Source organism: Pyrus communis, chromosome 12, assembly GCF_963583255.1.
Source record: "Pyrus communis chromosome 12, drPyrComm1.1, whole genome shotgun sequence".
Classification (NCBI taxonomy): domain Eukaryota; kingdom Viridiplantae; phylum Streptophyta; class Magnoliopsida; order Rosales; family Rosaceae; genus Pyrus; species Pyrus communis.
In genome coordinates, this window is record NC_084814.1 from 13,726,082 (window position 1) to 13,798,170 (window position 72,089).

General features: G+C 37.6%; 2 protein-coding genes and 1 non-coding gene across 6 annotated transcripts; all 3 read right to left on the reverse strand.

Annotated features, from left to right (window-relative positions):
• Window positions 1-35,519: 35,519 nt before the first annotated feature.
• LOC137711104 (SPX domain-containing membrane protein At4g22990-like) lies at window positions 35,520-42,133 on the reverse strand. Of its 4 annotated transcripts, none has more exons than XM_068450309.1 (12): window positions 41,832-42,132; window positions 41,013-41,181; window positions 40,614-40,672; window positions 40,149-40,269; window positions 39,208-39,519; window positions 38,891-38,995; window positions 38,297-38,754; window positions 37,648-37,949; window positions 36,867-37,051; window positions 36,419-36,609; window positions 36,171-36,304; window positions 35,520-35,987 (listed from the first exon to the last, which is right to left on the reverse strand). In XM_068450309.1, exons 3-12 carry the CDS (start codon window positions 40,664-40,666, stop codon window positions 35,749-35,751), a joined length of 2,100 nt encoding a protein of 699 aa, XP_068306410.1. In that variant the 5' UTR covers window positions 40,667-40,672; window positions 41,013-41,181; window positions 41,832-42,132; the 3' UTR covers window positions 35,520-35,748. The 4 variants fall into 4 exon arrangements, with proteins under 4 accessions (XP_068306410.1, XP_068306409.1, XP_068306411.1 ...); XM_068450308.1 differs by having other exon boundaries at window positions 41,013-41,188; XM_068450310.1 differs by lacking the exon at window positions 41,013-41,181 and having other exon boundaries at window positions 36,867-37,045; window positions 41,832-42,133.
• Window positions 42,134-48,846: 6,713 nt separating this feature from the next.
• Window positions 48,847-48,918, reverse strand: TRNAG-UCC (transfer RNA glycine (anticodon UCC)). The gene has a single exon. It is a non-coding gene; the product is annotated as a tRNA-Gly (tRNA).
• Window positions 48,919-49,363: 445 nt separating this feature from the next.
• On the reverse strand, window positions 49,364-57,919 carry LOC137710929 (suppressor protein SRP40-like). Its single transcript, XM_068450095.1, has 9 exons — window positions 57,735-57,919; window positions 54,973-55,124; window positions 54,548-54,635; window positions 53,492-54,197; window positions 52,933-52,977; window positions 51,791-51,888; window positions 50,786-50,911; window positions 50,282-50,371; window positions 49,364-49,789 (listed from the first exon to the last, which is right to left on the reverse strand). The coding sequence occupies exons 1-9, from the start codon at window positions 57,789-57,791 to the stop codon at window positions 49,673-49,675; spliced, it is 1,479 nt and encodes a 492-aa protein (XP_068306196.1). The 5' UTR covers window positions 57,792-57,919; the 3' UTR covers window positions 49,364-49,672.
• Between the last annotated feature and the right edge of the window lie 14,170 nt (window positions 57,920-72,089).

Consider the following 72,089-nt stretch of genomic DNA (forward strand, 5'->3'; position numbering starts at 1 on the left):
GAGAAAATAGATATATTATTAGTTTAATGACCGATTCTAGAACTAATAGAAAATATATTCAAGCTTTGAAAGAAATTAGTAAGTTAGATAAAGAGCCAGTAGGTTTAGCAGATTTTTCAACACCAGTAGCTAGTAGTAATATTCCCATTAGACAAAGTAATTTAATTATCCAATTAGTTTTAAATTTACCTGAAAAATTAGATCAAGTTGAAGAACAAATAGCAGAAATAAACCAAGTTTTACATAACGCATCTTCATCACTTCCACCATCTTTGTTAGAAAAATTAGAAAATTTAACTTTAAGTACCAATAATCATATTAGAATACCTAAAATAAATCCTTTTGATAACAAAAAATGGAACTCTTTAGGAGAAAAGGAAAAGAAACAGTTAGAGCTGAATATATTTACCCAAATGAAGAGGAAGCATAAGAATTTATTACAAGAGGATTTGAGAAAACACAGAAAAATAAAGATAATTTGTACCAATTAGGTTTATTTGAAAATAGAAGTAGAATTGTAAGTAGCATCAGTCAACATGAAGTTAGCTGTATTGATAAAGATTTACTTATGCATTTGAGAAAATCACATTTCAGTCAGATTCACATAAGGACAATATTAATTGGAATAGCAAGATCAACCAGAGCACAAGTAGGCACAAAAGCTTCAGTACACATATATGATGATATATGGGATAATCACCAACAAGCAGCAATAGCAACAGCTAAATAGACTTAAGTTCAAACTTTGCAGTCATAGGATGTATTCCAAATTACATTATGACAATTAATGAATATAGTAAATATATTAAAGTGGGCATAAGAACAAAAAATTATAATATGAAAGGAGAGTATAAAAATTTGTGTATTAGCTTAATGTATATTGGTAAAGTGTCTGATAAATATAATCATAAGTTTAATTTAGAATTTCAAAATTTAGTTCAAACATTTGGTAGTAAACATGTAAATATGATAGAAGCAAACCCGTAGATAATAGTTTTTTAGAATGAACTCAATGGATATTACCTAATTTACAAGTAGCAAGAAATAGACAACCAGATAGAGTACAAATATATGATGACACACCCCGATCCAAATATCGAGGCGTGCTGGCCGTCACGTGAGGGTGATGTAGCGAAGTGTGCAGTGTGGAAGTACTAGAGTGAAAATACGAGGAAATAAAGCCAAACAAGATAATTTACAATAAAAAGATCAGTGAGTGATAGTGACAAAAACGGAAGGAAAAAACACAAAGTAGAAGTTCAAGTATCCTAGGTGCAGTCCAGAATAAACAAGTACTACACAAGCGATAACCAAAAAATCCTACATTGAGGGTGCTCTGTAAGAATTGCCTCGATGCCTCATTCGCCACCAACGTCACCGCTACCTAAAACCCGGAGGGACGCAAAACAAAAAATGTGAGTGGCCAAAAACAAAGTTCTTTTTTTTCTTCAAACCATTTCAATATCAAGTAATAACCCCTCTCTGTAAAACCCGTATACTTTTCCAAAAAATACTATACATACTCGTATATCAAATCATGCTAAAAAAACGATAAAGCTCAAATATGCCATGCCAGAATATGCCATGTCTAAATATCGAATCAAACAATATAAGCATCAAGCAGGTGAGATAAAACAAATCATAATATGCCGGTAATATCAATACGTCAGCCGAAGTCACCTAAAGTGACCTGTACGCCTGAATCTATAGCTCCTCAACCCCTATCCTGCACATGAGTCAGAACTACCTATAATGGTCTGTACGACAGGCTGGTGTATATAAATACGCTTAGTGCTACAATCACGTGAAGGTTGTGCGATGTATCGCAAGTCAACTACAAGTCGGAACCACCTATAGTGGTCTGTACGACAGGCTAGCACCTGCCTTGGATCCAAGGTAAGCGTACGGTGCGGGAGGTGAACGATCATGTGAAGGCTAGGCCCTACTCTGGCGAAGCACAAACACCGAGGTGCAGGAATATGAGCTATAACTCAATCTCGTCATCATCACAACTATCACTAACAAACATACTCACCTGACTTACTTGAGTGTTTGCGGTACCAAAGCATAACCAACACAATCACAATAATAATATCAACTATATTCGACATGGCATTTCAATTATAAACCATTTCAATTATAAAACCATTAAAACGTAATTTCTGGAAAAATACCAGTCATAATATATATATATATATACTGAAATCAAAAACTCACTCACTGATACGTAGAAGGGTCGTAGCCCCCGAGCCTCGCGTGGCTGCACTCGTCCTCAAGATAGTCCTCACCTATATGCAAAACAACTATAAAACTATCAATTTAACGCACATAACCAACCTTAGGTAATAACTTCTCATACATTGCTCAATTATGGCGTTTGAATATGCCAACATGCTCTACTCAATCCCACGAACACCCCCATATTTTTAGAAAAAAATTCTGAAGCCTCACGCACCCCCATGCACCGGCCAAGGCACAACCACACGTGCCTGGCACACGGACGGAATCCCTAACGCCGTTAGGGAATATTCCGTCAAAACCAGAATATTTCGTTAACTTTAACCTAACGCCGCTAGTCTCCGTTAGGAATATTCCATCAACTTTAACGGAATATTCCGTCGTCTCTTACCTCAGGCCACCAGAATCCGGCGCTGACCACCGCTGCGTCGCCGGATTCTGGAAAATCTTCAAACCCACTTTTCTCACTCATTTCTCAACCAGACTTCACAAAATTTATGTCAAAATGAAGCTTAGGACAAGGGAAAGAGTTTATACCACTTTGAAGCACCAAAAATGCTGGAATCTCGCTAGAGAAATCTCATAAAATCCTGCCAACTTTAGAACTTGCTATCTCGACGTCCGAAATCCTTCAAACTTGCTCTCCAAGCTTCATAAGAAATTTTTAAGACTCCCTATGATCTTAAAACTCGATAAAACCTCTATGATCACGAGCATGTGAACAGTACCATCGACGGGGTCCACGGATTCATAGGGTTTTCGAGGGTTCCAAGCCAAACCAAACGTATTAGCGTGTTGGTTAGGTCACAAGGAACCTCGATCCATAGGGTTTTCGAGGGTTCCAAGCCAAACCAACCTCGATCCGTGCCAAAATTGTGAGGTGTGATGTTGTCCGTACAAATATGGTGAAAATGGAAGAAGTGTCGAGAATGATAAGAGAGACAGAACCAGGAAAGGAAGAAAATGGTGCACGTGTACATGTGTGGATGTGTGTGTGTATGTTTTAACCAATCACTAAAGCCAAACCCAAACTCTCATTAGGTCCAAATATGTGGGAAGAAACCCAATTGATCCAAAACGTAGCCCAATCACACACACATGCAATCACTAACGAGTAAGGGCAAAAATGTCATTCCCACGCTATCGGTAAATTATTTCGGAATGAGCTATCACATATGAAACTAGTACAGATAAAGCAACAATTAGGTTTAGTAATTACAATCAACTAGAAAAATATAGAAGAGGATGAGAGTTAGATCGAAAATTAGACTATTAATATGGCTTTTAATAATTTAGATATTAATTTAGTTGAGCAAAACTTTGATCATATTGTAGATGAGCTTATAGGAGATATTGACCATTTATATGAAGAACAATATTTAAAAAAATATAAGACATATGATTTAGGACTACATAGAATTTCAGATGAAGAGATGAAAAAATTAATTTTAGAAATAGGAGTATAACGTATTTTAGGATCAAAAGAATATAATAATTTATTAAAATTGGAAGTAGTGTCACATCCCGGCCCGGGGCGGATCACTTCCCGGGCCCGCTCCACCCCCGTAGCACGATATTGTCCGCTTTGGGCTCACCATTCCCTCACGGTTTTGTTTTTGGGAACTCACGAGCAACTTCCCAGTGTGTCACCCATCATGGGATTGCTCTAGCCCCCTTCTCGCTTAACTTTTTGGGAACTAACGAGCAACTTCCCAGTGTGTCACCCATCATGGGATTGCTCTAGCCCCCTTCTCGCTTAACTTCGGAGTTCTTACGGAACCCGAAGCCAGTGAGCTCCCAAAAGGCCTCGTGCTAGGTAGGGATGGGAATATACATATAAAGATCACTCCCCTAGGTGATGTGGGATGTCACAGTAGAATGTAATCCAGTAGAATAAAGTAGTACATCAGGAGTAGAAAATCCAGCATACACAGGTAGAACTGATCAACAATTTTTGAGACCAACAGATGAACAATATAATGAACTAGTATGAGTAGATTGCATAGAAAAAAGTATAATAAAACCACCTAGAAAAAATAGGATTCCATATTTGAGAGGGTTAGATCAAATTAATATAGCAGGTAATATATTAAACTTAGATAATGTAGATCCACAAGATTGGGAAAGAACAATTGAGAGGTGGGAAAAAGGTTGCGTACATGCAACATTAATGTTAGATTTTAGTAATTCACAAAATATGTTAGATTACTTTGAGCAGACTTTAGATGGTTTAGTTTTTTATTATTTTCAATCATGGAAAGTTCAAAATCCAGAACAGTATCAGGTAGCTAAAACACATTTTAATATTGATGGTTTTGTTACTTTGATTAAACAAAAAATTTTAGATCATAATAGGCTAGATGGCAGAAGCGAATAAGAACAAATAAGAGCAATTAGAAATTTAGAACAATTACAAATTTGTGATTTATATATAGCTGAGTATGCAACGGACTTCTTTAAATATTTAAGAAGAACATGTAGAATTAGTGATATTAATTTATTAGATACTTATATGAAAAAAAATAAAAGGATCAATAGGAGAAAATGTAACATCCCACATCGCCCAGGGGAGTGGATTCTGTAAGCCTTATACATATATTCCCATCTCTACCTAGCACAAGGCCTTTTAGGAGCTCACTGGCTTTGGGTTCCATCAGAACTTCGAAGTTAAGCGAGTTCATGCGAGAGTAATCCCAGGATGGGTGACCCACTGGGAAGTTCTCGTGTGAGCTCCCAGAAACAAAACCGTGAGGGCATGGTCGAGGCCCAAAGTAGACAATATCGTGCTATGGTGGAGTCGAGCCCGGGATGTGGTGGGTAATCGGGCCGGGATGTGACAATTTGGTATCAGAGCCAATCCTTGGTTAGATGTGTGCCGACGAGGACGTCGGGCCCCTAAGGGGGTGGACTGTAACATCCCACGTCGCCCAGGGGAGTGGATCCTGTAAGCCTTATATGTATATTCTCATCTCTACCTAGCACGAGGCCTTTTGGGAGCTCACTGGCTTCAGGTTCCATCAGAACTCTGAAGTTAAGCGAGTTCGCTTGAGAGCAATCCCAGGATGGGTGACCCATTGGGAAGTTCTCGTGTGAGTTCCCAGAAACAAAACCATGAGGGTGTGGTCGAAGCCTAAAGCAGACAATATCGTGCTACAGTGGAGTCAAGCCTGGGATGTGGTGGGGGCCTGGGCCGGGATGTGACAAAAAAGATTTGAAATGGCAAAAGCATCCAAAGAAAAATGATATTGCAATAGGACCTAGAATTCAACATGTATATGATATACTTAGACAAGAGTGTGGTCAAATAAAAGCTAAGAAACAAATTAGGAGGCAATTTTATATGAGCTTTAAAAATATAGATTTACCACAATAGTATGTTGTCATAAGAAGAATAAGCAAAAGAAAATATACAAAAAGAAATGTAAGTCATACAAACCCTACAAACAGCATAAGAATCTCAGCATAAGACCTTCTAGAACATATAGAAAGAGAAAATATATTCCAAAACAATTTAGGAAAAGAAGTGGCAAACCTTGGATTAGAAAATATAAAGCACCAAAAGATAAGAGTAGTTTTAAATGTTATTTATGTGGAGAAGTTGAACACATTAGACCTAAATGTCCAAAATTAGGAAAACTACCGAGAGAAAAAATACATTTAATGGAGTTGTTTAAATTATAAGAAGATGAGGATATATAGTCAATATATAGTTTAGATGATTTATGTGATAATGAGAGTATTTATAGTATAGAAAATATAAATATGATGGATTCAGACTCGGAAGATTCAAGTAGTTCAAATAGTGATTTAGAAGAATATATGTGTGCATTCATAAAAGAACAACATGAAGAAGGGTATAAATTTATAAATTTAGGTTGGCCAGAAAAATGTCATAAGTGTAGTAAGTTAGTTGCAAATAAATATTATAATACATATTCAATATTATGTGAAAAGTGTTATAGTAATATGTTATTAGAAATTAATTCAACAGAATCACAAGAAAGTACTGAAATATTATGAAATATTGTTTATAGTATAGAAAAGCCAAAAAAAATAGTTCTTTAATTACCATAAATTGTGAAATAGAAATAGCAAAAGAGAGTGTGTTTTTTTTTTTGGAGAACACAAAATACAAACAACTATGATAGATACAAGAAGCACAAAGAATGTCATAAGAGAAGAGTTAAATGAGAAAAATATAGACAAAAATTAGCAAAACCAGTGAGAATAACACAGTTTGATGAGAGACCAGTTTATTTAACACATTGTATTAATAATGAGTCTATTAAAGTAGAAAAACAACAATTTAATTTACCATTAGCATTTGTTTCACTAGTAGGATCATACCCATTCATTTTAGATTTAAACTTTTTGAAAAGTTTACAAGGTTTTTTATTTGTGAATCCTAACATAACATTTTTCAAAAGAAGTATCACAATAACTAATCAAAGTAATACTGTAAAAGCATACAAAGGCATAAGTATATAAGACTTTAGTGGCCAAGATAGTTATTATTTAGAAAACTCAAAAGAAAATGATGAGCATAATAATATAAACGAGGTTGATGAAGAAATATTTGAACATGAATATCCGATTTTAGAAAAAGGAACCCGTATAGAAATATTGCAGTTAGATAGACCAAAAAGTTTAGAAGAATTGTTACAGTTAGCAGAATAAACTAGAATCATAGGAGAAGACCCACAGTTACATTGGAGTAAAAATAAAATATTAGCAAAATTAGATATAATTAACCCAAATTTAACGATTAAGACAGCTGATATGCCTTGTAGTTTATTAGATAAACAAGAGTTTGAGCAGCAAATAAAAGAGTTGTTAAATTTAAAAGTATTTAGACCCTCTAAGTCTAGACATAGATCAACAACATTTATTGTGAGAAAACATTCAAAGCTAAAGAGAGGTAAGGCTAGAATAATTTATAATTACAATAGATTAAATGATAATACATGTGAAGATAGTTATAAGTTACCAAATAAGGATGAACTTATAAATAAAATTCAAGAGAGTAAATATTTTAGTAAATTTGATTGTAAATCAGGATTTTGGCAAATACGATTAGCAGAAGAATCAATTGAGTGGACAACTACTTCTTTAGGGGCGGCTAACTCTGTTGAAGTTGAATTGCATGTTGTAATTCATGTGGTAAACTTAGCTTGGGAGAAGGGTTGGCATTCCCTTTGGATTGAGTGTGATTCATCCTTGGCTGTTCTTTTCACTTCTGCTTCTCATAATCGTGTTACTTGGCGTTTGAGGGTTCGTTGGTTAAATTGTAGAGCGTTGCTCTCTTCTATGTGCATAAGAGTTACACATATTTTCTGCGAAGGGAATCAGGTGGCTGACCGTTTGGCAAATTTTGGAGTGGACCATCTTGGGGTTTATTGGTGGGACTTTTGTCCTCCTTGTGCTATTGCTGCGTATCATCATAATCTTTCTCTTTGCCCCAATTATCGATTTTGTTAGGTTGGGTTTTAACTGGGTTTTCATGTCTCAAGCAGTTCTCTAGTTCTTGTTAGAATTTGGCTTCAAAAGTTGTTTTGAACGAGTATTGACCTAGTTCCCCCGCTTGTATTTCTTTTCCTTTTTTTCTTCTTAATAAAATCTAGTAGAGAGGGGACGGGTGGGCGGTTTCTGGGTGCAACGGTCATTTCTCCTTCGGGAGAGGGTTGGTGCCTCGCACACGACTGTTGACGAAGAGCTAATCTCGCCTAATCCATCTCTACAATTTAATAAAAAATAAAAAAATTAAAAAAAAATTGAGTGGACAACTTTTACTTGTCCAAAAGGACATTTTGAGTGGCTTGTTATGCCATTTGGACTTTAAAATGCTCTATCAATCTTTCAAAGAAAGATATATCAAATTTTTAAGAAATACGATAATTTTTGTAGTGTTTATGTAGATAATATTTTAGTACATATTAAAGATAGAAATGAACATAGGAAGCATTTAGAGTTAGTTTTACAAGAATTTATCAATAATGGAATTGTGATTAGCAAAAATAAAATAGCATTAGAAAAGCAACATATAGAATTTTTAGGAATGTATATCAAGAAAAATAGCAGTATTACATAGTAAAACTAGCAAAACAGGACAAAAATATTTTAATAGTAAAGATATTAAATTAGTTCAAAATATAAAGGAAGAAATTACTCAACTTAAGCTATTAACATTACCATTAAATGATAGTTACAAAATAGTTGACACAAATGATTCATCATTAGGATAGGCAGGTATACTATATCAGAAAAGCATAAGGAGTCACCAAAGTCTGACGAACAAGTTTGTAGATATTCATCAGGAAAATTTAATGATATATAGTCAAGATTACCATCAATAGATTTAGAAATTTTAGGAATAATTAACTCACTTGAGGCATTTTCTTTATTTTTACATAATTAAGTATTTACGATTAGAACAGATTGTCAAAATATAGTTCTCATTATAACAAGGTACATCCTAATAAACAGGTAGCCCGAACATGGGTTAATTTTATTGATATATTACAGGAAATGGTTTTAAACCAATTTTTGAACATATAAAAGGTAGTGACAATACATTAGCTGATATCTTATCAAGATTAATTCGTTGAACAGAAATGGAATACTGTGGACCATCATCCTCAAATAGCACAAGATAACAAGGCAGAAGAGCATATTTCAATAGCCTAATGATGCACCATGGACCTCCATCATTCAATGGATTCCAAAATAGCATAAGCAGACCAGCATCACCACTAGCACCCACTTTCAACTTTAATGGCACTCCTGTTGAAGGAATCAGAAATCCAACTTTGATGTATAGGTTAAGGGTACCAAAACTCTCTGATAGGGCAACAAGTTCTTTTAGATGATTTTTGGAATATCCAAATCAAATAGCCAAGTATGAGGTTAGGTCATGAAAAACGAATTAGAGTCTTAGAACAAGAGTTTGATGGCTTTAATTTTAATTTTCATCAAAGCCAACATCATATCCATCAAAGTCATTTCTAAAAACCATGAGTCATTACTTAGTAAGTTTACCAAAATGAACCAAGAACTTCAATCTCTTATAATGCAGCAAAAGGCAAGTGACACCTTGAAAAAAGAATTGAAAGTAGGTTTGGAAACTGATCAGTATAAGAATAAAGAAAAAGAGGTTATTGAACTCATAGAACAAGAGGCTAATGAGCCCATAGAAGAGATTAAGATTGAGCTCTTAGGAGAAGACATTGAAATGGAGTAGTATCAAAATAATGAGCAACATCAACATCCGAGTGACAAAGAAAAGTAAGAAAGATATGAAAGTTTTATTAGGAATATATCTTTAGACTTAGTTGATGCGATATTTATACGCACACAAACTAAACCCTATTTGTGACAATTGTAGTAATGATGTAGGTATGGATCGTTCTAACCGGGGATTAACTAGGGATGCTAAACACTTGACTCAAATAAATAAAACTAACTTTTAAAACACTAAGACAAACTAAAATACTCAAAACAAGTTCAGAAGACTCCAAATACTTAAAAACATAAAATAAGACAAATCAAATGATTAAGACTTAACAAAATAGGGGGGATTGTGGTTGGACGAGATTAAATTAAACGGACAGATTATAATTTAAAACAGATAGTAAAGATGAATGTGATGAAAATATGGATGATGGAATAGCTAAGGGGTTCTTCTCCACACATGTTACACTTGCATACAAGATTGATTTTCGGTTGGTCTTTCGATAAATTATGAAACTCAATGCTCCAAGTTAATTAGGTCCGCTTAAATTAACTTTCAGATTTCCCTAGATTCATTGGATTGAATGGAATACGCATTACAACCAAATTATTCTTAATCAAAGTCCCTAACTATGGAATACGCATGATAGAGACATTCAACAAAGATCATTAAGTTCAATAAAAATTATAAGTGTTGACGAGGCATTCGTTACTATGGAATACGCATGAAACTTATGCCAAGACTTCGTTTAACGCGATTGTTTATAAGCAACCTCCACTACTTGTGAATATAAGTTCGTAACTATTAGGTGAAACTCACTTATATTCTAGCGTCATATTCATTCAAACGGTTAAACAAATTGAATCCACAACTTATGAAATTCCAACCAAAAGTAATCAATTCATATTGCAAGCATAAACATGTATTTTGAATCACCCCCTAGCTAAAGGGGGGTTTAGTTCCTCATAACTTTGAAATCAAAGAAACACCTAAACATTCCAACAACTCAAACTTGAATTGTATGAACGTTTAGGCACTCTTCTCTTCCATTACAAAACAAAGAAAATTGAATTTAAACATTGAAATCAAAGAAACACCTAAACATTCCAACAACTCAAACTTGAATTGTATGAACGTTTAGGCACTCTTCTCTTCCTTGTTGTTGTAGCACAAGGTCTAAGGTGAGCTTAGGGGATTATGTGAAGTGTTTTGGAGGGATGGGAAGTGGTTGGATAGTGGCTGCAATGGAGGAGAAAAACTGCACAGAAATGGAAGGATATGCACGGCTATGGATGTGTGTTTGTGTTGTGTGTTGTGTTGTGAATGGAATGGAGAGATGGAATGGGGAGTGAATGAATCAAAATGAATGAGAATGCAAGGGTTTTTATAGGAGGAATGGATAGGAGAGCATGTGAATGATAGCTAGGAGAATGATTAAAGGGGTGTTGCTAGGTTGGAAATGCATGTGTGTTAGGTGAAATGTATAAGAGGTACACGGCAAAGGCTTGTGAATGCATGTGAGTGGCTGATTTGTATTGCAATGATGAAGAGTTGCATGTGGGTTAGGTGGAATGTAGGGGGACTAATGATGAAGCAAAGCTGGAAATGGGAGTCAAAGCCACGGCAAGGGGATTTTTGGTGGTGTAAATGCATGTGTTTGTGGAGATGTAAAGCAAATGATGTGCTGGAAATGCATTTGAAGGCATGTGAAAGCTGGAAATGGAAGGTAGGCCACGGCATGGATGTGTTTTGGGTGTGTGTGTGGCTTAATGATTAAGTGAATGAATATGTGGCTGCATGTGGATTAAAGGGGTGTGAATGGTGGTGTAATGATGAAGTGTGATGGCTGAAAATGGTAAGGGAAGGCACGGCACAATGTTGTTTTGGTTCTTGAAATGCATGTGAATGCATGTGAGTGCAATATGAAAAGAATGACTAATTAATGTATGTAGGGTGCAGCTAGGTTGGAAAGGTGTGGATTGTGGCTGCAATTTAGGGAAAGGAAATAGGTTTAATGCATAAATAAAAGGGCAAAGTGGCTGCAATGATGAAGACAAGCTGGAATTGATGTGGAAGGCACGACAAAGGATGGTTTCTTGATGGTTTTGGGTTTGTGATGCATTGTTTGATTGGGCTAGAGGTTTTGCATGGCTCAAAGGTTTGTTTGATTGGGCTAGGCCCTTTGTTTTAAGTCCCAAAGAGCATACAAGGCCTTCAAATTCGTCCATCCTCTTGGCTCTATGGATAAGCTATCCAATCCATGCCCAAAAATGCTCCAAATAGCCTCAAAATGCACTTTCTTGCTCCCTAAGCCCTTAGAACCTGAAAACACACAAAAGAAGCATAAAGGACTAAAATAACTAGAGAAACATAACGTAAATGCACGAGAACAAGCCATTTAAGTCGCATGAATATGCTCCTATCAAACTCCCCCACACTTAGCTTTTGCTAGTCCTCGAGCAAAACAGAAAAACAAAACAAAACCTAAACCTTCCAACAATGGTCTCAGGGATTTCCAATGCACATGACAAGTTAAAAATCATTATTCCCACAGAATTTAGCCATCTTTACACTTAAGTACATTCTTAATCATAGTCACCACATACTATTTCACAATTAAGCATTTAAAACCATGTTTTGAATGTAGTAACATGCCTTAGAGAATTTGCTCAATTCCTCACAAGATATGCACTCAATTTTCACTCAGATTTTCTGACTACACACCCTACACTAAGTATATGTGTATGATCTCATAAATGGAATGCTACTACTTAGACACGAGAACCAGTGACACCATATGCTCATACCAAGCTCAAACTCCACAATTGAAATGCACAACACTCAAGATAGAAGTCAAGGGTTGTAACGGGGCTTGGGGTATGTGGATAACAAAGAAGGGATATGGAAAACAAAGGTTCTTAAAGAAATATTGAGCAAGGCAATTGAATCAACTTATAATTCACTTTTGAATGAAAAACTCAACTTTTGAACAAAAAGGGAGAATTTAGACAATTTAGGGCCAGAATTGGTGTTTTGAACCCTTTCTTCAATCACTCATTCTTTCATTTTTTTTTCAAGCTCTTTTTTCCTTTCTTTCTTTCTTTTCTTTTCTGTTTTTCTTTTCTTTTTTGTCTCAAAACATACTTAAGAACCAGCATTCCTTCCCCCACACTCATTTTCTTGCATAATGTAACTCAAAAGGAATTCATTTAAGTCATGCTCACTATCTTTTAAGAACAAGGGTGTGGACTGTCCTAAACTAGGCTAGGTGAGGATAATGTGGGTTAACAAAGAACATGGGCTAAACAAGGCTCAACGGAGTTAAAACTTACAACATATACGAAATATGGGAGGTAAGGCTATTTGGCTATGGTGGCAACTACACAACTTCATCTTGATATATGTTATGCAATTCAATGTCATGCTTTGAATGAAACGGATATAAGTTCTAGCATTTAGTTCTATCATGATACAATTGCATTCTAAGTAGCAACCAAGCAAGGAATAATGAGATCATGCAACAACTTTGGAAAACAAAGAATCACAGATTATAACTCTCCAAAGAAAGTAATGGCTCGAGTCTCACAGGGTTGTAGCGTTTGTTTGAGTTCCTTCCTTCAAGCATGTTACAAAAACGAATTTTTTTCTTTTATGATTGCATGTGAAGTCATACATTATAACCATAACCAAGCATATACCAAGAGTAAATCAAACTTTTCTCTATGTTTATAACTCTTTTTAACAGTCATGCAATTACAAACCAAATCCTTATCATTGTGTTGGAAGGTACCTTAAGACACAAACACACAAAAACGACTCAAAACACTCCAAATCAGCTCAAAAACATTTTAAAACAGCAAGGAACAACACTTGAAGTTATGGGTGATAAAATCCCACGAATTTGCATCAAATATACTTAGTTACCCCCCCCCCCCCCCACACTTAAATCAAACATTGTCCTCAATGATTTAAGCTTAAAACACACCAAACAAAAGTAAACACATAAACAGCAACTAAACATACTAAACATGGCAGAATGTATCTAACAAAGAGAAGAGTTTAGGGATGCAAATCTGGTTATGGAGTGTAAATTCCATCTTCTCCTTGGTGATTGCAGTGAGGCTTCATCTTGAGTTTTTCCACAGGCTACTCTTGAACTGAGCTAGAGATTCTTTTGGTCTCCCCCGAAGGTCTGAGCTTACTCCTTTGGTCTGTTTCTTTGTTCAATCTTTCCAATTCGTATTGAAAAGGGTTGGAGGATAACTCAGCCTATGCTTGTCTCCACATGCTTCAATGTATCATTTTCACTTGCCTTACTTACTCCCCTTTGCAGAAGTGGTCCCTTCTCTGGAAGTGTATCAACCGTTGAAGATGACTACTCGAGAGCAACGCTAGGTAAGCAATCAGGAATAGATTCCAGGCAGTTGGCTCCAGATCGGAAGACTGACTCCAAGTGCCGGTTGATTGCTTCTTTTACTTTGCCATGCAAGTAAGAACAAGGACAAAGAAAAAAACAGGGAAAGAGCATGATATGAGATACTTTTGCTTTTGACCTTGATGATATGAGATACCTTTGCTTTTGAAGAAGCGGTGAATAAATCAGCACAAGCTTCAATCCGCCGTTTCCTCCTGGGTCATCTGGTATCATCTTTGGGGAAGAAGAAAAAATTGAGTATTTCGAAAGGCTTTGCTGGGAGTGCGCCCTCAGAGGTGAGGGAGAGTTGGGCATTTTCTTCAAGTCTGCCTTGCCATAAAAGATGAAGGTTGACATAAATAGAGATAATATCAAGTGGTGGTATTGTTCTTTTACCTTTGTCGACAAACGTTTTGATCCCGCAAATCTGGCTTTTTGAAATAGTGGCGCCTCTTCGATTTCTGAACAACGCCCCTTCGATTTCTGAGCAGGCGCCCCTTTGCTTTCTGAGCAGGCGCTCCTTTGCTTTCTGAACGACATGTAGTAGTGCGGATGCGGCTCCTTTTGACAAAGCTGCAAGCGTTTTCTGAAAAGCAGAGAAAGCGTCGCCGGACTTTGCGCTTGTCGGCTAAAGATGTGTAGTTGCGATGATGGCCTGCACGTGTTTTTTGAAAAGAAGAAATCTTTTGACAAAGTTGAACACGTCTTCTGAAAAGCCGAGAAAGCGTCGCCAAAATTACGCCGGAAATTCCGGCTTTTTGAATCGGTGGACGCGTCGCCTTGGCTTCTTATAGATGTATCGATCACCGCCAACAAACACACTCTGAAGATTTCCCATTCTTGAAAATCGACTCTGGCCCTTTGAGAATTAACTCCATCCATCCCATCTCTTTGAACACTTTTGAAAAAATGGCAAACCCATCGAACCTTAGCTTAGAATTGAGTCTCAGCAGTGAAACGGGCGCGCCGCGTCAAGGTAACGTATGGCGCCCTTCTTTCTTATCTTCTAACGGTCCTCTTTCAGGTGAAGACTCCGTGATGCAGGACGCCACAACAGCTACAATAGTAGCTAGGAACCTCCTCACTCCAAAAGATAGTAGGCTGCTGTCAGGACGGTCCGATGAGTTGGCCGTTCAAGAGTCCCTCGCTCTTAGTGTTCAGTTGCGAGCTCTGTGTCCAACATGGGCCAACGTATGCTTGCTCGCTCCCGTCAGGTTGAATCGTTGATGGCAGAGGTAGAAAGTCTCAAGTAAGAGATCAAGCAGCTGAAGTATGAGAATAGAAGTTTGCACGTGCTTGCAAACAACTATTCGTCGGGCATGAAGAGGAAGCTTGATGAGCTGCAAGAATCCGAAGGTCGAATTCAAAGTGACCGTCAAAGGCTTGCGGTTTATCTCCAGAGGCACCTTTTTCCTGGGTCATCCAGCGTTTGGCCAAGTATTGAGGCCTGGAATGCTCTAGCTCCGATGCCTTCTGCTCCGATGCCTTCTGCCCCTATGCCTCCCGCTTCGACGCCTCGTAGTGGGGCTTCAAGTAAACGCCCTTTGTGAAGGCTTCATCTTTCTTTGTTTAGCAGTGCCTATCAATAAATCAAACATTTTCTCAATGTTACAATCATAGACTCACACAATTAATAAACAAACAAACAATAACAACTAAACAACCTAACAAGGCAGAAACGAAATAGCAACAAAGAGAAGAGTTTTTAGGAATCTGGAATTGGAGTGCTTTCTAAGTCTTCCTTTGTTGAATGCATGGGTTGCCTCCCAAGTAGCGCTTTCTTTTACGTCTTGCAGCCGGACGGTACCTCCGTTTAAGCTTTACTAGGTTCCACGGCATGGAAGGGTACCTCCTCCACGACATGCTCCTCAAACGTCTCGTAATAGGGCTTCAATCGATGCCCATTCACTTTGAATTCTTGTTGCGTCCTTGAACTTTTGATTTGTACTGCACCATGAGGGAAAACATTAGTGACAATAAAAGGACCAACCCATTTGGAACGCAATTTACCCGGAAACAACCGAAGGCGAGAATTGAACAACAACACTTTCTGCCCAATAGAGAACGTCTTGGCACGAATCATCTTGTCATGGAATGCCTTCGTTTTCTCCTTGTAAATCCGGGCATTCTCATATGCTTCATTTCGGATTTCATCAAGCTCACACAATTGAAGCTTCCTATGTAAACCTGCGGCATCAAGGTCCATATTAAATGTTTTGACGGCCCAATGTGCACGATGCTCTAATTCGACGGGAAGATGGCATGGTTTCCCATAGATGAGCCGAAAAGGTGACATCCCAATGGGGGTTTTGTAGGCAGTGCGATACGCCCACAATGCATCGTTTAAGCGCAAACTCCAATCCTTCCTTGTAGACCCCACGGTCTTCTCAAGAATCTGCTTGATTTCCCTATTCGAAACCTCGGCTTGCCCGCTCGTTTGAGGATGATAAGGTGTGGCCACCTTATGCATGACATTGTATTTCTTGAGCAACGCCTCGATGGTTCGATTGCAAAAATGGGAACCTCCATCACTGATTAGCACTCGTGGCATTCCAAACCTTGCAAAAATGTTAGTTTTCACAAAATCTGCAACCACTCGAGAATCATTAGTTCGGGTGGCTTTTGCTTCCACCCATTTCGACACATAGTCCACAGCAAGCAATATATACAGAAACCCATGTGACGAAGGAAAGGGACCCATAAAATCAATACCCCAAACGTCAAAGATTTCAACACTAAAAATGGGGGTTTGCGGCATTTGTTGTTTAGGACCAATATTGCCCGTTCTTTGGCATCTATCACAAGACATGCAAAATGTTCTAGCATCCCTAAAGATGGTAGGCCAATAGAAACCACATTCTAACACCTTAAGTGCTGTTCTTTGAGTGCCAAAGTGTCCCCCACAAGCATAAGTGTGACAAAAGGTTAGAATAGCATTAAACTCAGAATCGTGCACACACCTACGTATAACTTGGTCAGGGCAATATTTCCATAAATACGGGTCATCCCACACATAAAACCGTGCCTCTTTCTTCAATTTATCACATTGGTGTTTAAGTAATTCACTAGGAACATGTTTAGACACTAAATAATTCACCAAATCAGCATACCAGGGTTCACTTACCTTGACGGACATCAGTTGCTCATCTGGGAATGTCTCTATGATAGGCACGGCATCCTCCTCATGCACCATACGGCTCAAGTGGTCAGCCACCACGTTTTCACTTCCTTTCTTGTCCCGGATTTCGATATCGAATTCTTGGAGAAGAAGCATCCAACGAATGAGTCGTGGTTTGGCCTCTTTCTTGGTGAACAAATACTTCAATGCTGCATGGTCAGTATAAATAATAACTTTAGTACTAAGCAAATAAGAACGGAATTTATCTAAAGCAAATACAACAGCAAGAAGTTCTTTTTCAGTGGTAGAATAATTCAATTGTGCATCATTTAAAGTCCGAGAGGCATAATAGATAACATGCGGCCTCTTTTCCTTCCTTTGCCCCAAAACAGCTCCTAATGCGTAATCGGAAGCATCGCACATAAGCTCAAAAGGAAAGCTCCAATCCGGTGGAACTATGATAAGGGCCGAAGTTAGCATTTCTTTGAGGTGATTGAACGCCTTCTCACACTCCTCGTTGAAGTTAAATGCCACATCTTCCTGGAGGAAACGGCAAAGAGGGTTTGAGATCTTGGAGAAGTCCTTGATAAATCGCCTATAAAATCCTGCATGACCAAGAAACGAACGAACCTCTCGAACCGAAGTAGGAGAGGGTAAGTAGCGCACAAGATCTATTTTCGATTTATCCACTTCAATTCCTCTTTCAGAAACAATATGCCCTAGAACTATGCCTTGTCTAACCATAAAGTGACATTTTTCCCAATTAAGCACAAGGTTAGTTTCTACACATTTTTAAAATTATTGTGAGATTTTCCAAACAACCATCAAATGAATCACCAAACACACTGAAATCATCCATAAATACCTCAATAATATTTTCCACAAAATCTGAAAAGATACTTACCATACACCTTTGAAACGTGGCCGGAGCATTGCATAAACCAAAAGGCATGCGACGATAAGCAAAAGTACCAAAGGGGCACGTGAAAGTTGTCTTTTCTTGGTCATCCGGCGCTATGACAATCTGATTATATCCAGAATAACCATCAAGGAAACAATAAAAAGAATGACCGGCTAACCTTTCAAGTATTTGAGCAATGAACGGCAAAGGGAAGTGATCCTTCCTTGTGGTGGCGTTGAGCTTCCTATAATCAATGCACACACACCAACCTGTTTGGATACGGGTTGGCACAAGCTCATTCTCGGCATTCTTCACCACTGTCACTCCGGACTTCTTTGGAACACATTGCACCGGTGACACCCAACGACTATCAGAGATCGGATAAATCACTCCACAATCAAGAAGTTTGATAATCTCCTTTTTCACAACTTCCATCATTGGAGGGTTGAGACGACGCTGAGCCTCTCGAGTTGGTTTAGCCCCCTCCTCTAGAAGTATGCGATGCATGCACGTAGTCGGGCTAATTCCCCTAATATCGGCCAAAGTCCACCCAATGGCCGTCTTGTGCTCTTTCAACACTCGGATCAACTTCTCCTCCTCTATGGCGGTGAGTGATGAGGAGACAATGACGGGAAATGTCTCGTTGTCTCCCAGATAGACGTACTTTAAATGATCGGGCAACGGTTTAAGCTCAAGTACGGGTGCCTGAATCACTGAGGGTAACAACTTATTAGTGGAAACTGAAATTGAAATTGGGTTAGAAGGCTTACCATGGTGTTGAGGTAGTGACTCAAGGGCAGCCACTATCTCGGCCTCTTCCACACTTCTAGGCACGGCAAAACCAGATTTTTGCCCAATTCCTTGTGAAATTGTTGTTTCAAGTGTATCCCTCTCCAAACAATCGAGAAAATCCTGCGCCAAATCATCAATTATATCAATAGAAAAGCAAGAATGATCGTCCTTAGGAAATTTAATACTTTCAGAAAGATTGAAATCAATGACTTCCCCATCAAATTCCATCGTTAAAGTTCCTTTAAACACATCTATCTTGGTACGGGCTGTTTTCATGAAGGGCCTCCCTAATAGAATCGGCAATGGGGTGGAATGGGGTGAATCCTCCATGTCAAGCACGTAGAAATCCGCTGGAAAAATCAAGTTACCAACCTGTACCAAAACATCTTCCAAAACACCCTTTGGATATGCATTAGAACGATCGGCTAATTGAATTATCACACCATCATTTTTAAGCTCACCTAAGTTCATAGATGCATAGTATGGCATAACATTAATCGAAGCCCCTAAGTCTAACATGCATTGTTCAAACTTAGTATTACCCATAACGCACGGAATTGTAAAACTACCCGGATCTTTGCATTTAGGGGGTAATTTCCTTAGTAATACAGCAGAGACATTTTCACTTACTTGAACCACCTCTTTGTTTGAAATCCATCTCCTTGTTGTACAAAGTTCTTTTAAAAACTTAGCATACCTCGGGACTTGCTTAATCGCATCAAGGAGCGGAATATTAACTTGAACTTTCCGAAAGGTCTCTAGAATGTCCTTCTCAGCTTCTTCCTTCTTTGATTGCCTAAACCTGCCAGGAAAGGGCACATTTAGTGGAATAGAACTAGAAAAGGTTGAATTGGGACTTACCTTGGTGGTTTGGAATGGTTTAGGAGGACTAGATGAATTCGGCAAGGTTTGGTCATCCTTGGCCGTGGGCTTTGCTCCCCGTGCTTCTTCTTGCAGCAACTTGTCCTCCTCGTCTTGACTTGATTTGGATGTATTTGAGTCCGTTCCAACCTGTTTACCACTTCTCAACATGATGGCCTTAGCGGTTTCAAATCCTCCCTTCGGGTTCATAACGGTTGAACTAGGCAATGTGCCTTGTTCTCTAATTTGCCCCATAAACTCGGCAATTTGACCCATTTGCTTCTCCAAATTATCCACCCGTTTGTCTTGGATTTGTCTCTCCTTATTTTGAGTTTGTACTTCCTGCGTCAAAGTAGTAAGTAACTTAACAACTTGATCATTATCCAAAGACATACCTGAGGTTGTTGGGGCAGATTGCACTTGGTTTTGATTGGGGATGAATGGCTTTGTATAAAAGCCCGGTGGTTGCTGCCTAAATCCTCCTTGTTGTTGGGGTTGTTGAGGATCCCGCCATTTGAAATTTGGATGGTCCCTCCAACCCTAATTGTAGGTATTAGAGTATGGATCATGGCGTGGTTGATTTTGGTTCCCAAAACCCACGGCATTGGCAGATTCCCAACCTCCATTCTCTATTAACTGAGGGCACGTCTCCGATGGATGCCCTTGCATTGAACACACGCCACACACTTGGTTTTCTTGTGGTTTTGACCCCTTGACAACCTGAGACACGAGAGAAGTAAGATTAGCCAATTGTGACTGAATATCAGAAATTGCACTTACCTCATTCACACTTTGTTGTCGTGGCCCCTCTCTTTGTCCAACACCTTCATATTGTTGAGCGTTGTGTGCTCGGTTGGCAATTAGAGCTTTGGCATCCATTAGAGTCTTTTCCACTAATGCACCACCCGCCGAAGCATCTAGCATTTGACGTTCCATGGGAAGGAGTCCCTCGTAGAAATATTGAATGAGCAGCTCCTCCTTCATTTGGTGCTGTGGACATGAAGCAACAAGTAATTTAAAACGTTCATAATAAGATAGGAACGACTCACCTTGATTTTGTTGAATGCCACTAATTCGTTTCCTCAAGAGAATGATCTTTGCAGTGGGAAAGAATTTCTCTAAGAATGCACGTTTCATACTTTCCCAAGAATTGACAGTTCCAGGAGACAATTCAAACAACCAATCTTTGGCCTTGTCCATAAGTGAGAATGGAAAGGCCTTCATCTTCAAAATACTCCTATCAACGTTGATGGGTGTCATACATGAGCAAACTACCTCAAATTCCTTAAGATGTTTGTTAGGATCTTCCATGGACAACCCATGAAATTTAGGAATATGATGTAATAAACTAGACTTAAGTTCAAATTCTTCTGTCTTACCTTCAGCTGCCGTAGGGTATTGTATGCATAAAGGAGCGGCATTGCCCATACCTGAGGCAGAGAGCTCCTTGATGGTCCGATTGTCCACTGCCATGGTTAGTACTTCTTCTTTAAATTCAGGTTCGGGACTAGGAGGATTAGATGCTTGTGATTTCTTTTTCCTTCTCAAAGTCCTCTCGAAATCACCGTCAAAGTCGGAGATATGCTCACGAACAGGTTGTGAGCTACGGGTCATAAACTAGTACCTACACACAAGAGTAAACAAGATAAGTAATCAACTTAATAGACTTGGCAAAAAAAACAAAACACATACACACGGTGCAAAAAAATTAAAACAAAACAGAAACTAAACAATTTAAACAAGACTCAAGATAAGGGATTAGCAAATTTGCCAATCCCCGGCAACGGCGCCAAAATTTGATGCGATATTTATACGCACACAAACTAAACCCTATTTGTGACAATTGTAGTAATGATGTAAGTAGGGATCGTTCTAACCTGGGATTAACTAGGGATGCTAAACACTTGACTCAAATAAATAAAACTAACTTTTGAAACACTAAGACAAACTAAAAGACTCAAAACAAGTTCAGAAGACTCCAAATACTTAAAAACATAAAATAAGACAAATCAAATGATTAAGACTTAACAAAATAGGGGGGGGATTGTGGTTGGACGAGATTAAATTAAACGGACAGATTATAATTTAAAACAGATAGTAAAGATGAATGTGATGAAAATATGGATGATGGAATAGCTAAGGGGTTCTTCTCCACACATGTTACACTTGCATACAAGATTGATTTTCGGTTGGTCTTTCGATAAATTATGAAACTCAATGCTCCAAGTTAATTAGGTCCGCTTAAATTAACTTTTAGATTTCCCTAGATTCATTGGATTGAATGGAATACGCATTACAACCAAATTATTCTTAATCAAAGTCCCTAACTATGGAATACGCATGATAGAGACATTCAACAAAGATCATTAAGTTCAATAAAAATTATAAGTGTTGACGAGGCATTCGTTACTATGGAATACGCATGAAACTTATGCCAAGAATTCGTTTAACGCGATTGTTTATAAGCAACCTCCACTACTTGTGAATATAAGTTCGTAACTATTAGGTGAAACTCACTTATATTCTAGCGTCATATTCATTCAAACGGTTAAACAAATTGAATCCACAACTTATGAAATTCCAACCAAAAGTAATCAATTCATATTGCAAGCATAAACATGTATTTTGAATCACCCCCTAGCTAAAGGGGGGTTTAGTTCCTCATAACTTTGAAATCAAAGAAACACCTAAACATTCCAACAACTCAAACTTGAATTGTATGAACGTTTAGGCACTCTTCTCTTCCATTACAAAACAAAGAAAATTGAATTTAAACATTGAAATCAAAGAAACACCTAAACATTCCAACAACTCAAACTTGAATTGTATGAACGTTTAGGCACTCTTCTCTTCCTTGTTGTTGTAGCACAAGGTCTAAGGTGAGCTTAGGGGATTATGTGAAGTGTTTTGGAGGGATGGGAAGTGGTTGGATAGTGGCTGCAATGGAGGAGAAAAACTGCACAGAAATGGAAGGATATGCACGGCTATGGATGTGTGTTTGTGTTGTGTGTTGTGTTGTGAATGGAATGGAGAGATGGAATGGGGAGTGAATGAATCAAAATGAATGAGAATGCAAGGGTTTTTATAGGAGGAATGGATAGGAGAGCATGTGAATGATAGCTAGGAGAATGATTAAAGGGGTGTTGCTAGGTTGGAAATGCATGTGTGTTAGGTGAAATGTATAAGAGGTACACGGCAAAGGCTTGTGAATGCATGTGAGTGGCTGATTTGTATTGCAATGATGAAGAGTTGCATGTGGGTTAGGTGGAATGTAGGGGGACTAATGATGAAGCAAAGCTGGAAATGGGAGTCAAAGCCACGGCAAGGGGATTTTTGGTGGTGTAAATGCATGTGTTTGTGGAGATGTAAAGCAAATGATGTGCTGGAAATGCATTTGAAGGCATGTGAAAGCTGGAAATGGAAGGTAGGCCACGGCATGGATGTGTTTTGGGTGTGTGTGTGGCTTAATGATTAAGTGAATGAATATGTGGCTGCATGTGGATTAAAGGGGTGTGAATGGTGGTGTAATGATGAAGTGTGATGGCTGAAAATGGTAAGGGAAGGCACGGCACAATGTTGTTTTAGTTCTTGAAATGCATGTGAATGCATGTGAGTGCAATATGAAAAGAATGACTAATTAATGTATGTAGGGTGCAGCTAGGTTGGAAAGGTGTGGATTGTGGCTGCAATTTAGGGAAAGGAAATAGGTTTAATGCATAAATAAAAGGGCAAAGTGGCTGCAATGATGAAGACAAGCTGGAATTGATGTGGAAGGCACGGCAAAGGATGGTTTCTTGATGGTTTTGGGTTTGTGATGCATTGTTTGATTGGGCTAGAGGTTTTGCATGGCTCAAAGGTTTGTTTGATTGGGCTAGGCCCTTTGTTTTATGTCCCAAAGAGCATACAAGGCCTTCAAATTCGTCCATCCTCTTGGCTCTATGGATAAGCTATCCAATCCATGCCCAAAAATGCTCCAAATAGCCTCAAAATGCACTTTCTTGCTCCCTAAGCCCTTAGAACCTGAAAACACACAAAAGAAGCATAAAGGACTAAAATAACTAGAGAAACCTAACGTAAATGCACGAGAACAAGCCATTTAAGTCGCATGAATATGCTCCTATCATTAGTAATAGATGATATCCTATTAGAAGAAATTTCAAAACAAAATTAAGAATAATGCCACCAGATATGCAAAATGAGATCCTGAGTAGAGCATCACAATCCATGAAAGAGTAACAATTACAATTACAATGTGATTTGTATCAGTCCATCTTTGATCCAAAACTAGGGATGGATATTATTACGAAAATGTATTTACCATGTCTTTGTGATAGTACAGAGAGTTGTATTTGTAAATCAAAGGTTAGCATAACTGTAGTCAAGATTAACCTGAGAGATTTTAAACCATGACATTTTAGTTATGAGCATCATAAAAAGCATAATGTAATAGAAATTATCCCGACCTTACTATTAGAGTTTGGCTATCTTAATAAAATATTTATTAACCATATTTCCCAACTAGAATCATTTCTTGACAAGCTTATAAAAGTAGTAGAAGATTATCTAGAACTGTGGAAAGAAATTTGCATAAGTTTTATCAGTAAGCCTCCAGATTTCTATGCACATATGCATAAGAAGAAAACTAGGCATATAGCCATGATTAGTGAGGAGCCCCTTAGACTATCCTCTATCTCCCCCACACAGGTGGACTCTTTCATACAAAACTATTCTAAGATTTCAAGGGATCCAAATGCTAGCCTATATGAGTTTGAAGATTTTAGGTATGATATGTTACTAGTAGTTGAAGAACAAGAAGAAATGTATATTTGCAGTAGGACAAGAATCAGTCATCAATCATACTGGAAGTCTCAAAATTTCAAAGGAGAAACAGTAGATATGTATTACAAGGTAAAAGAAGATAGAGACAGAGATGCAGAGCTAGTAGAAGGCGATAAACAGTACTGGAACAATTTGACAGAAGAAGAGCTACATAACATCGACAACATGATGGAAGCATGAAGAACTGGCAGCAAATTAGCATAAGTTGAATAGCATTATGTAAAATAATATATTTCCATACAAAAATGTCAACATCATTGTGGACCCCGCTACAATAATGAAATAATGGTATAAGAGTAAATAAAGAAACGAGCTTGACCTATTATGAACTTTTTATACACAAAATGTCCTTTTGATTAAGAATGCATAGTGAAAATCCCTTTCCATTAAGACTCCCTAATATTGGTATTAGCACTGCTAGTTGCAACAACTTTGCAACAAATTTTGGTACATAGGCATATGTCCCACTAGCTTATTTACATATTGGTTGATTTTTTTTCTATGCCCCTGGATAAAATCCTCTCCCACTGCATGCATAATATGCATATCATTATCATACGTGAATTTTCTGAGTATGATGTTCATAGTTGAGCTCACATGTATTTCTAAAGTTACGAAGTTGATTAATCCTTGGATCCCAAGATTACTAAAGCTCTAGTAAAGTTTACTTGCTTCCACACACTAACTTGCTCTATTAGGAACAGACATGCTTTTTCCAGCAAACATGGTGTTCTTCTATATATCTTGCACAAATTAATATACCCATCAAATGGTTAAACACATATCAAGTAAAAAGCACCATGCATTTTCCATCAACTATGAGATACACCAATGCACAAAAAGTATAGCAGACATTTGAACTGAATCTGTACTGCTTGAGTATGCATATGCATGCATATATTGAAGGTTGCCGGTGAAGCATGAGCTGGAGCCCTTGCATATTTTCTCACAAATTACACAGCAATCTAAAGAAATTAACTAATTAAGCTCTGGATGGAAACAGCGATAATCGGAACTCCTGTTGTAGAAATTGAGTGTATAAAAAGAAAAAAGAAAAAAAGAAAAAACAGATTGAGAGATCTTAATTAGGTCTATATCTATACTGGTCATCACAATTTTCCAAAATTAGCTAGTGGAGAGAGGCATAGTGGACTAACATATATGCGTAACTTATTTTATTTAAACTAAGTTGTCATAAGGAGTTCCAATAAGCTAGGGCCTTCCACCTAATTTTCCTGCTACCCCTTTTTATTTTATACACATGATATTAAGGGAGAGGAGAATCAAACTCAAGACTTCGGCTCCATAAATGAATACTCTTAACAAACTGAGTACAAGTCTCTTGCTCCTGCCACTCCTTTTTGAAACAAGCACCTCTCCAAAAAATTTAACCAATTTATATGACTCACGTGTATATGCACTTACAATAACCACGCTAGCACAACAAAGAACTATAAAGAAAACAAGTAATTAAACACAGAATTCAATCGCATACATTCTGTTTTCTGATCATACCTTTCGTATGGAACACCGTCTTTGTACCTTCAGATGAACACATTAATTAAGCAAAAGCAGTCGTAGGGCAACTCTCCTTTGGCAGGTCATAACTCATGAAAGAACACAAAAATCCATGCTTCCATGATTCATGACCATTAATATTTCCTGCCATCGGAGAGAAGCCCTACAACTAATTCGCTCATGTTTTCACAATCTATGACTACATATCATGTCATCGATCTCTTCACTTGTTAAGGTTAAACCGCCACACTGACTTGTGACGATCGAGCTGAGGCTAGTTGCTTTATATACAGCATGTTCTTGTAATTTTCAGGCTCAGGCAAACGAATAAGAAAACAAAATCCAGCATATGCGAAGTATATCCTCATGTGTGCCTTCTTTCTACGCATTCCCAAGCAGTACTGCGCTTCCTTTTATCTGAAATGTGTTCTAGCTAGATTCTGTTTGCCCCTCTCTCTCTCTCTCTCTCTCTCTCGTCTCTTTCTCTCCATTATTTTCATGTTTTGGAGATGGACAGATGGAGAGAGATGAGAGAAAGAAAAAGAAGGGTCATCGAGAGATGCCTTCTTTTTTATTTGTTAGGAGGCAGCAAAACCTGGTACGTGAGGTATATCCCATGTCATATTCTTACGGTATACTTGATTTTCTTTTGTAATTTTTTTTTTTTTAGGTTTTTCTTTTAAATCTATTGAAAGAAATCATGCCAACCCATGAATGGAAATTTCATAAGTTCGTGCAAGAGAATAATTTCTAATAACTTATATTATCTGATTGATAAAGAATTTTTTTTTTAAATGTTATCTACATATAATTTATTTGGTTATTTTTATCATAAGCAATAAGGAGATGAGAGATACAATCATAAGATATATCCTAATTGAGTATAGAAAAATACCACAAAATCACTAATCAAACACGAACTCATTCCCTCAAAAAAAAAAAAAAAAAAAAAAAAAAGGTTAACTGGATCATCTAGGTGAGAAGGTTTTGTGATTGGAGTGAGATAGAAGTAGGTGAATTTTGAGAAATTTGTATAGTCAATCATCCTTTTAGAATTAAGAAAACTAGCCTATTTTGTAAGGATATTGAAAACACAATCGGCTGTAACACGAAGCCTAAAGAGGGGGTGAATAAATCGAATTTTCAAAAACAATAGTTTTTTATCTCGTTGATTGAGTATGTAGCGGAAGAGGTTGTGATTAGTAAGTGCAATGAGCGAATGCAAATAATAATCAGACAATAGGATTGAAAGCGGATATTGATCACACAAATCTTGTTGTCTGATTATTATTTGCATTTGCTCATTGCACTTATTAATCTAACAAATTAGATAAATCGAATCAATTTAAACTCGCAAGTGCACAAAATCAAAGACAATATAACTAAGGCAAGTACAATGTTGATCCCATAAGAATTGATTTTAATATTAATTTAACCAACTAATTACACAAAACTTAACTTAAAAATGAATGATTGATTGATTATAAAACTTAATTAAAACTACAACTTATATGAAAATCAGGAAGACTAATAAAAACAAGCAGGGAATGAAAGTTTTAACAAATTAAAATGATGAAAGCCTAAGGTCATGAATCTACCAATAACGATCCTATTTCTTTTCTTCAAGCCGGCTACTATCCAATTATCATGCCGATGTTGAAGGTCATTCTTTCTAAGTTATGAATTAATCTGTGGCTAGGCATCAACTGTGTATCTATACGTGACAACTATATCCTATTGATTAGGCATACAATTAAACACACAAAAACCAATTAAGCATAGAATAATTATGTCAACCAAGTAGGACTATCTTGATATTGGTCATCCTCACTAGTTTTTCTACTCTTCTTAATAATTGTTCGGATAAACCTAATTGATTGGTCATCCTCTTAGATTTATCTAAGTATCTAGCAACAAGTTCACAATGATGGCCAGCCACAAGAACATTCGAAACTAGAATAAATTGTGCACAAAGATTAAAAATTAAACATCGCATTAATCGAATAATAATGAACAAAATACTTTAAAAATAATCATGTCATGGCTTCATCATAAACCTTAGAAAAATAGTTTAGTTATATATAGTCAAAATAAATATTACAAAGAAGTCCTGGAAGAAGATAAAACTCATAAAAGAATGATAAAATGTGCCTCAGCTTATCTCCTTCACTTTGGACTAATTTTGTGTATAATAAGGTGGTGTTTTGAGAGACCCTAGGGCATTATCTTTATGCTAGAAAAACCCTAAAAGGTCTAGTAAAAACTCTTGTAAAACAAAACAAATTCCTAAATAATTAATGACACTAACTAGGAAACAATCTTTCTCAGCATGGGAAACACATCATCTTACTTGCACGCCAAATTTGGGGTCGTTCCACCTTCTGCAAAATTTGGTAAAAATAGTAGACTTGCAACTCTATCTCTTATCTAAGAGATATATCTCACATCATTTGGAAAAATCGAAAAAGGCTTCAAATCGTCATTCTCCCACAATTGCGCAATTTTGATGAGAATGCAACTTCCGCAATGATCTTCAGTCTCTTAGCTTTCTCCTTCAATTGGCCTTATGTCATTCTCCCACAGTTGCGCAATTCTGACGAAAATGCAACTTAAAAAATCGGTCCATGAAAAATTATGAAAGTTCAACACAACGATCTTTAGTCTCTTAGCATTCTCTTTCAATTGGCCTTACGTTAGAACTCCTTCAAAGAGTCGATTTATTACCAAAAAGGTCCTTAAGTGCGCAGATTGGCTAAAATTTGGAAAAGGAAAGTAATAAGGCTTTTTTAAGATCAACTCCTGCACTTATCATATATCAATCATGTTACACAGATAAATAAAGTGCAGAAAACTAAATCCCAATACATAACGATTTAGCAAGGTAAAACTTCAGCACATGGAAAAACTCCTCAGGTACATAGCTAGTTAAACAAATCCACTATGAGAAAAGTATCTTTACAATACTCACCCAATGATCTTATGCTAGCACCATAAAAAGCAACATTAACCATATAATTGAAATGACACTTCAATTCTAAAAAAAAAAAAAAAACACAAAAACATTTATATGCATCTAAACTACCTAAAAATGCATGTAGATCTCTAAGTCTCACTTATCATGATTGAAGAATTATCTCTAACGACTTCATCACATGTGATTTATGTGTATACATATTTATATAAAGAAAATCATGTTGCATATGTTTTAACTTCATTTAAGGTAGATAGTTATGCTTATTACTGACGGTCTATGGTTCCAGATTTTCTAGCCTTTCCACGCTCATGACATTTCATTTTGTCCTTATTATTGTTTACGTTGATCTTTTTTTCTTTACGGGTCTTGGCATAATCTCCTTTTCATTTACTTTCATCTATTAGCAATGAAAATGATGGAGGAATGACGAGCGGGGGCTTTCTGTCTATAAATGTGGTAACGAAAAATCGGACGTCTTCAATCTTGACAAATTTGTACCTGCAAAACAATAAACACCTTTGAGCAACGACCAAAGCCACGCACCCACGGAGGGGGATGTTGGCCAATAGATCTCAAATGCTTAAGTCAGTTTCACGTAAAAAAAAAAAAGAGAGTTTAAGGCTTGATTACGTAAGCTGAACAAAAGAGTACGCAACAAACAAGCGAACTAACTAAATAAAAAACTTCATTAACTGGAATTGCCAAGATGGCTACATGAACCGAAGAGGCTACATATTAACTGAATTGTTCACAAGTGAATACCAAGCATCATATTTATAATAAACTAAAGTTTAACCTCTAAACAAAAACCTAGTTCTAACGAGGTAGGCCCAAATCCTGAACTTATTATTTTCCAACATCCCCCATTAAACTCATGGCTGTAAAAACACATGAGTTTTCCAACAAGCTGATATGGATCAAGACTTCGTTAGTCGAACAGACAGGCAGGCTCTGTTACAAGGACAAATAGACAGGTAGGCGAGCTCTACTACACGGACATACAAACAAATAGGAAGGCTCCACTACTCGGACAGAAAAACAAACAAGCATGCTCCGCTACGTGAACAGGTCGGCAAGCAGGCTCCAACAAGCAGACAAACAGGTAAGCAGGCAGGCAAATGGCAGATGGATATAGATTCAAATGGCGAATGACAGATAGATTCAAGTAGACAGATTTTTTTAGGTGGACCCTTATGCAAACAAATTCCATTCCAATAGACACATGTTAGGAGTCGGACCTCGTCACTAAACGAACGAGATTCCTATATCCTAACTACAACAACAAAAAACAGACAATTCCAATTTATCAACAAGTCAACGTCACTCGAGTGGTCACCAGTCCAAACACTTGAGTGACATTAATAAAACAAAAAAAAAATTCTATAAAGGCCAACAATACTTGTAGGCCTAAAAAATACTTAACCAAATTGTTTCCCTTGCCCTTATGGGCCTAAAACAAAGAAGCAATTTTTTGTTATTTTCTTGTTTTTGTTGCAATCTTATTAGATTAGGAATGTGATTGTGTAAATCCTAACATATCCAGGATATCCCTATAGGGTTCTACCATATCTCTTAGACTATTATCTTATTAGAGTTGTAATCCTATGGGGTAAGGAATTTATCTTCTTTACTACTATAAATAAAGGCACAATGGGGTGGCATAACACCCACCTCACAACTACACATCTCTCTCTTTGCGCCGCACCCCCTCTCTTTGTCCTTTATATTGTTCAGTAAATTAGGCTTACAACACATTATCAGCACATCCTTACCAAAAGCTAAGGAACTAAAGGTTCGTGGAGGAAGGCTCTTCTGTAAAATCAAAGGCTTAGTTGCTTTGTGCCAATCAGGTTCTTTTAAAATAAATTAACATATTTGAAATGATCATGAAGCATGAAAACATTCCCCATAATATATGAACCCTCTATATTTATATTTTGCATTCCGATATATACATATATATATATATATTGTATATATTCGTATATTTGTCAATATGCATATACGTTCATGCAATACGCAATTATGCTCTATGAAATTTGTGAGTCAAATCATCGAAATAATTTAGAAGCAATTAGGGGTTTTCAAACTAGATGTTGAAAAAAAAATTGGGATTTTTGCGGCATGAGCCGCAGCTCCTAGCCACGCTGAGCCACGCTAGTTGGGTTGTACGTTGAGCAGCCACCTGGATGACATCGTTTAACGTTTGGACCAAAGGCAGTAGCCCTTTGGGCTTGCTGCGTGCAAGATTGCCCAGGCCTCTGGCATGAGAAGGTTTTTTCGTTGGGCCTGCAACCCCAGCCCACCTCCAGCACGGCCTGCAGCCGCATGCTGGGCTCTGTACTTATGCCCCTGGACCAAACCAGCAAGCCTGCTACTTGCTAGGGTTGTCCCCGTATAACCTGGCCCACCTGCAGCAGTCCATGTGCTGCTAGGCTTGCCCCTGCGTCTCAGCCCACCTGCAGCAACCCCCTTTGTTGTTGGGCTTTCCATGCGGTGGCCTAAAAATCGAAGCCAGCTTTTAGCTAGGCTTTGACGCACACCAACCCGAGCCAGCACAAGCTGGGCTTGCTATCCACGCGCCTTTCGGCCCAATTCGAACAACCTCTATTGCTGGACTCGTCCCATAACCACAGCCCAAGGCCTATAGCCCTTCCTCATGCCCAAAAAAGGCCTGTAACCACACTGCAAGGTCTACCCGTGTACTACAACCAGCCTAACCGAGCTGGGCTGCGTGTTTTTTCGACCCAATGCTATATTTTGGCATCCCCGCTTCCTAATCATACCCATATAATTTTTGGGATGTATTTGGTTAATGCTTATTAAGCTATAATTTTATTGTCGCTTGGCTTGAAGCTAATTAAAGCTAATATGACCCCAAATGTCATTATTTTGCTCCTACAATCAAACCCGGATGGTTACGATCTATTGAATTAATTAAAGTGATCAACGGTCCATTAATCTGACAAGACATCCAAAATTATTGGCATGAAGCCCGCTGTTTGTCAATTAACAATTCAATAAATTATTTCCTCTTTAAACCGTTGACTATCTTTTGTAGTCCCGATGCACTCACACTTGAGTTCCTAATGCAAACTTCAAATGTACTACATTTAATTATATATTGTATTATGTGTTCTTGCAGGTATCTTTTTTACGAACTGGAAGTTCATAACTAAATTGAACGTGTAATTTCGAATTTAGTGCCTTTGAAACCCAAAGTGTTCATTCAAAACTTACACCATGAAACTCGAAGCTTTCATGTTTAAATTAAACCTATACATATCTATAGAACCCGAATGTTTTAAATCGTATGACAAAGGCTTCCCATATAACTAACCACAATTATTTTTGGTACCCTCTATTTTAGGGACATGTCGAACTTGATCAAGCTCGATTTCACCGCTTTGGAAGTATCTAGAAGAAACTACCTAAAGTAGGGCCAAGACATGAAGCTTCATCTCACCGCTAAAAGTCTACGAGCCATCATCGAAGAGGCTATGGACGTCCATGTTATATCGTTCAACACATTGAAAGCCGAACATATTCTATGATTGGATAGTCACAAGTATATTTTAGAGTTCGGCACTTTGACGCCCGAACCACATTTACTATCAAGACACTTATCTCCTTTGAGTATTTGTGTCCATACAATATGGTACCAATTCAGCGCACTTATATTTGCACAAATATAATTGAAGCAGCCAAGCCCTGTGTGGGCAATTCGTGAACTTCGAAGTAACCAACAACTTTATCATTAGGCTTTAGAACCCAGAAGCCGAGACAAGTTCCTTCCTCGACCATAATCGCAAGATACAAAAGTCAACAGGGCGTTCAACACCAACACCATCACATTCATTCATTCATCAATTGAGCTCAGTCGTCGAGTTAGCACGCACCACATTCAACCAAATGATGTAGTTAGCTCATTTACCATTCGACCTGCGTGCCACATAGGCTAAGTAGTTTTTAGGGTCGACAAAATCAAACTCGATAATGCATGCTCATGTCTTGTTATTTCGTCGTGCATACATAACTTTGGAAGGTCTAGTGAGAGTTGTGGCTTGCTACCCCTTACTAACGTTTTTAGAAGTTTCCCCTTGCCCACCGTTATGGACCCTGTGGTTTCATTATTCAAAACCCTCCTCAAAGGGAGGACTAGGGATGGACAATAGTTATAACGGGCGAGTAACTGCAATTATTTACCCATAAGTGTTTATGTTCATACTCGTATAACCGTTTATCCGTTGGGTAATTGCCTAAATGGTTATACTCATACCCATAACCGTTTATAAATAGTTAACCATATCCATAATCGCATACCTATTTAACCATAACTGTTTACCCGTTTACCCATTTACCCGTTACCCTTTTTCTTTTTTTTTTCTTTTACCATTTATCCCTGTTTTCACCTGCCTTCATGTTTTTTAACAACTTAAAAATTAAAAAAGAAAAATTCTTATAATTTTTTTATTGATAATTAAACACCATTATAGGTGATAAGCTCATATTTATATAAATTTTACATCAAATTCACTTTTCTTTTCTTAGTTAGTTCCTTATATTTTTGAGCTATTTACTTTGTTTTTGTGTTTTGTAGGATTTGTCAAGTAAAGAAAAGAAAAATAACACAAGTGAAATTTTAAGTAACAAATTCGTCAAAACTGCCTATGCACATCAGCTGACTTTGGAAGCAAGTTGCAGACAGCTCAGAATGAATTAGAGAATGAGCCTTATATGGTTGGAAAGCTACAGATGTCTATTTTCTGGAGCATTTCACGGATTGTTAATATCATTTTTTTACAAGAAGTTATGGCCGTTTTAACACTGAAATGTTTCCAAGAGGCTGAGCAGTTTGTAACTGACAAGAAAGCATTGAAAGCAATAAATCCAACAAAACTGATGCAACCAAGAATAAGTCAGCTGACACCTATTCAAATATCAGAGGAAATGGAATTAAAGATGAGGATTAAGAGGGAGTTATTGGCATAAAGGCTACCCAAGGAGTTACAATTGTTTTACCATTTCCTCTCACTTATTGTCATCACTAAATGGCTATTAGTGGGTGAGTTAAGGAGAAGAAAATGATGCAGCAAGAATTGATTTAAAAGTAGCGTTGGGGAAGGAAGGAAGGGGGGGAGCCTTAGTCTATTTCTTTCGGTTCTATTTTCTTAAACTCATGTCTATTTTTTGTTTTAACTTAAGGATTGTGTAACTAAATTTTTAGTAGTTAGGGGCTGTTTGAAGCCCCAAATATGATTGCAAGTTTGTTATGATATTTCGTTTGAATTACTTTTATAATGGATGAAAATTGGTTCACTACTTGTCTCTTTGATGAATTCTTTATGTGTTTTCTATGGATGCATACTTAGTAAGCATATCTAGGATTCTAATGCTATGAATATGTGTGCGCCTACCCTTGTTGAATGAGGACCTACATATGTTCTAGAGTAGTACTTGTTAATTGCGATTAACATGTGAACCAATTTCTAGGATAAGTAAGACAACGCTAGTACTTACGATGCCTTGTGATGACTTAAACTCTTTTCGTTCTTAATGATTTCTACTTGTTAAATCTATGAACACGCCATTCTAGATTGCATGCTGGGACTAAGTTAAGTTGAAAATGCCATTCTCTTAACATACTACATAAGAAAGAGTGATAGGTTGAGTTCCAACATTGAGCCAACTTGAGCATCTTCATCCGGAAATAAAAGGAATTTGAATTAAACATAACATGTTTGTATGATTATTTGGTGGTGGATAACAATTCCCCTAACTCATTTTTCTTAATTTGTGAACTACTTAAAAATCTGTTTTTGTCCTTTTTTTTTTCGATTTAATTTAAATAGCAAATCAACTCCAAGAATCCTAAAAATTTGTGTGAGTATAGCTCTGTGTGTCTAGTATATGCATATAAAATTTCGTAGACTTTAGATAAGTGTAAGTCAGTAGGGACAACAGCCCAGTTTTTGTGACATTCTAAGTAATTAGATAAAACAATCTTCTGCGGCCCCTGGGGCATGCAGGGAACTAATCATAAGGATAAGACAAGCAAGCTTTTGAAGGGCAAGCTTAAGAGATTGAGAATGACCTTTATTTTCATATGCTACAATTGATAATTCTTATTGTTAATAAGGAAAATTAATAAGATATTTGTGTGCTACTTTATGGTGTGCTTTTAATCCTATCAATAGGTCCGATAAACATTGAAATAGCTAAGCTACACAGGTACAACATCGCACTTAAATACCCAATTCATGATAGGTCATGGCTTTGGTGTTTGATAAATTATATTCACTATAGTAAGCCAATCAAGTTCAGAAGAGTTAACAATATACCAATTCCTCATCACAGGTGGCATAAACAGGGAAAGGTACTGTTTTACCCTGACAAGTTAAAAACATACAATCCCAATGAACTGACCAATCCATGGACAATGATTATGCCAATTTTTTAACAAATAATGAAATATGCACCAACTTAGGATTTTTGTTTTTATTTCATTTTATTTTATATATATAAGAAAATAAATGTATACCCATTATGACTGCAATTAATATATATAACAACTCATTTAAATTTCACGGATAAAAGTTATATTCATAACCGTTTATTTATCTAAACGATTACCCATAATTGTAACCATGAATTTAAATAGACGGGTAAATGTAGTTACCCATAACCGCGAGTATTTGCCCATCCCTGGAGGATTAACTATATTAGGATGGTAGATTATCTACAACGACATATTTTATTTAGAATTTCTATCACAAAATAGCAGTGATTCATTGGAAAAGAATTGAGGAGGACTTGAATTGGGACGTGAGGGGCGTTCCTCTGATACAATAGATTTAGAGATAAATCAATAGAGAGAGTTGTATGTGTAGCAGGTGGCAATAATGGAAGTAACGCAAATCAGGAGGGACGGAAGCAAGGTGATGTTCAAGAGCCTACTTTCTCCCAAGTATCCGGCCAGAGTTATGGTGGCATCTGCAACTACTCGAGCGAGCGTCCCAGCTTCTGTTGAAAGTAATCCACCATTGTATGTTCCACGGGAAAGCCTCGATGACATAACCCTCGAGAGAAGTGACAAGTTGACACCTGCATAAATGGCGGTTGAAGATAATGTTTGGGAGAGAGAGAGAGAGAGAGAGAGAGAGAGAGAGAGGCAGAAATTGTCCGTGCGTCTCCCGCTACATAACAAACTGACATATACTTCAATTCCTAAGAGCTCGCTGAGTAACATGTCTGTTTTCTGTAAGGGATTGAATAAAAATATCTCACCTTCAAGTACTTCGGCCGAAACAAACATGATGAGCCCTGAGCTGACGTATTGTATCACAGAGTACGGATTGAACATATGGAAGCTCATAACTATGCCTATGCAAACCACTATTTCAGATACTAATAAAATTAGCCTGCAATTACGACAGCAAGAACGAATCCAGCAGTTAGCAAGGAAAATATAAATATTGAAATTTCACCGGCCCCTATACAAAGCACTCTATCTAATGAGAGCTGTTAAAAATTACCTGTCTTCAAACATGTTGCTAATGTAGCTCCCAACAAGAACATTTACTGGAAGAACGGTTAATCCAAGACACGCCAGAAAAATTGCGACTTCGCTAGTATTCCAGCTAAAGTAGTATGTCGTAACAACACTAGATTCTGAAAGTAAAATCTCCATAGCATACTTGAGCATGAAATATATCAACAATTGAACCTGATGAAACCATAAAGAAGTTGAACGGGTTTAAATCCAAATGGAAAGTAATGGCGGTCAATTTACTAATGCAATTAAGTCCAAATGGAAAGTAATGGCAGTCAATTTACTAATGCAATGCAGGAGTGGAGACAAAGCATTTAAAAGATTTAGCACGAAAGAAAAGGAAAAACAATGTTAACATGGACATCAAAGGCACAATGAATGGAATAAATGAGATGTGAAAACATATATGTAATTCAAAATCAGTGAAATACCTTTACAGAGGGTGTAAGTAGTCGATATGCAGATTGAATTGAAGTGGCTGGTCGACGAGATTCCTCAGGAGCTTCTTCACTTTCATCAATATCTTGGTCACCATCTTCATCTTCTCTCCTGTCTTCAGCACTAATGAGCAAAGGTTGATTAAGACCTTTCTCGAGTGCATCGCTTACTGCTGTTCCTGTCAATTGCAGGATAAGTAACTGTTAGCTCCTAGAACTGCAACTACATACTTTGCATTGGACATATGCAAAAAACGGCTCAACCCTCACAATCAGAATCATGGCTAAGTTGACTAGGCACCGATTTAAATCACACTTAATTTACGGTAGAATTATTATCAATGTCTCATTAACCACCATTGATTTGTATACTGAAATAAACAAACTTGAGTTCAATGCCCACTTATCAAGTGAGATCTATACCCATTAATGGTTCATGATCCGCTCATAGGCAGACATTATGCATGTCTGCTTCAATGCCAAAGACCACGTTGATACCAAGCTTAACCAACCTGTCACATTCATTTTTTTTCTTTGGTCTCGACATGTCAAGCTTGTTGAAATCAGGAATGTCAAAGAGGTAGTTTGGTTTTAATTTGAGCACATGACTGACAACTGATGATGGGTTTAAGGATGTAATTACACAGCAATAAATTGAGAATTACGGGGTCAAATTAGATCAAATATATTGCGTCATTAGAAGCTTAAGATTTATAAGGACACAAAACAGAATATGTTTAAAAGATAAACTAACTACTGATATGAGTCAACATACCGCTATTGGATCCTTCTTGTACAGAACTCACTTCATCTTCACGAGCAGGTTCTCTAAATGAGATCCACAGCCATATTAAGTATAGAAGCCAGGCTATAGCCATAACCCAACCAGGCAAAGTGTCTTGATTGAATGTAAGCTTGTAAATCTTGAAATTAGTTTGAAGTAAGCCAGCAAGAGCAGGACCACATGCCATTCCAAGGGCACTAGCACTAACAAAAGCCGCTGACGCCTGCATGCGGATTTTCAGAGGTACACAATCACTAATATAACGCCTGTTAACAGCTCTTGCAGAACCCAGCCTGAAACAAAATAGCACAAATTTATCAATTGATTTGATGAAAATGTCAATATTCCTCCAAGTTTCCAAGAAGCCAGAGGAGAAAAGTTAAAGAACCAAAGCCTGATTGTCAAGAGCAGACCTACAGTACTCAAATGTTGTAAAGCACAGTATAGTACAATTGTCATTTGTTACTGAGGCAGCTAGTGTTCATTTCTACATTTGGAAACCAGTAGAGTTGCAAGTATAGCTCTGTAGGTTTTAATCAAAGCCAAGAAATTCCAAAACTCCCTAAACCACTACTTTCAACAAAATATTATTGCCATATCCAAAAGAAGAATCAGAGGAACGAGTAGAAGAATTATTTACCCACAGAAAAGACGACCAATCAACAGTACCCATATCGAATTAAGATCATAAGCCAGAGCATACAGGGTGTTTCCCACAAAAAGAACAATACTGCTAAATACAAGAGGCTTGAAGTATGAACGATTTGACCATGCACTAAAATACACTGAAGAAAACACCTGCGCAACAGCCATTGCTCCAATCACAACACCACAAACTGTCGCTGCAGCACCAAGGCTCATGGAGTAGTCATCTGCTGTAGGAACAATAATATATGTATTGACCATGTAAAGGAATGTGTTCACTAAGTTCAAGACAAGTGACATCAAGTGGTATCTCTGATCATCAACTTGTTCCTCCATGGGAGCAGGCAGCATATCTTCTTGCAGAATAAGTGCATGTTGTCCCAAAAAGTTCAGAAAGTTTGTTGAATTGGTTAACCTGTCCACAGCTGCTTTTACTGAATCAATAACAGGATCCTACACATGAACCATAGTAAGCATTATTATATACAACCAACATTTTTGAATGCTTCCAGCTTGAAGAGTAACATCACAGTTTATGGAAGAAAATACAGAAACAACGAAAATTAAGGCATCAAATTACGAAAGAAACCTGGAGGGGAAGAGCAGGCTGATCATATATTGATAAGTAGCTTCCTTGTCGGTCCTGAAGTTCATGAAGATTGCGAGATACAGCTCCTACAACAGCCCCTATGCCCTGGAAGATTATTTGTCCAAGATAGGTCATTTACATTGAAATTATGAGTTTGCAGTTTCTAATAATATGCCAAGTTATATAACGGCTACTTTATGTTTTCTGTCATGTTTGCCCCAATATTTTAGAACAGCACCTAATAATATACAACAATGGAAATGTTCTAAATGTTTGAAAGGACAATGGGTGGAAAGGCCTCTGATCAAACATATTACCACATGCTTAAATACTTGCTGGAGCTGTGAGTAAGGATGATTCGCACGAGTTTTGACATAGTAGTCGGTGAATCTATATCCAAAGCGTTTATCGAACTTCTTCAATATCTTACGCAGACCAATGGCATTCACCTCAACAAAAAAGAGAAGCTTCAGAAGATCACGGCCCACTTGTCTATAAGCTTCTCGTAGTTCAGATATTTTGGATATATCAGGTTGCTGCTGAAGAGCATCATGTTTTTCTCCAAGTTTGGCTATCCTGCTTGCAAGTAGTCCTTGTTGTTCCAACAGGAAAAGGACAATAGTCTCAATCTGATATTGAAAAAAAAAAAAAAAAGAAGAAGAAGGGAAATACATGCGTTATCCACCTCTCATGAGTCATGAATAACAGCAAAAGTCAGATAAACCAGAATAAAGACTCAAAAGAACCATTATATGCTACGATCTTCCTGGTGATACATACTACATACACTTATGTAGGTATATATATGTATACACACACCAAATGAAGGGGCATCGGTATATGTGAAAGCATATAGAATATGCAGGTGGACGATACACACGAATATTACTATACAAAAGAAAAGTGACACAGACATTTAATATAAGTGGGAATTTGTGTTCTTGAGTGCATAAATATATAGGTTGAAAGGTATATACGCACAAGCCACAGCAACTTTATCTCAATTCACTTATGATATGCCTCCAGGAGGCTAAAAATAGATTTTCCCACACCTTCCCCAAAAAGAATACTAAAGGGAAAAGTGAAAGGAACTAAACATATTTATCTTTAATAAATGAATTAATCAAACTTTCCTACAAACTGCCCAAAAGTTAACAGTTCCTTGACACCTTAGAAAATGCATCTATGCCAAGGTTCACAACTTTCTCATAAAAATTCTCTTATGGTATTCGTGAACGAGCATGGATGACCTGCATACCTGATTATCCAGCATCCTTGAAAAGTCCTTTAGGACATGCCTCCGGTCTATTGCTCCAACTTTAATTTGTTGAGAATAGTGTTTTACTTTTTTCTTCATAAGTTTATAATTGATGTAATACCTGAATGAAAACAAGGTGTGAGCATGCAAACGCAATAAAAATATTGAAGTAGATTAGTAGAACTAAGGAAATTTTATCAACAACATTGACATGATATGTATAGTTACCAACCGCACAGATGCATGTTTAATATCACTCCCCTTCTAATACTTTACTGATATGCATAGATTGCAGGCATATGAAGCATCAACAATAATTTAACACCACCACATAATTTCCCAATAAGATTCAGACCCGTTCTTTTATTCTATTACCCTTCTACAAGAGAAGGGTTCAAAATCTCAGTCACAATGTACCGACTATTGATGATGCATAGTTGAAAAAGTGAGATCAATCAAACATACCCCTGCCATTCTTGAACTTGTCTTTCCTTCAGCTTTTTCCCAAAGGCAACCATTTCTCACTACAAAATAAAAGACACCTGCATTAGCAAAAGAAGAAGATGAAGTGAAAACTACCACCAAGTAGATTCCATTGTGCAAGAAACAAGAAATGCAAAACCGCTTGTTATTGTCCGCCAGAGAAGCTGCTGATACAGCCAGCATTCTTTCAGAGCCTGAGTAATGTTGATTGAGATTGCACATTTTCAGGCCAATCGATTCTATACATAATTTAAAAACAAGATTCACCACTATTTTATTGTACATTTTCAGTTCATATCAACATTTGCACACACACAGATGCGTCAAGAAAAGGTATTTTTACGTGGAACTAAACGTGCAACATTTGCCACATGATTTCACCTCTTTCAACCACAAATCACTGAAACCAATAGTCGGCGTACGCCTTTGAACAACGTAGTTAGAGGATTTTAAGAAAATTGCATTGATTCCACGTTTCGCCATCCTAATGCTCACTGAATTATCATAAACCGCCCAATTTGACCGAGTCCACACTCCACACAAACAAAGGCTGTCAACTTGCAGTACACAAAGACAAGCTTATACGTCTATCACATACTAAAATCATCATATCACAATTAATTAATAAATTTAAAACATAATTAATTCTCACAAACATTTATGATTAATATGTAATCATTTATAACAATACTCCTAACAGAAAAGAAAAAATAAGTTGATGAGGAAGAACACAAAGAAAAAGTATTCCACCAATCAACCGAAGCAAAAGATAAAAGAAAACTTTGAGATTTAACGATAAAGATAAAGATAAAATAAAGGGTAAAATAAATAGTATCAGAATTGACATTTTAGTGTAAAAATGTGGTTTTTCGTTAAAAAGAACAGTATCGCGGATTTTTCTTTAAACTCCAAAGATAAAAAGTTCAAAAAGCTTCCAATAATCCTCTGTTCGGTTGATCAGAAAAAAGAAACTCGGAAAAGAAAATTCAAGCTCAACTCCAACAATCTCAGGCTCCGAATAAAATTCGAGGGAATCTACATCATCAAGCAACGTGCAACACATGATTTCGAAACTCATTTTCTCGGCAACACAAATCGATCAGTGAAAAAATCCACAGAGATTCACGGCTGCATATACATATAAACATATATACGCATCCACGCATTCAAGCAAAACAAATGGCGAGAAAATTGAGTTACCTTGGCGAATTCGGACGCTGGAGCTTGATGAAGAAACTTATTAGATGGCCATCAAAGAACACCGCCCTCGAGCACAGCAATTCTATCACTGCATGCTTTCTTCACGCACAAATCGAAATTTTTCGAGTTTTCAAATCGAGGAAAACGTTTCAAATCAGAAGCGTATATGCGCGAATAACGAAGGCCGAAGAAGATGGTGAAAGCTCGGAACAAGAAGCTCAGAGACAGGGAGGGGAGAGAGAGAGAGAGAGAGAGAGAGTCGTTTGTATGGTGTACACAGAAAGATCGGATTTTGATGACACTGGGGGAACGGAATGGCAATTTATTGAGTAAGCGATATATTTTACATTATTGAGAGAGGTGATATATTTTACATTATTGAGAGAGAGAAAGGGAGAGGAGGTTGGGCTAAACTATAAAATGAGAAAAATATCGAGATTCAAATTTAAGATCTCTTATTTTTAAGTGAAGAAAAATATTATTAAAGTGTAGTACTGAGTAACGAAGTATCGAATTTAAACTTAATATTTCTCATTTACAAATAAAAAAAAATATTATCAAATTGTAACATTAAATTGCAGGGACGGAATGGGAATTGAGAGAAGAGAAATGTATAGTGGCAAATGGGGAAGAAGGAAAGTGATTTAAGTGGCTGCACAGTGAATGGGTGTACTTTTTGGAATTTGGATCCCTAAAACCTAAGTTTAAGGATTAAATGATCTGAACCGTTAAAATTTGATTAAACGGATACAATTATTATAACTTTTAGAGAGACCTACTGTTTATAATCGTTTGATCAAATTTCAACAGTCCGAATTATTTGATCCTTAAACTCAGTTTTTGGGAATCCGAAAAGGATCCCGGTTCTACTTTTTGTATAGCTTTTTGGGGTGAAGGAATTTAGAAGATGGGCAAATCATTTGCTAGTAACTTTTTTCTATTTTATTCCAATTATTGGAGAGAGAACCATTCGGATTTGTTTTATAGTTTTAAATTACGGAGTTTTAACGAAAAACTCATGATATTGTTCACTTTAATCAAAAAGCACATGATGTACCCATTTGTGTTTCGGTCACAATACAAAATTTCTCCCAACAAAAACCCCTAATTATTAATTTTCTTTAAGGGGTCCGAAGGTCATGCAAACAGAAAAGACATCTAAGAAAACATAATACAAATAACACGGTAGGCTATAATAACAGTGAACTTGTAATACGCAAATCCGTGTGCATGATTTAAGACCGTGTAATTGCAAATTGGAATTAGCATTTAGCAACGCGAATCACGTGCATAAGTTGCAAAACGACAACATTTGCCGCCCTAATGGCCTGCTTATTCATCTGCTCTGAAATGCTAAATCTATTGTCCTGATCAAGCAGTGTGAATTATTAGATTTTCATCAAATGGTTATAATTAATATAATTTTAAAGAGATTCTCTGTTAGTAACCGTTGAATAAAAATTCAACAATCCACACTGCTTGGTCAAGAGAATCCTCTTATTAGGCTCAAGAGAGGATCCAAATCCATATAACAAATTAAGAAATAGAAAGTGACGTAATGTGGCCTACTCCTACACCTCATAAAAACAGTATGTCTTACCAAATAAATGACAAATAAAATAAGGAAATTAAAAAAGACGTACGACGACGGAATATCGCTCTATTTCTATATTGTGAACTGTCATGGTCACCGCATGAGAATGTTTGACTTCTATTTACGTATTATTTCTTGGATTAGTGTATTAAAATTCCACAATTACAATATGTTTCAAGTTATTTGTAAATATGATTTAGTATCTAAAACTCCTCAATATTTTAGTATCATTTCTAATTGGTCTCAATATTTTTAAATATTTCAAACAAGTAAGCAACATATTGAAAATGTCACATTCATTAAGCCCCAGTTAAATTTCTGTTAAATTAATTAGGCTTTACTTTGTTTCCAAAATCAATAGAATATCATGGAAGCTTGGCCTCCAACAACTATCGATCACTACTACCTCCATCAGGCCATCGCCTCCAAAGTAAATGCACAACACTAACTCCACCCTAAAACTTAAGATGCCAACATCAAGAAGAAGGTCATGGAGGTTGCTGAAATGATATGGACTGCTATGATATTGCTAGCATCATCTTTACCACCCACAAAGAAGAACTGAAACATTTACAAGCCGAACATTGGCAAATGAAAAAATCACATGAGCAGATACAAGCTCCTTGAAACCTATCTGAATCCTTAACCCTTTTCTTTGCTAGGAGATTGTACTCTTCATGTAATTTCAATTTGGGTCCATATTCTATTCAATTCAATACCGTTTAATCATTGGATTCCGTGTAGGTTGAGTTTGGAAGTGGTGTAGGCTTGATATTTCCCGATCTTCATTTTTTTCTTTTTTTTTTTTCCATTTTATTTGGGAATTGTGTATTCATTTTCATCTTCATGTCTTTTGTGAAGTTATTTTTATAATTATTATAGTGTCCAAGTAAGCTAAAGATTGGGATTGATTGCTGCCACATGTATATGTAACGGAAAAATTAACTGGGGCTTAACTGATGTGACATTGTCACATCCCGACCCGGGCCCCCACCACATCCCGGGCTCGACTCTACCTTAACACGATATTGTCCACTTCCGGCCCCTACCACACCCTCACGGTTTTGTTTCTTGGAACTCACATGAGAACTTCCCAATGGGTCACCCATACTAGGATTGCTCTCGCGTGAACTCACTTAACTTCGGAGATCCTATGGAACCCAAAACCAGTGAGCACCCAAAGGGCCTCATGCTAGGTAGAGATGGGAGTATACATATAAAGCTTATAGGATCCACTCCTCTGGGCTATGTGGGATGTTACAATCCACCCTCCTTAGGGGCCCGACGTCCTCATCGGCACACTTCTGGCCAGGGATTGGCTCTGATACCAAATTGTCACATCCCCGCCTGGTCCCCCACCACATCCTAGGCTTGACTCCATCGTAACACGATATTGTCCACTTTGGGCCCCTACCACACCCTCACGGTTTTGTTTCTGGGAACTCACACGAGAACTTCCCAGTGGGTCACCCATCCTAAGATTGCTCTTGCGCGAACTCGCTTAACTTCGGAGTTCTTACAGAACCCGAAGCCAGTGAGCACCCAAAAGGCCTCATGTTAGGTAGAGATGGGAATATACATATAAGCCTTACAGGATTCACTCCCTTGGGCGATGTGGGATGTTACATATTCAATAGATTGAGTACTTATTTGAAACATTTAAAAGATTGAGATCCATTTGGAATGACATTAAAAGGTTGGGTTTTAGGTATTTAATTAATCCTTATGAGTACTGCCATGAATTAGCTTTTTAGAGGTTTAGTAGTATTTCTCTACCTAAATCCACAAATGTGTATGTCTAGAATGTAGAGATTTCATTGAGAATTTTTGTTGCCTTTTGAAAGAGGGATCAAGTTTGAATCTCCTCATCTTTAATGTATAGTTTTAATTATAACTCATTTCCTCGCATGCATTCCTTCCATTTAGGCCACTCAGAGAAAAATGAAAGCAAATTAGGGGCTAACTATTGGCTGAGAGGAGAATGGAACAATCAGCAAGGGTGAAAAGAGAGGAGGCAAGTGATTAATGTAAGGGAACTTTAACGAAAAGCTCCCGGTACTGTTCATTTTAACAAAAAATCATATTTTTGCACTAAAAAGTCAATCCTGATACTATTCACTTTACCCTTTATTTTGTCATTATGGTTAAAACTCAAAGTTTTCAAGCCATTTTCATTAGTTTTCCTTTAATGTAAAGATAATGTCATTAGCATTACCGTCACTTTCAAATCTTTAGATATTGTTTAGATGAGTTAGCATACTTTCAAAGGTACTTTCATTTCATCACCCTTTTGCCTTTTGTTCTTGGACCATAGAATGCATTACAAAGTTTTTTTTCTTCTTTTTTTTTTAGATTTTACGTACACAAGCGATTGAAAGAGAAGAATTGAACTTTAGATGCAAAGGATAAATCCTTTTAACTAACTAAGTTACAAATTATAAAATTAAATTCGTAAAGGTCGTTAGAAGAATCTTTTTTTTACATGACAATACTTTGCCTATATGGATGAAGATTGACAACTGCAAGGGAGCATCAATATTGACTTAACTTATGTATTTACAAAATACAACCGATAATTATATGAAACTACTATTGGCACTATTTATTTGTTGTGCTTTCTTTAAATATAGAAAGTTTGAAGGGCACAATTAGATTTTTTTGGTACTAATACAATTTGCACACCTCAAAAAATGAGCTTACAGCTTCATTTTAGGCCAATGGGATACCTCCTAACTAGGACAAGCCACATGTGACCGGCCTAGAGCCGGGTGATTCAAGCAGTTTACTTGTTTTGGCACGACTATTTGGGACACTTAGGTCGAACAATGATGCCACGACGCATCTTCTTATTCGAGTAAGAATCTTGTGCTTACAGGCACACTTTGCCAAATTTGCTCATTGGGGAAATTGATGAATCAACAAACTGGTCACATGTTTTGTCCACACACATTATTGCTAAACCTCCTGGTCGATTTTAAGGGTTCACCATCTTGATTATCCCATAAAGTTTGGAAGATTGGATGATGCCAAAGAGTTTATATCTAAGGTTTTTGATAAAGTATTGCATGGCTTTGTAATTAGACATTGAATTCCCATGTTCACCCCAACACAACCTTGTAGAGCGATCATAAAGCGCAATTTAAATGATCATTCGGACCTTGGTGAACACACCAAGCTTTCGATTTCCACCTAGGGCTATGCAATCTTGAATGCAACTATGTTAGTACGCCTTGAGGCCCATTACCACCCGACCTATTCAACATTATAGTTGGTTACTGGTATGAACCTGACATTTCATGCTTATGCTTTTAGGTGTACATTCCATGTGCCAAGTTGCACCGCCGTAATGTACCAATATGGGTCTTCAAAGAAAGGATGTGAATCTTTGTTGATTGTCATTCTCCTTTACACTAGCTCTCTTAAAGCCCTTGCAAGCGATCTCTTTACCACTCATTTGTGGATTGTCACTTCAATGAGACAATCTTCCCGCTATTAGGGAAAGATAAGAACGTCAACGTTCATGTAAAACGACTCAAATTTGCGTAGGCAATGCCTACTATGTCTCATCTCGATCCTTGTATCGTACAAGTGTGATGTATTCTAGCTTTCAGAATGTTGCTTCAAACGCATTCCTCTGATCTAGCTAAAGTGACGAGATTATACACCAACTGCAAATATGCATGCAAGGATAGACGTACTTAATGGATGTCGAGTCTTAAATTTACATTTTAATTAGTTAAATTTACGAAAATACCCTTAACGATAGAAGCTTTGACTTCTGTTGACTTCCACTCATTGACATGTAGGAATTTTTCTTTTAATTTATTCACGTAGCATTCGTCGATACGAACGTGTGGGCACAAACGGAATCACATTCGGAGCTAAAATGAAGTTTCTATGAATTTTAGGGTTTAGGATGAAAGATCGTGCATGTGCAAGTCAAGAGACGCACAAGCTGGACAACCGAGTTTGCAGACAGATGGAAGTGGGTAGAGGTTCTTGTTAGTGTTTAGGAGAGTTTTGAGCTAGATTTCTTTGTGTATTTGTAATCAAATCAATTAGTAATTGAACTGAATTTGAAGGTACGTAGTATGATGAAGATGAGATTCAGACAAAAAATGGAGTTCATAGCTCCATGCACCTTCATTGGATTCGATCCACGAAACTCGGCGACAAACTAAGCATTATAGCCATTGCAATCCCACCATTGCACCGTGACTATGATCACGTGCATTACACATGCTTTCATTAAATTCTTAACAAATACGACACGTGTCAAGTTATACACCATTAAGATGTTATAATCTTGACCGTTCATTATAAATCTATAAACTGCAACTATAAACAAAGCTCTTAGGCTAATTCGAACTTCTTCAACCCAGCAGCATCAGAGATGAATTGATCCAGCTGCCATGCTTATGCTCCAATAGTTCTTTCTCTACGCCATTATTCGATAGGAATCACATAACCTTAGCTTAGATAATGGCTCACCCACAGCTGGTGAAGTGGAACTGTGGCAATCACATGCATTCACATGAAAATCATCTTTCTCAGGTTTCCTAGTTTACAATGTTAGTTTTTGCCCTGCATCAGGAGGTTTTTCTTTTAGCAGCTGCTATGAATCAAGTCTAGCTGAGTTTTCTTCACCAGTTCCATCGATGCCTACCTTTATGCTCTTCAGTTCAAGTTCTTCAGTAGAGCAAAGAAATATATCGTTATGATTAAAAACCAACATGGTGACATTCGATACAGCATATGGAGGTGTGTATACATTTCTTATTTCCTGGCTCCTTTTTTTATTCGAAGCTGACCACAAATTAGTTACATAGTTGCTAAATGACTAATAAGCTATCTATCTGTGCTTAAAATCCTTAACCGGGTTCTTTCTCCCTGGAAACGCAGACTCAAGTGTGGAATTCACAGCAAGCGGAACAACACAATTGGACTTGGCGAGCTTGATCAGCTTAATCTCGTTGTGACCAGTCTGAATTCTTAAAGTTATTGCTCGATTATATCCAGTTAGCAACTAGCTATTTGTCTAATGGTTTTTCTTTTATAAGGTTGAAATACGTCTTAAGTTAACTTACTCCTCTCCAAAGATAACAATAACAAGATTCAAAGTCCGAGTTGTGGAAAACAACCCTTTTTTTTCTTTTTATTTGAATAAACCACATTATCTACGCTAAGAGGAATGAGGGGGCTTAGTCTCACAATGGGTTAGCAATAATGTGGTTGAAATTCGCCTTTAGTAAGAATCGAACCTAAAACCTCTCACTTAAAAGTGAATAATACTACTAGACTATAATACTAAATGGCAGAAAACAACATTTTACATTAGGCACAAAAATAAAAGCAGAAATGAAAAAGCAGACATTAGGCACAAAAATAAAAGTAGAAATGAAAAAGCAGACAAAACAAAAATGCGTTTGCCGGGAGTCGAACCCGGGTCTATTGCTTGGAAGGCAATTATCCTAACCGTTGGACTACAAACGCTATACAGTATAGTGAGTGCCAAAATTATATCACCATGTTCGTCGCCTAATTTTGACAAAGAAAACACCAAAGAAGAGCATATTCCTGAAAATTTTTGTTTGTTTTTCATTCCTCAGTTCTCTGAAGAACCAAACAGTCTGATCATCGATTAACAGTATCGGACATTCGATAACCACCCTGTTTTGGATATGTTGGTGGTGGTGGTTAAAACCTAGTTCCGCGACTGGTTGCGGTGGTGGTTGTGGTGCGTATCCAATGAGAGTTTCAAGAAGCATTTATCTCCAGTTGATATACATATCAGAATCCCTCGCTTTCTCCTCTCCAGTTAGCAAGTTATAAACTTGCAGAACGACAGCAAAATCGTTGCACTTCGACATAGTTACATAAGTAAAAACCAGTAACGTGCATAACAAGTAAAAGGCGAACATCACAACCGGAAAAAAAATGAAGTACAAGGGGACCAATCAACCATGAAAACCGGTGAAAAATTGCTGCATACATGATCCAACAATTGCCAGGTAAATGGGATAAAAGGGGCTAAATTGCAACTTCGATAGCTAAATGGTGGTACAAAGATTTGGTAGCTTCCTAAACACACTAACTTTATTGAGTCTCATCAAAACTGACCCTGCTCGATCCGGAGCCTCAAAAAAGAGGCAGCTAACAAACCCGCCCTCGCAAAATTTGAAAAAATTAAATTCTTTCTAGCAGTACACGATTACATTATTGTAGCTCAATGTACCGAAACTCGTTTTCAGGATGCAGGAGCATATTCTTGGATTGCTGTGGCCAGTTTGTTTCTATCTTCCTCTGTTTTCAACCTAATTAAGAAAGTACGCGCCACGACACTATCATTTTCATCACCTTCGCCCTACAAAATCCAAGAGAAATTGCACTTATTATTGGATGATATGAATTACAAGTTAACATTTATGCTTCACGGAGTACCTTGCATCATCCGAAACTATGTATAAGGCAATTAAGCCCCGCTACTGTTTGAAACTTTGAAGACCCGACAATATGTTTTGTTTCTTAACGATTTACTTTACACACCAACAAAAAAAAAAACCCAGTGACACAAAAATCTATTTCAAATTTCCCTACAGAACATACGTGCATGCGTATTTCTCTATGATCTACGAGGATTAAAAGTTTAAAACTAATTAATGGATCAAGAAATAAACCCAGAATCCCAGAGAAAAACAATCAAGAGTTTTCTTTGGCAGCCAAACAGCTTATAATAGCCTTTCTGAGGGTCAGATATTTAATCGATAGTTGTATAAACCTGGCTTCTTTTATCCTTCGTAAAGTTAAATCGACCAAAAATTACGAATTGGATATCCAAATATCAGCATTGTCTTACCGCAGTATGGAATATTGCAACAAGGGAATTCTTCTGTACATTCGTCTTAATGCCAGAATATAACAAGGCATTAAGCTGCACTCTTCCCACCTGCCATCAGAAAAGAGAATAAGTTAAACTTTGGCTGAAGACGTACACTTCTAAATGCAATGACTTCAATTCATCGGGAAGCCATTAAAAAAAAGCAACAGACCTGACTCAAACAACGAAAAGGGACCAGCTGAAAACATATACTTCTAAATGCAATGACTTCAACTCATCAAGAAGCCATTAAAAAGAAACAACAGGCCTGACTTAAACAACGAAAAGGGACAACAGAAACTAAAAAATATTATGACTTTAAAAGGACGAAATTGCAATAAAGCAACAGAAATGAAGATTTTCTTCTTCTCTCAAACAAAGGAAAATCTAAGAATTACACCCTTTTGCCAACATACCACACTTCTTAAAAGCACACAATCAAACTAAAAAGACTAAAGTTTATGTGTCTAGAAGAAAACATACATCATTTCGAACAATGACTGTTGGTTTTGATTCTTTTGTACCCTTGCTGACACCCTCTTTGCATTTAATGGATAGCTGCCCTGTGCCTTTATCTTTCCATGCATCTTTATCTGCTGGATCACTTGACTGGAATAAACGGAGAGGGTGTTGAAAAAGTCAATCAGAATGTGCAAGTTAGAAATGGTGCTTGGCACATGCAATCTCAGGTTACCAAAACATTAAACAAAACACACCCGTCAAAGGCATCACGCAAATGTAAATAAACAAAATTGCATCGCAGAAATTTCCTATCTAAAAACGGAAGTATCTCAGACCAAAAATACAGTAGTTAATTTGAGCATGACAAACAGATAACATGCATTATTATTTTAATAACTTGACATGAGAACATACTAAAATTCCTAAAACAGTACCAAATGACACTTATGAAATGTTCTTCAGTGGGTATGTAATTTGATTAATCATCATGATCGCCCGATAAGAGCACCACAGTTGTTGACCTAGGCAAGCCTTTTATGTATGAAATACGGACTAAATGTCTAAAGCTGAGGCTGCCCCTCCTTATTTATTTTTATTCTTTTTTTTGGTTTTGTGAAACATACCAATACAATACCGCACAATAAAATATTAGCATCAGTAACTGCAGTACAGGAGTAAATAAAATGCATGAATGCGCATGTTAAGTCTACTGATATGTATTGTTTAAAACCTCTATTTTGTACATATGGATATATCTATTACATCAACATCTTCATATAACTCAAACATGGAAAATCCAATATAAGTAATTAAATATCAATAGACTGATACCAGCACGCATTTTTATAAACTTTGAATGAAAAAATAGATTAAATACAACATTTGGAAATCAATGAAAGTAAAGAGGGTTTCAAATTTTGGTAGAGTGAACAAATTCAGAATTCTATTTATGAACAAATTCAGAATGCTATTTATGAATGTTATCTTAATGAATAGAGAAGATTACAAAGTTTCATACTCACATACCTTCACATAAAGTTTGCACTTGACTTCATGGACTACAACAACACCCTTCTCTTCAGACTTTTCCACAGATGGGCTTCCAGGTTGCTCCAATCCATTTTCTGGACCAGAACATGAACATTCAGTACTTAAAAAGAATCGAAGACCATATCGAGATAATTTCTAAAACTATCAGCACAGGTAACCATCACCATTAAATTTTAACAGCTATAAATATGGTGAACGGGATGTAGTTCAATGCAAACCCTATATGTCCACAAACTTGGACCATGAACCTGACACAAAGGCACAAATATAATCATGTCCTGCCACATAGACCCACTAGTGGAACACTAAAAGGAATGCAAACTGGAGAGACAATAAATTCAAATTTAATGATCATGAAGTCATAGACGCATGAGCTTCTTTCCCTTAAATTCTGAAAACCAAGGAAAGCTTCTTCATACAGTCAGGAAAATCCAACATAACAGAAGCATTTGAATATGATATCTAATTACCCAAGTTGCAACAAAAAAAAAATTTATTTAGTCAACTCCTAACTTTGCAAGTCAAGGAAGTGCCTTTATTTGTTGGTAGTCTTTAAAACAAAAACAAAACAAAAGGATAAATCAATTGTCCCAGGTTTCCCAAGTGAGGTGTCCTGAATGTGGCAACTTCATCTCCAGACTACTCTTTTTTGAATTGGATGTCTACGAAACACGTTAGTATTGGAGGACTCAACATGTAGGATACAGGCATTTACTTAAGGGATTCCATGCTTGACATCACAGGTGCACCAATTGAAAACATATTTAGTTCCTTTTATGTTGCAGCAATAGGCTTTAGGTTTCAAATTAATTGACAAATTAACAACTCAATCAAATGCCTAACCCTTTATAAAAAGGAACAAAAGGTGGTATTTAGCAATGAAAAAGTCTTCTAACAAATTAAAACCAAACATCGGAAGCTCACAAGCTTCACTCAGAGAAATGTTTCTAGATAACAAATGAGAACTCATTCATCAAGACAATAACTATAGTTGGATGCTTAAAGCATATGAAATAAAAATATGACATGGAATCAAACATACATGAAGAGGTAAATTGAGGGGGGAAATTAACAGAAAATAATAGTAAAGGTAAAAGAGCAAAAACTTATTGTCTCACCATCATCTGCTTCATCTTGCTTTGGGGGAGCTGAACTTTGAAATCCTGGTACAAAATTACCAAAAAGAAAATAAGGATGTCAAATACATCAAACTCACAGAAGTAACACTCCTCTACTAGAAATAGTATGGCTGGTAGATATTCAACGGTGCCATTTTTCCTTAACATTCTAAATAAGATTCTATATGTTCAGGATACTAGCGATAAATCAATGACAGGCAGTAAGCAAGTAATAAGTTAATTGTGAAAATATATCAAGCTACTTGCAACCATTTCCAACTGTAGATTAAACATTCTGAACTTTTTAGGAATCTACAAACTTTATCATAAAATACTCCGGAAAGCACCGTACAATATCAGTGTTTTCTCCTGGTCAGCATACCCTTAATTACTTGTACCATGTTCTTTCTGTCCATAAAAATAATTCAACATAATTTAGGAATGAAACATTTTTGCTCTACTGTGTAATCTGAATTTATAATCGGATCTACTATGAAACACATCAAGAATCAAGACCATTTATACCATAAATGAAACATGTCGTTAATATGATACCCACCAAACATGGAAGGGGGCTGATTGTTGAAGGGCAACCCAGGGCTTTGACTGTTGGATAATAATCCAAAACTGGGAGTGCTGGAGAACGCCGCAGAACTCTGAGTATTGGAAGACAACCCCAAGCTTTGACTGTTGGAGAAAAGTCCAAAACTGGGAGTGTTGGGGAAAGCCACAGAACTTTGACTACTAGAAAATACTCCGGAGCTTTGATTATTCGAAAATATTGCCGAGCTTTGAATATTGGCAAATATTCCGAAACTTTCAGTTTTCTTTTGATCTGATCCAGTGCTCTGACTTGTGGAAAACATTCCAGAACTTAGAGTACTGGGAAATAGTCCGGAGCTCTGACTAGTCAATAAGACTGGCGAGCTCTGGCTGCCAAATATTTCTGAAGAGCTTTGACTGTTAGAAAATTCTCCTGCCGAACTTTGGATTGTAGGTGTTACTCCTGTGGAGCTGTGGTTGTTGGAGAAGGCACCTGCAGAGCTTTGGCCGTTGGAGAATACTCCAGAACTCCATGAAGTTGCAAAGCTAACAGTTGTACCAATTGGTGAAAAAAAGGGTTTTGTCTGATTAAATTTTGTATTACTATTCGCGGACTCGGGAGCCATTTTCTTTTCAGCAGTAATATAAGATCCTGCTGCCGCCAAATTTTCTCCTTTTGCAGCATTTACTTTAAGCCAGTTAACGACATCACTGAATTTCTCCTGAAATGAGAGTGTGAATACAGAAACTAAATTTAATAAACATTTACTATATGGTAGAAACAATTTAAAGAGAAAGGAGGGAGGGTGGGGATGGGGGAGATAGAGAAACTAATAATGCGAAGGAAGAAAGAGTATGCAGGTGAAAACTGTTGCCATCCCCACCCTACCATGCCAAATGGAAATAATTAGGAAGGAAATAGAGGTCTTGAACAAGAAATTATTGAATGAACTAATCCAAATGGCTTCTATGAAAGAATTTTATTCAACATCTCGTCTAATTGCTAAGAATGTAGAATTACCCAGACTGTATACATATCCTTTCAAACAGATATAAAGTTGAAGAGAATTACCATAATGTTTGAAGCATGAGCTAGATAATCACGGACACCATCTTCCCAAAGTTCATCAGGATGATTCTTTAGTTGTGTTTGTACCCAACTGTACAAAAACATATTCATAGAGAAAACATTATCAATTCTAAAAGGTCCAAATTCCAATAAACATAAGACAACTGAGGGCCATGATTCTGAGTAGCAGGAATAATTTTGAGAACAAATAGGAATTTAAATAATGTAGAAACTTCAATATCATATAAATCATATCAAGTCATACTGAGATAATGAAATGCGTACGTAATATTTAATAAAGAAGAATAGTGTCAATAAAAAGAAACCAATTTAGTTGGAAACCTGATAAGAAACTTCGGCATAGCCACATTTAGCCACATACACATGATGAAAGCATATATAGTTATTGCAAGAGAAATAAGATGTACCTTGCAAATTGGGTGTTCAGAGCTCTCACATGCTGCCGAGATGATGCAGCCCGCTGTGCATCCAATGGAGGTGTATCTGTTGACTGCTCTTGAGAAGGCTCTGCCCTATTGGAGTCATACGAGGATCCCGCCATAATCCTTTTATTCCGGAACTGCATATTGGTGAAAGAGAAAATATAAAAAAAATTAACACAGCAACTGACATTCCAAAATCTCTAACCCCCACACTCCACACCCCACCAATATGAGAAGTAGTATGCCCTTGACAAACTTAAATGTGGAAATTTAAAACCACCAATAACCCCTTCGATGTTTTGCATAAGACCCATAATTAGAGGCAGACATCCGAAACCGTAAAACCAAAACCGTTCCATACCTTTCATTATTAAAAACTTATGTTTCATTTTGAAACCAAACCGAAGCTCAATAATCAGGATGGATGCGGCATCGACTAATACCGTGCCGAACCGATGGAAATTAAATATTATATATATATATATATCAATGTTTTAAAAAACTAGCCTCGGGGCGCGCCTAGGGCGCCTTTGAGGCTGGGCGCTAAGGCTAACGCCTCTGTTTTGTTGGAGTGGGCGAAAGGCTTCGCCGGAGACGCCGAGGCGGCGGAGGCGCGCCTCAAGGCGTCCCAGGCGCCTTGTCTGCCCTTTTTTTAAAAAAAAAAAACGCTGTTTGGGTAAGGGTTTTTAGTCCAGATTCCACTTTTAATCCACATTCCACCATACCTTCGATCCTCTGCCTTCTTCACCCACTTCTCCCATGCGCCAGAACACACAACAGCCGTCACCCTAGTCGATCGTCCTCTCCCAGTCGCCACGCCGCCGTCATCACCCTGCCACCGTCACCCCAGTGCCGTCAGCAAGCCCACAAATCCCCATTTTTAAAGGTTAGGGTTTCTGAAATTCTGAAAAAGTTAGGGATTTGATTTTTTGATTTTTTTTAAACTGGTGTGAACTGTGGAGCATTCTGGGATAGGGCTGGGTGAGATATAAATCTGGAGCAGTTGACTGGGGAAGCTTTTCTGGAGTAGGAAATAAATCTGGGCGATAAGCTTTCTGGGGAAAGCAGAAAAACAGAGAGGAGGGAGGAGGAGAAGGATACCAATTTAATGTGGGTTTGATGTTGGAATGTGGGACCCGAGTTGGGACTTGTTTATTTTTTTTTTTTGGTCAAAGAGTCAGGACTTTTTGGAAAGTTGTCCAATGAGGGAGAGGAGAAACTGACAAATGAGGTTGCCTATTTAATGGAAAATGGGATATAGGTCTTTTCGTTTCAGATTTATAGTAAGGTTTCCAATTTTAAACGAATTTGGATGATATTATCTTTGAATAATGAATTTAGATGATATTATCTTTTGAATGATTATGGATTTGAATGATAAAATTGAGAATGGATGTTTATTTTACATAGTATTATTTTTTATACAATTATATGTATAATATATAAATCATATATATAAAAAAAAATTTAATCCTATAAGGCTTCGCCTCACGCCTCACGCCTTACGCCTAGGCCGGGCTTCGCCTCCGACGCCTCGCCCACGCCTCGCGCTTTTAATACATTGATATATATATATATATATATATATATATATATATATATTAAATTGATGTGTCCCGTCCCCTTTTAATTGGTTGTTTGGCAAGTTCATTCCTTCGAACCCCATGTAGAAGCTGCTAACCTACAGCCAAGTTCTCCCAAATAATCCCAAAAACCAGATTATTGCTACCGATGTACTTTATAATGGACATCATTGCAAGTTCATTCCTTCAATCCCCATGCAGAAGCTGCTAACCTACTGCCGAGTTCTCCCAAATAATCCCAAAAATGACTTCATCCAGATGATTGCTACCGATGTACTTTAAAATGGACATCATTTCAAACCCTTGCAACTAGATATGCTTGCAATTAAGTTCAATTAGCTAAGACAATGAACTTAAATGGACTAACAAATGCCTCTTGGTGGCTGCCTGCAACAACCTTCTGGATTTGTGCACCGAGTTCGGACGGCGTCATTTGCTCAACTCCTCTACACTTTTCATGCCATGCTTCTTAAATTTGAGAATTATTTAATATGGTACCAAAGTGATACCAGATCATACAGAAACTAATTGGTTCGGTATGGTCTGGTACCATTTCCTCAAAACCCCCATACCGAACCATCCCATACCAGTGGACATTTCCAGTATCACCTACATACTTGACATCAATAAAACCTGCTCCTTCTTACTTCTACCATAACTTCGCCGTCTACCCTTCTCCTTAAGAAGAGAACGGCCGCCTAATTTCCTTTTTAAAGTCTGCATATCTTCCACACCCTTTGCTCAGTTTTACTTTATTATTCCTACCTTATTACTTCGTGTACCCACAAAATCCTTGGTCAGCCCACAAATTGACAAAAGTTGATTTTTTTTTTTTTTAACAAATAATCACACAATTCCAATCTGTAAAACTAATAAAAACCCAATAACCCTTTTAGATTATGTACTCTTTAATAATATAATGCAAAGTTGCAACCTCTATAAGCTAATTCCCCCCTAAACAGCTCGACTAATCAGCTTAAAATTCAAAACCTTTGGGATTTATTCACACAAAACAATTTAAAAAAAATCCGCAGGGCCTCCAATACACTTCAATCCCAAAAACAAAAGCTAGAAACTAGGGTTCCCCCAAAAAAAAAAAAATCAATAAAAATTGCATAAAAACAACAAAAATGTGAAATTTTAAAAAGGGGAAGTGGTACTTACAGGCGAGTCAGAGTTGGAGTCCGATACAGAAAAACGTTTCAGACCTTTCGTCATCATGATTCGGGCTTTCCGGGTTCAAAAGCAGAATAGGGTTCTTCAAAATTTCTCTGCTTTTTCCTTCAGACTGGCAACGTTGCCAGCAAAACGGTAAAAACGAAAACCCTTTTTTTTACAATTAAACAAAAAATAAATAAAAGGAAGGGTGATTAGAGCCTTTGGATCAGGTGGGGAACCAACTTTTAATTTGGACCGTTGCATTGGTTTCCCACTACAGTATTATTTCACGTGGGTTTTTGTATTGATTGGAATTTGAGAGACCACTTGGCTACCGTCCATTTTGTAGTTTTTACCTTTCGTTAAATTACAGATTGCCTCTTTAGTTTGAGTGTAATTACAATCTTCTACAATATTTTTAAAATATTTTAATCTTATATACATAAAGTCATGTTTATGTTTAGTTGCAGTGTCAGAAATTCATTAATCAATTTGTTAAATTGACTACTAAATGATGGTATGACAAATGTAGGCTTAACAAATTTGCTAACCTGGATTACCCACCAATTTAGGAGTGTCAATTTATTCCAGGAACACTAATGAATCATTTTCTCGGAATCGAATCCTATCTAGATCCTCTTTGTGAGGATTTTGTGAGGATCCTATCTAGATCATTAATCATTGTGAATATTTTAATTTAAAATTGAACACAACAATACTTAACGACTGACCGCATAATGTACGATAAAAGACTAATATGAATTGATTCCTAGGATTACAGAAACACGATTAGGAGAGGATCCTCACCCCTTTTTCTCCCATCGTTTCCGTTCCACCAAAAAGAGGCAACAACCCGGTTCAAATCTTCATAGAAGTGTTTAGGGAGATGAAAACAACTCGGTGTAAATCTGTATAGACCGAGCCACGGTTTTGATCAAAATTTATTTGCCCGTAGCACTCAAAAGCTTGCTCTTCCAGCTATGAAGTATTTTCCACAATCTGTCTTTAATGAACCTGAATCATCAAGAGTGATTTCTTCCAACAATGGTTGACAATACCTAAATATTTCTCATGGCGTTCAATGGCCTACACCACAAGCAGATGAGCCAATTTCGAGCGCATCGGTGGTTTGATATTTGGGCTGAAGCATACTTCATTTTTATGAACGTTAACTTTATTACCAGAGGCGTTTTCATGGTCTTCTTTAGCACGGCTGAAGAGACTATCATCCGCAAAAGAGAAGACTATTATCCACGAAAAGAAGACTATCATCTTTTCTAGCACGGCTAAAGAAATATGGAGGCAATCGACTTCTTTAGCACGGCTGAAAAGAAGACTATCATCCGCAAAAAGAAGATGATTCACAGATGGAGCTCTAGGATAAATTGAAATGCCAGTGAGTAGCCCCACGCTCGTTTATGACAATCAAGGCCGAGAGACCTTCGGCACATAGAAGTAAGAGGTATGGTGAAAAAGGGTCTCCCTATCGGAGGCCACGGGAAGAATGTAAATAGCCACGAGGACTCGCATTGACAATAAAAGTGTCTAAGATAGTGGTGACACAAATCTGATATGATCAATTCACTTGGAGGAGAAACCCAACTTAATAAGGACACTCCGAAGATACATCCATTCAATATGGTCATACGCCTTGCTAATACCAAGCTTTAGCAATAAGAATTTGCTTTTTCCTGCCGCCTCTTGGCTAAAAAGTTGGAAATTTCAGAAGCCAAGATGACGTTGTCTAAGATGTGCCTACCAGGAATAATCGCGCTCTGAGTTGGCAAAATAATTATAGGAAGAATACTCTTGAGCCTATTAGCCAAGACCTTGGACACAATTTTAGAAGAGAACGTTACAGAGGCTAATTGGTCTCAATATGCACATATCTTTCTGCGTTTTCTATTTCAGGATGAGGGAAACCGAAGTATAGTTGATTTGTTTGAGCAATTTCCCGGAGGAAAGAAAGGATTGAACATCCAGGGTGACATCATGACCACAATATGCCAGAAGTGTTGGAAGAAAGGTGTTATACCGTCCGGTCTAGGAGTCGTGGAAGGTTTCATTTGGAAAACAACTGCTTTGATTTCCTCCGTAGAAAAGGACCTGTCTAGTTCCTTATTCATCGTAGCCGTCACTCTATTCTCCCAAGAGCGCTGCAGGAGGTCAAAGAGCAAAACAACTCATTAAAATATTAAGTATTGTATCCTCTATTCTCTTATCATCCTCAGCCTAGTCATCGTTAGCATTGGTGATCCCCTTTGCAACGAACAATGTTTAGAATTGTTTCATAAAATATTTCGGGGCTGATTCATAAAGCTTCATACTTAAAATTAAAACCATTCATATTATAAATTATTAACTAAGGATCATCCTTATAAAAAATCAAATAATAAAGATTATTTAGTCAATTAATTGTAGCAAATAGATAGACAGTTCGTAATAATTTTACCTATTTCGACCCTATATGCAATTGGATAACTAAACGTTCTCATCTTTTCTTAATTTTTTACAGTTATAATTTATACATAGTGTGACACACCCCGTCCCGAAGGAGGGCATGCTGGCCGTCACGTGAGAGTGACGTAACCATTTACACAGTACGGAAGCTTTAAAATATACAACTTCTAAAATGAAACACCCGAAGGTGAGTCCTTATTTGGTCCATTCTGTCAGAACACCGTTGAACTTCCTCGTAGTCACCACACCTTTGCATTTCCTTAAACCTGGAGGGGCGCAAAACAAAATTGAGTGGGTCAGCAAAACGAACGTATTCAAAACCTTCTTTTCTCTTTTGCATATACTAACCCCTCGCTGTAAAACAAGTATAGTTTCCCAGAAAATAACATATATACGTATGTATAGATATGCCAGTCATGCTCAAAGATATATCATTCATGCTCATAAATATGCCATTCATGCTCGAGAATATGCCACAACGGAAACTCATAATCAAATGTAAGTGCTCAAGCGTAATTCACATCAATAACATATAATTTGGCAGCCGGGAGTCACCTAACGTGACCTGTACGGCTGCAGATAGAGCTCCAATCTCAACTCAATATCTGAATCTGCACACGAGTCGGAACCACCTAACGTGGTCTGTACGACAGGCTGGGTGTAATATATATATGCTCTAGTGCTACGATCACGTGAAGCTGTGCGATAAATCGCGGGTCACCTACAAGTCGGAACCACCTAATGTGGTCTGTACGACAGGCTTGCACCTAACTTGGATCCAAGACGAGCATGCGGTGCTGGTGAACATACACGTGAAGGCTTTGCCCTGGCCCTGGACGGGAGCACTAACACCGGGGGTGCAGATTATGAGCTCTCTAAACCTCTCAAACTACCATTGCATAATAAACAGGAATGCATAACCACATGAATACCGCTTACCTGGCACTTACCTGTGCCTCCTCAGCACCATGCAACAGTATGCATAATTATGGTAATGCACATATTAAAATATGATGCATATATGACAGGATATATAATTCGTATTTCTTTTAAAATACGTTTTCTAGGAAATATGTCAAGCATACGTATATATATATACTGAAAAATAACTGCCCACTCACTGATCACATCGACGTCTCATAGGTCCCTGAACCTCCCCTAGCTTGGTTACATTCTTCCTCTGTAATATTTTCACCTATACAAAAAGTAACCAAATTGACGTTATTTAACGCACATACACCAAACATTCGTCCATAACTTTCTCATACGTTACTCAATTTGGGTGTATGAATATACCACGGTGATCTACACGACGTCACGAACGCGTGACAATTTTCAGAACTCAATTTGGAGCTCTCACGCGCCCCCACGCGCACTGTTCACGCGCTGCCCACGCGCGCGTCTTCTTCCTCGCGTCGCCGGACTGGTTTCGCCGGAGATGGTGTTTTGCCGGAATTTCTGGGTAAATTTCAAAGTGTCATAACTTCTTCATTTCTTAACCATTTTCGACGTACTATATATCAAAATGAAGGTATTGACGAGACGAACACATCCATACCTGTCTCGACCCCTAACTCGCCGTGGTTTCGCCGGAAAAAGCCCCGACAGCTCCGGCCAAACTTTGAACTTGTCATTCTCCGTGTTCCTATGTCCATTTTTCACGTAATTTATACCAAAATGAAGCCCTAAACATAATCTACCACGTTGGACTAGTTTTAGGGCCTAAAAACAACGGAATCAAACTTTTCCAAAAATACGAAAATTCGGCCGGACTTACAGTTCGTGATCCCGACGTCCAAATCCTTCAAACGAAGCACTCCGAGCTTCCTTAGGACCTCACCAAGCTTCCTACAAGCTTCAAAATCCCAGAAAACATCAAGTTTTACGTGTGCATGAACAGTGCACACGCACAGTGAAATTGAAATCCATGTTTTCCGAAGTGAAACTCACCTGAAATTGGTACCATCGTGTTCGTGTGGTCTTCAGGAGTACGATGGTGGTCTTAGATCCTTCGTTGGCATAGTTTTGGGGTGGTTTGTGGGTGGTCTGTGTGAGTTCGAATGAGAGAGAGAGAACTCTCAGAGAATGAGAGATTTGTGAGGGAGGAGAGAGAGAGAGACAAGGTACGGGAATGAGGGAGAGATTTGAGGGAGGTGGGATCCTACCCAATCCCCAAATCATCAAGTTACAACATATTTTACGCCCCTTAGTCCCGTTTAAGGGCATTTTCATAACTTCACGTCCTCGGAATTAAAATTCCGGGACGGGTTGTGACAACCTTCCCTCCTTATAGAATTTCGTCCCCGAAATTCCAACAACCAACTTAATCATCTAAACTCATACAATAGCTTCGGATAAATCTCTCTCAATACATTCTTTTTCCAATCCAAAGTCGTCCTTGGTTCCTCAACCAGTTTAATCCGGATTAATTCTCAACAGTTGCACCGGAACTCCATGTGACGAATCTGCCACCTAGTGACAACACATCGAAATATAATACATTATGCACCTTAGCCAATTTTGAAGACATCACCACTTGTATGCAACTTCATCGATTCCTTTAGTGGTCAAAAACGGTCTGATGTGTTTAAGACTTATTTTGTCTCCTTTCCAAATCTCACTATTTCTTTTCGTGATGAAATTTCTAAAAATGTTGAATCATGAAACACATCATGCTCTTACAATAACTCTGGAAGTAATTCAAGCAACTTCACTTACTCTTCGATGATCACATAAAGTCCGATGTACTTAGGACTTAATTTGCTTTCCTTTCCCAGCCGAATCTTACTTTTCTAAAGTAAAAACTTCAAAATTATAAGATCGTCTACGTTAAACACTCGATTAGTGACATGTTCAACTATTAATCTATTTTGCCATTCCTGGCTACTCTCAGGTTAAACTTAATCACCTGAATACTTTGAGAAGACTCATCCATAGTTTCAGGGCCTACCAAAACTCTTTCGTGATCGAATCTTCTCTATCCAGAAGTATTTCTTCCACAAATCAACAAAAATCGACACATTTCATGGTCCTTATGGCGTTACTTTGGAAACTGTGCAACCAACATACTTAAGAAACTCAGCAGTTCCGTAACCCAAATCTCTTCTCCATAAAACATATAAGTACTGTTGCACTGTGGTTGTTACTCAACACTGGAGTAAATGTACTAACTTGGTACATTGATCAACTAACACTTCAAGTTCAATCATAACCATCCTATTCTCGAACTCAGCAATCTTTCTTTTTCCCTTCTTTCTTTACCTTGGTTAATTCTTAATTTTCGTCATTAACCATTTGAGTCTTGAGTACGACCTTACTAAAAAGACTTAACTTGAAAATTAGCAATTACAACTTCTTCTCAATCTTTCATTCTCAACTTTACTTCAGTTGATTTCCAATCCATAAGAAGACAATCTTGGCAAGCGTGCTAGACATTAATTCTTACCACAGTCTTTTCACCAAGTGCATCAGCTAGAACAATTTTACGATCACCCTGGTCGTACAATCATGTTCATTAAACAATTCAATCCACCTTCGCTGCCTCATATCAAAATCCTTCCAAGTAATGGATATTGGAGACTTTTTGGATTCGTAAAAATCTTGCATTCTTACCAAATATAATGTCTTCATAACTTCACAGCAAGAATGGTAATCATGACTTCCAAATCACCAGTAGGGTAATTCATTTCATGAGGTTCCTTTCGTCGTGAAACGTATGTAATCACCCTAACATTTGCATCAACATGCATCCCATACCATTCAAGAAACATCACTAAAATTTATGATTACCACTATCTTCTGGGAATACTAAAATACGTGCATAAGTGAGGAATACTTCAACTGTTGAAACCTTTACTCATAATTATCATCCCACTCAAACTTAACCTCTTTTCTCGTCAATGGCAAGGCAATGACTGAAAAATCTTTCACGAACCATCCATGATAGCTTGTTAAGCTAGGATAACTCCGAATCCCAATCACGATTCGTGGTTGTTCTAAATTCTCAATTTCTGCTACCTTTTATGAATTCACTTGAATGCCTGAAGCTGATATAACAAATCTTAGAATGCCACTTGATTCATTTAACTTTAGCATTTGCTAAACTTAGCATACAACCAACGTTCCCTCGATCTTTGCAATACCAATTTAAGATGTTTAGCATACTTTGCTCTAGTCTTATCAATCCTTTCAATAGCAACAACAACAGATCGGTCTAGATATCATTGGAATACTTCATTCATCAAATTCATAAAGTAGTAGATGCATTCGTCACTCCGAATGGCATCACCAAACTTGAAATGACCTTAACGAATCCTGAAAGTTATCATAAGGGCATCCTCACCGATAATCTTCAACTAATAATATCCAGACCTCAAGTCAATCTTAGAAAATATACAACCACCTCAAAGCTGATCAAACAACCATCAATGTGAGGTAACGAATAACGGTTTTCAATTGTTACTCGATTCAATTGCTTATAATCAAAGCACAGCCTTAACGTCCATTTTCTTTCTCACCAACAAACTGGGGTTCCCCCAACGTAATGTACTAGGTTGAATAAAACCTTTATCAACCAATTTCCAATTCTCTTAGTTCAAAAGGCAACGTTCTATAATATATGGTTTGTACCTGGAGACAAATCCATAGTGAACTCTACATCTTTAACTGGTGGCCATCCAGGTAAATTCTCAGGGAAAATGTCAGGTAAATGTTTGACTACTCCCACTTCTTCCACACTACTAGAAGTGACATCACTTAGCACCACATGAGATAAGTATCCTTGGCAGCCTTTTGATAATAATCTCTTTGCTCTCACAGCATAAATAACGGCCTGCCTCACTCCACTTTGCATACTTACAAAAGTAATCTCTAGTCATCCAGACCGATGGAAAATAATTGGTTTCCCGAAAATAAAGTATATACTCATATACGTAATATATCTCAAAAATGCTAGACAATATGAATGTATGTCATGCCAAGTATCATAATAGAATGCTCTAGAATAACATCGAAATCCACAATCTAATGAAACAAAAATAGCTGGCAACAATACATACTCTACTATTACCGAGCACTCTAAATAAGTACGATACTAACATAGGATAACCTACCGGTTTACTTGCTTAACGAATCCACGAATAAGTTATTAATATTACGGTCTGCAGCCCGCAATACTGATAAATCATCGTTGTCTCGATAAGTAAGCAACAACTCTCGAGGGTGTAATAATACTATTTTGCCACTCATTAGAAAATACATACACACGTCTCAACCGCGTTTAATTACTACTTTCAAGGCAATAACAATAATAACGTAAAATTTCTACATTAACAACAAATAGACTCTAGCTAAGTCATTAAGAATAATTATCGTACTCCTAATCAAATCCGAATAATTCTGAGTATCTTGAAGTGATGTGTGGTTAACACATCCCTGGGTTTGTTGTCGTCTCCCACAACCTCTATTAGTGTAAATACTTCTTTCATGTACACCACGACCTAACTGACCATAATTAATAGATCCAGGAACTTGCTGGATCGGCGCCAGTTGTGGCAAAGAAGACTGCTAGGGCTTCTGTTGGCTTTGGACATAATTTGCAGTTCTATGTCCCATCTATCCACTTGTAAAGCGTCCACTGCTTTCTCGCCTTCATTCTTAAAGGTGTCCATTATTGTACCTACAGCACAAAGGTACATTTCCTTTACCAAAATCACCTTGTCTCTGAGATCTGGGATTACCAATACATCTATCACTTCGCCTCTGGTCAATGGCATTAAAACCTCAGTTGGAAGAATTAGCTCTAGCTTCACTTCTCTTGAAGCTCTGAATCTTTCTATATTCTTGATATGACGAATCATTAACTTTATTGTCCTCTTTTGATTCCCATTCTTTTATCATTCTTCTTTACTCTCGCTGAACATGTTCTCAGAGTCCTCAAGGCTCAACAACATCTTGTATATTCCTGGTAAGAATTACAATGGATAGTGGTCACCCAAAATACCATTGCCTTATGCCACCCAGCTTAAAACAATATAACACTTCAATCAAAATAGTAGCAATATTCGAATGGGACGAGGCAAGTCTGAGAACTTTCTATAATACTCATTGATCGTCAGCTTTCCTTGTCTCACATTTACAAATTCTTGCTTTCTACCATCATAAGATGCCGAAGGAATAATTCTTTTCTTTAAACAAGTCCTTAAACAATTCTCAATCGGCTGTTTCCTCCGGTGACAACGAATTATACTCCTGTTTCCACCAGGATACAAGTTCATAACTCAAACCAGGTAGTCGTCTCAACCCTTCTGTCAAAAGGAAGATTCCTTTGACTTGCATAATCTAAAACATCTTTTCCAATTGGTTAATCCATCACTTTGCTCCCTCAGGTTCCTCATTTCATAAGGTGATTCAAATTCAACTCATAGCCCATCTTAAAATGTCCCTTTTAGATAATATACTGAATCACCAAAATAATAGTTTCCCCTAACAACTAAATCAGGGAGACTAAGTTCCTCTAACTACGTGGTTTGCTACGAGGCGGTGTAGTTCTGACAGAATTCACTAGAACTTCTCAAGATGTCCAAGATTGAAACTTAGGCTCTGATACCAACTGACACACCCCGTCCCGAAGGAGGGCATGCTGGCCGTCACGTGAGAGTGACGTAACCATTTACACAGTACGGAAGCTTTAAAATATACAACTTCTAAAATGAAACACCCGAAGGTGAGTCCTTATTTGGTCCATTCTGTCAGAACACCGTTGAACTTCCTCGTAGTCACCACACCTTTGCATTTCCTTAAACCTGGAGGGGCGCAAAACAAAATTGAGTGGGTCAGCAAAACGAACGTATTCAAAACCTTCTTTTCTCTTTTGCATATACTAACCCCTCGCTGTAAAACAAGTATAGTTTCCCAGAAAATAACATATATACGTATGTATAGATATGCCAGTCATGCTCAAAGATATATCATTCATGCTCATAAATATGCCATTCATGCTCGAGAATATGCCACAACGGAAACTCATAATCAAATGTAAGTGCTCAAGCGTAATTCACATCAATAACATATAATTTGGCAGCCGGGAGTCACCTAACGTGACCTGTACGGCTGCAGATAGAGCTCCAATCTCAACTCAATATCTGAATCTGCACACGAGTCGGAACCACCTAACGTGGTCTGTACGACAGGCTGGGTGTAATATATATATGCTCTAGTGCTACGATCACGTGAAGCTGTGCGATAAATCGCGGGTCACCTACAAGTCGGAACCACCTAATGTGGTCTGTACGACAGGCTTGCACCTAACTTGGATCCAAGACGAGCATGCGGTGCTGGTGAACATACACGTGAAGGCTTTGCCCTGGCCCTGGACGGGAGCACTAACACCGGGGGTGCAGATTATGAGCTCTCTAAACCTCTCAAACTACCATTGCATAATAAACAGGAATGCATAACCACATGAATACCGCTTACCTGGCACTTACCTGTGCCTCCTCAGCACCATGCAACAGTATGCATAATTATGGTAATGCACATATTAAAATATGATGCATATATGACAGGATATATAATTCGTATTTCTTTTAAAATACGTTTTCTGGGAAATATGTCAAGCATACGTATATATATATACTGAAAAATAACTGCCCACTCACTGATCACATCGACGTCTCATAGGTCCCTGAACCTCCCCTAGCTTGGTTACATTCTTCCTCTGTAATATTTTCACCTATACAAAAAGTAACCAAATTGACGTTATTTAACGCACATACACCAAACATTCGTCCATAACTTTCTCATACGTTACTCAATTTGGGTGTATGAATATACCACGGTGATCTACACGACGTCACGAACGCGTGACAATTTTCAGAACTCAATTTGGAGCTCTCACGCGCCCCCACGCGCACTGTTCACGCGCTGCCCACGCGCGCGTCTTCTTCCTCGCGTCGCCGGACTGGTTTCGCCGGAGATGGTGTTTTGCCGGAATTTCTGGGTAAATTTCAAAGTGTCATAACGTCTTCATTTCTTAACCATTTTCGACGTACTATATATCAAAATGAAGGTATTGACGAGACGAACACATCCATACCTGTCTCGACCCCTAACTCGCCGTGGTTTCGCCGGAAAAAGCCCCGACAGCTCCGGCCAAACTTTGAACTTGTCATTCTCCGTGTTCCTATGTCCATTTTTCACGTAATTTATACCAAAATGAAGCCCTAAACATAATCTACCACGTTGGACTAGTTTTAGGGCCTAAAAACAACAGAATCAAACTTTTCCAAAAATACGAAAATTCGGCCGGACTTACAGTTCGTGATCCCGACGTCCAAATCCTTCAAACGAAGCACTCCGAGCTTCCTTAGGACCTCACCAAGCTTCCTACAAGCTTCAAAATCCCAGAAAACATCAAGTTTTACGTGTGCATGAACAGTGCACACGCACAGTGAAATTGAAATCCATGTTTTCCGAAGTGAAACTCACCTGAAATTGGTACCATCGTGTTCGTGTGGTCTTCAGGAGTACGATGGTGGTCTTAGATCCTTCGTTGGCATAGTTTTGGGGTGGTTTGTGGGTGGTCTGTGTGAGTTCGAATGAGAGAGAGAGAACTCTCAGAGAATGAGAGATTTGTGAGGGAGGAGAGAGAGAGAGACAAGGTACGGGAATGAGGGAGAGATTTGAGGGAGGTGGGATCCTACCCAATCCCCAAATCATCAAGTTACAACATATTTTACGCCCCTTAGTCCCGTTTAAGGGCATTTTCATAACTTCACGTCCTCGGAATTAAAATTCCGGGACGGGTTGTGACATAGTGATTATAATATAACAACTCTGGTCATAAGTACAAAGTTCTGTAAATTGGATCATAATGTGTTTCAGAGATCAGCAGGGTTTATTTGTGGCTACAGCAAGGTATGAGGTCCAGGCTCCCAATGCAGCCACGGTCGAAGCTTTAGCTATTTTGAGAGGGTGTGAGTTGGCTGCAACTATGGGCCATCGTTGGGTAATCATCAAGTCTGATTCAAATGAGATGATTTCATCTTTATCAACTTCGTTGGATAATGGCATATGAGAGGCCTTTCCTACCTTAACGATTGTTAAACGTGCAGTGGAGTCCTTACAAGACTGTCGCTGGTCTTGGGTTCCAAGGTCAGCCAATATGGAGGCAGATACTTTGGCATCACGAAGAAGTATGGAGATGTGCAATATTACTTGGGTCTGCATACCACCATCTTCGCTGGTTCATGTCCTCAATAAGAATGGCTTACCTTGTCCCTCTTGATGTCTAGTGGCAATCGTTGGGGCGACACTTGAACCTGGTTCTAGTATCTTTCTCTTTATTCCCTTCACTGCTTTGTTTTGCCACTTTGTTCCTTGTTGGTCTTGGTGTAGACTTTTCTTGTATATATTTGGCATCTTGGCCTTAGTATTACATTTCCAGTTTCCAAAAAAAAAAAAAAAAAAAAAAACATAAACAACTGCAACTCAAATTTGTTTTGTAATACATTTTGGCATAATCGAATGCATGAATTTGATGAAGAAATTCTAGTAAGGCGCAATGATAGGAGCATATTTATGTGACTTAGTTAGCTTGTTTTCTTGCATTTACATAGTTAGTTTCTATTTATTATAGTGATTTAAGTTATTTTCGTGTGCTTGTAGGTTTAAATGGCAAAAGAGGCAACAAAGTGCATATTGGTGCATTTTAGAGCAATTTTGGGCTGGAATGGATAGCTTGCATATGGAGCAAGGTGGATGGATGAATTTGAAGTCAAAAGAGGCTAGGAACATGCTACAAATCTGGAGAAACAAATTCAAGACAAAGAAGATAAGGAAAGAGCAAGAAACATGGAACCTTATCCAAACTACCTTATCTTATCCAACCTTATCTTATCCTATCCTAATCTTTTGCTACCTTAATTCCAGCTACAAAGAGGAGTTGTTTTCAGACTTGGACACATAAAAACATGTTTCTAGAAGGCCTATCTCTTTCTAGAAGCCTAAATCCGCCGCACCCCCTATCCTTATTCTCTTTGGTTTCTGATTTCTAGATGGCTTTTTCCTTGTGGATTTGGAGTGTTTAATTCTTCTCCAAAACAATGACTCTATGCCATGTGTTTTAGCCCTATAAATACTACATTCTGCCGCACCTATCATTCACCACATCCCATACATTTACACCATAATTCACACCACACACAAGAGCTATAAACTCAAAAAATCCCCATTGTGCCGCAACTGTGCAAGGAAGGAGAAGAAGAAGCCACTTGGAGTCGTGCTTGCCATTTAAGACGTTGGATTGCTGGAGCGTTTCTAGGTGTATTCTATCTTAGTTTTCAATGTTTAAATTTAATTGTCTTTGTTTAATTGTGAACATGAGGAACTAATTTCTTTTTAGCTAGAGGTGGATTCAAAGCCATGAATATATATGTGATATGAGTTGATTTCCTCCAGTTATTGTTTCGTAAAACATGAATGCGATTTACTTATATGTTTGATTGATAACTTATTCTTGTATGTTGATTAAGGAGGCCTACTTAGTTTGCATGCATGAATTTGATGCTAAAATATAAGGGAATTTCACCTATTAGTTATGAACTTATATTTATAAGTAGTCGAGGTTGCTAGTCACAATCGTGTCAAGTAAATTCATGGCAGGAGTATCATGCAGTTCATAGTTACGAATGTCATGTCAATGCTTATGATTTTCGTAGCACTTAACAATCTTTGATTGTATCTCTATTATGTTGTTCATGTAGGGAATTGTTGAGGAATAATTTGGTTGCCAATGCGTTGTCCATCCAATTCAATGAAATTAGGAAAATCTGAGAGTTAATTTCTGCAGTTCACGGTTAATTTGGGGCATTGTCATTCATGGTTTATAGGAAAAATAACTGGAAATCGATTTATATGCATATGTGCCATGTGTGGAGGTGAATCCTCTAGCTAGCCATTCACCCATATTTCACCCAATTTCGTCCAAGTTGTTTAAGAGTCTTTAATCTACTTGTCTTTACTTTAAATTCGTCAAAAACCCAATGCCCTTTACTTTATTGTGTCAAATTAGTTAGAATCTGTCCAAACATGTGTTTCTAAGCGTTTTGAGTCAAGTTAAAAGTAATTTTCGTCCAAATCACCCTTTATTGTCTAGTTTAAGTCTATTTGATTATCTTGTGCTGTTTTGAGTATTTTTAGTGTGTTTTGAGTTCTTTGAGTCTAGTTAAATATTTTTAAGCCTAGTTTTGTGTTTTTGAGTTAGTTTTAAGTAGATTAGCAATCCCTCCTAATCCCCGGCCTAAAACAATCCCTACTTATCCATACTACAATTGTCAACAAGAGGGTTTAATTTGAGTGCTATTATATATCACATCACGCAACAAACAAAACAGAGCAGCAGCCATGGTGTGTCAGCCAACTGAGAAACAACCTCAATGGGGTGGCTCTATTGCTGGTCGTTCTTACAAACCACAAAACAGAGCGATGTCGCTGATAAGCTCATATTTATATATATTTTATATCAAATTCACTTGTCTTTTCTTAGTTAGTTCCTTATATTTTTTAGTTATTTACTTTGTTTTTGTGTTTTGTAGGATTTGCCAAGCAAAGAAAAGAAAAATAACACAAGTGAAATTTTAAGTAACAAATTCGTCAAAACTGCCTGTGCAGGTCAGCTGACTTTGGAAGCAAGTTGCGGACAGCTCAGAATGAATTAGAGAATGAGCCTTATATTCTTGGAAAGCTATGGATGTCTATTTTCTGGAGCATTTCACGGATTGTTAATATCATTTTTCTAGAAGAAGTTATGGCCGTTTTAACACTGAAAGGTTCCCAAGAGGCTGAGCAGTTTGTAACTGACAAGAAAGCATTGAAAGTAATAAATCCAATAAATCTAGCAGC

What these genes read in the sequence shown, in the direction of transcription:
- LOC137711104 (XM_068450307.1), bottom strand. Translation starts at nt 40,666, where the DNA reads ATGGTTGCCTTTGGGAAAAAGCTGAAGGAAAGACAAGTTCAAGAATGG. An exon ending in CAAGGATGCTGGATAATCAG is followed by an intron (nt 39,520 to 40,148) that starts GTATGCAGGTCA and finishes TTTCAATATCAG; the next exon opens with ATTGAGACTATTGTCCTTTT. An exon ending in ATTGGTCGTCTTTTCTGTGG is followed by an intron (nt 37,950 to 38,296) that starts GTAAATAATTCT and finishes ATTTTGTTTCAG; the next exon opens with GCTGGGTTCTGCAAGAGCTG.
- LOC137710929 (XM_068450095.1), bottom strand. Translation starts at nt 57,791, where the DNA reads ATGATGACGAAAGGTCTGAAACGTTTTTCTGTATCGGACTCCAACTCT. An exon ending in ACTCCAACTCTGACTCGCCT is followed by an intron (nt 55,125 to 57,734) that starts GTAAGTACCACT and finishes ACCAATATGCAG; the next exon opens with TTCCGGAATAAAAGGATTAT. An exon ending in CAGTCATTGTTCGAAATGAT is followed by an intron (nt 50,372 to 50,785) that starts GTATGTTTTCTT and finishes TTCTGATGGCAG; the next exon opens with GTGGGAAGAGTGCAGCTTAA.